The sequence below is a fragment of the Dasypus novemcinctus genome, chromosome 21, assembly GCF_030445035.2.
Source record: "Dasypus novemcinctus isolate mDasNov1 chromosome 21, mDasNov1.1.hap2, whole genome shotgun sequence".
Classification (NCBI taxonomy): domain Eukaryota; kingdom Metazoa; phylum Chordata; class Mammalia; order Cingulata; family Dasypodidae; genus Dasypus; species Dasypus novemcinctus.
In genome coordinates, this window is record NC_080693.1 from 1,325,754 (window position 1) to 1,397,842 (window position 72,089).

Consider the following 72,089-nt stretch of genomic DNA (forward strand, 5'->3'; position numbering starts at 1 on the left):
ATGTGTGTGGTGCCATTCTTGGGAAGGCTGCACTTTCTTTCACACTGGGAGGCTCTCCTTATGGGGTGCACTCCTTGCATGTGGGGTTCCCTATGCAGGGAGGCACCCCTGCATGGCACAGCACTCCTTACGTGCATCAGCACTACACATGGGACAGCTCCACACAGGTCAAGGAGGCCTGGAGTTTGAACTGCAGACCTCCCATATAGTAGGCAGATGCCCTATCCATTGGGCCAAGTCTGCTTCCCCAAATGGAACTTTATAACACACTAAACTCTGCAGTGGATGAAAACTATAGTCAAAAACACAAATGTAGAAATATTCTTTCATGAACTATAGCAAATATACTTCCCTATACAAGGTATTAATAATAGGGTTGTATATGTAAAAAAGGCACCTAATGCAAACTATGGCCTATGGCTAGTAATATTTTAATATTCTTTCATCAATTTTAACATAGTTACCACACAAATGCTATGTGTTAGCAATAGGAGTGTATAGGGAAAAGTTGTGTTTCTTACATGGCATTTATGCAAACCTACAACTTCACACATGTTAAAAATTACAAAAATTAAAAGAGAGAAACCAGCAAGATGGTGGTGGCCTAAGGAGCTCCTAGAGTCAACTCCTGCTAAAGGGCAGTTAGCAACACCTAGAGCTCTCTGGAGTTAGCTGAAGCACCTATTTGGAGGCTCTAGGAGGCCAGAAGAGCATCCTGCAATATCCTTGGGGGACTGGAAGGAGGAGACTGCCCATTTGCAGAGAAGACTTGTAAGGAGAGCACTCCATGCCAGTAGACTGGTGCCCATCCTCCACTGGAGGCACAAGCTGCCTAGAGAGCAGTTCCATGGCTAGAACTGAAAGCTCCACTTCCCGAAAACAGGGGAGGAAGAGAAAGTTGGGCACCAACTGTCAGCTATGATGAGGAAATTCAGTGGACTACAGTATGATCCTGAGAACAGCTAAGGTTTGAGCCTGTCCAGGTCAAAAACAGGCTGGGAGCTGCCATCTTAACTCCACACCTGGCATGAGGGGAAGCGGGGTAGACTGAAAATCCCAGTGTTGGTGGAAACTAGCTTCTTTCCATCCAGATCATATTGCAGGTCTAGCCTAGGCCCCAGTGCCACCTCTAGCAGGGAGGAAGCTACAGGGACCTGTGCCAGCCTCTCCAGGAAAATACTGGCCAACCTGCAGAGGCCAGTGATTGTCCTCTGGTGGCACAAGCCACCCCAGGAGGTGTTCTCTGATGGGAATTGGAGGGTCCCTTTCCCAGAAATGGGAGGAGGAGATGGTTGGCTGCTGATTTCAGCTACTGATTGGGAGACTTGGTTGACTAAGAGATAACCATGGGAACAGCTTGGGTGAAACAAGCCCAAATCAGAAAGAGGCCAGTAGCCACCATTCTGACTCCACCCCCAGCCTGAGTGGAAGCTGGGCCAACAATCTCTTTCACACAGATCAGCCTGCAGCCTGCCTAGGCTTCAGCCACACCTCTGGTAGGGAGGAGGCTGAGGAGCTCTGCACCGGCCTATATAGGTAACTGCAGGGAACTTCAGCTGGCATAGACTGCAAATCAAAAGTCTACCAGGGCAACTGTGGTCATCTTAGGACCCAAACTGCATAGATTGCTGTCCACACCTGCAGCTCCATCCCTGCCCCAGGCAGGGGACAAAGGGACATGAAGCTCCATCAGTCTCTCTGGGCAACTACAGTCTAGGCCTGCATGTGAATTATTCCACATTGCTGTGACTCTGTCCCCACCCCTGGCAAAGGAGAAAGTTGGAAGAAGCTTCATTGGTCCCTGGTGCAATAAGGGCAGCTTGAGCCTCCACAGCTTAAAGCACCAACTACATGCTTGGCTCCTACTGCATAACCAGCAAGGGAAAAATGATAGGAAGCCCTAAACTAAAGAGAAAAACTACACCCAGAAAAAATACTCTAGTAAGCCAAATGCGAACACACCAACAAAATATTACAATCCACATCAAGAAACAGGAAGCTATGGCCCAATTAAAGGAACAAGATAAGTCTCCAGATGACATAAAGGAGTTGAGACAACTAATTATAGATGTCCCTAATAAATCTCCCTAATAAATTCAATGAGATGGCTGAAGAGATTAAGGATATTAAAAAGACTTTGGATGAGTACAAAGAAGAATTTGAAAGCATACCTAGAAAAAAAGCAGATCTTATGGGAATGAAAGGTGCAATCAATGGAATTAAAAAAAAGCATTGGAATCATAAAGTGGCAGAAGAAAGGATTGGTAAGCTTGAAGAAATGGCCTCTGAAAGTGAACATACAAAAGAAGAGATGAAGATAAGAGTGGAAAAAATTGAACAAGGTATCAGAGAACTAAATTACAGCAAAAGCATGCAAACATATGTGCCATGGGTGTCCCAGAAGAAAAAGAGAAGGGAAAAGGGGCAGAAGGAATATTTGAAGAAATAATGGTAGAAAATTTCCCAACCCTACTGAAGGACATTGATATCCCTGTCCAAGAAGCACAATGTACTCCCATTTGAAAAAATCCAAATAGACCAACTCAAAGACACATATTCATCAGAATGTCAAAGGCCAAAAACAAAGAGAATTCTGAGAGCAGCGAGAGAAAAGCAATGCATAACATATAAGGGATATCCAATAAGATTAAGTGCTGATTTCTCACCAGAAACCATGGAGGCAAGAAGACAGCGGTCTGATATATTTAAGATACTATAAGAGAAAAATTTCCAGCCAAGAATTGTATATCCAGCAAGACTGTCTTTAAAAAATGAGGGCAAAATTAGTATATTCACAGATGAACAGAAACTGAGAGAATTTCTAAGCAAGAGACCAGATTTTCAGGAAATACTAAAGGATGTCCTAGAGCCTGAAAAGAAAAGACAGGAGAAAGGGGCCTGGAAGAGAGCCTAGAAATTAAGATCATATCAATAAAAGTTACTAAAAGTGTCAAAAGAATGGTGAAAATAAAATATGGCAGATAAAACTCAAATAGTTAGGAAACTTAACCAAAAATGTAAAGCACTTGTATTCAGAAAACTGCAACTCAATGTTAAAACAAATTTTAAAAAGCCTTAAATAACTGGAAGAACAGTCCATGCTCATGGATTAAAAGACTAAATGTCATTAAGATGTCAGTTCTACTCAAATTGATATACAGATTTAATGCAATCCCAATAAAAATTCCACAACATTAAAGAAAAAATTGAAAACATGATCATTAAATTTATTTAGAAGGTTAAGTAGTCCGGAATAGCCAGAACACCATAAGAAAAAGTAGACCCTCATCTCCAGATTTTAAATCATAATACCTACCTATAGTGGTAAAAACAACATGGTACTGGCCTAAAAGACACAATAGACCAATGGAACCAAATTTCTGGTTCAGAAATAGATGCTCACAGGTATGGTCAAGTAATTTTTGACTAGCTTGTCAAACTCACACAGCTTGGGCTGAACAATCCATTCAACAAATGGTGCTGAAAGAACTGGACATCCATAGCTGAAAGAAGGAAAGAGGACCCCTATCTCACACTTTATCCAAAAACTAACTCAAAATGGATCAAAAACCTAAAAATAAAAGCAAGAACCATAAAATTTCTAGAAGAAATTATTGGAAAATATCTTCAAGACCTGATAGTAGGCGGTGAATTCTTAAAGGAAATAAGAGGAGGACTGGGTGGACCACCGATGTTTAATGTACATAGAAGTTTTAATCAGTTTTACTGTAAAATTGTGTAAATGTATAGAGTGGATGGTAACACACAGTGAGTAACAGCTAGTTTATAGACGGGGCTGTGACTGAAAATGATAGTCTTGTTATGTAATGTCAATTGACAGAATGCTTGAGAGTAACTAGGAACTGGATAGCACTGTAAACCAAGATGTGGGTGAGAATTGTGGTTGATGGTGCAGATTCAAGAGTGTCCTTTCTGATCTAGAACAAATGTATATCACTGTTGCAGGGTGTTGGGAATGTGAAGAAGCATGGGAAAAATACAGCCAGAGTGACCTATGGACTGTGGTTAGTGGTAATAATATAATACTCTTGCATCTGTGCAAAAGATGTACTGTGTTGATACTGAGGCAGTATGGAAAATGTGAGCCAAATGTACACTATGGACATGGCAATAATAAGATGATATTATTCTATCTGTAGCAAATGACACACCACATTGTGGTGTGTTGTTGGAGGGGTGTTTGGGAATTCTGCACATGTGCATGATTGTTTTATAAATTTACAACTTCTGTCATAAAAAATATATTTAAAAAATAATAATAGGGTGCATTGGGGGAAAAACACACCAAATGTAAGAAAAGAACTATGATTAGTAGTAAGATAGTCACAGTGTTCTTTCATAGTTTGTAACAAATGTCTCATGAAAATGCAAGGTGTTGGTGGAGGGTTGATGTATGGGACCCCTGTATGATGTTATGCGTGTTTGCTTTGTAAGTTCACAACTTTTACTATACACTTAATTGTTTATGTATGTTCATATAGAAATGATATAAAGACAATAATAATCAGATTGGTTAGGGGAAAATACTTTGTTTAGCAGTAATATTTAGATAATGCTCCTTAATCATTAGTTAAAAAGGTTTAAACACAATGCAAGTTATTGATGGTAGGGTGAGATGTTATATATGTTTGTTCGATGTTATATATGTTTGTTTTATAAGTTCACTACTACTATACATTTATTGTTTATGTATGTTTATGTATGAGTGATATATTTCAAAAACTTTTTAAAAAATTAAAAGACACAAATTATGCTAAGTGAAAGAAACCAGACACAAAGCACTACCCATGTGTGATTACATTTGTGTAAAATCTAAATATAAAAAATCTGTATAGACAGAAATAGAGTAGTGGTCATGTGCGCCTGCGGGATGATAGAAGGATTGAGAGTTTTTTCTTGTCTTAATGAAAATGTTCTAAAATTGATTCTGGTGACTAACGCTCAACTTTCTGAATATCCTGAGAGTAATTGTTTGTCCATTTATTTATTTATTATTTATTTATTTTTTACCTATCCAATTATTTATTTATTCCCCCACTCCACCTCGTTTTTTTTTTTGCGTTCTTTGTCTGCTTTTTCTGTACTCATCTTCTTTTTACTTTTTACTTTTTATTTTTTCAGGTGGCACTGGGAACTGAACCAAAGACCTCCCATGTGGGAGGGAGACAGCAATGGCTTGTGCCACCTCCATTCCCACTTTTTGTTTCTCTCATTTTGCTTTCTTGTCATGCCTCTTCACTGTATCATCTTGTGTCAGCTCCCTGTGCCAGCCCATTGTGTCAGCTCAATATCTTGCTCATCTTCTTTAGGAGGCACCTCCCATGTGGTAAGTGGGTGCCCCACTACTTGAGCCACACCCGCTTCCCTGTTTGTACACTTTTGATGAACTGTGAGGTTTGTAAATATATGTCAATAGAACGACTTTAAAACATTGCTGAAAGAAATCAAAGAAGATTTAATAAATAGGAGAACATAGTGTGTTCATGGACTGGAAGACTAAATATCATTAAGATAAAAATACTACCTAAAGCAATTTATAGATTTAATTCAATCCCAATCAAATTTCCAACACCCTTCTTTGCAGAAAAGGAAACATCAACCATCAATTGTATATTGTAAGAGTATAAGAGGCCCTGGAGAACTAAAACTATCTTGAAAAAGAATGAAACTAGAGGATTTACACTTTCTGGTCTTAGATCTTATTACAAAGCCACAATAAGTACACCAGTATTGTACTAGGATGAACAAATGGATGATTAGACTAGAATGGAGAGCTCCAAGATCAACCCTCACATTTATGGTTAACTGATATTTGTTAAGGTGGCAAAGCTCACACTATTGGGAAAGAATAGTCTCTTCTACAAATGGTACTGGGAAAACTGGATCTCCATTTCCAGAAGAAAAAAAAAAAAGAGCAGGACCCCTATCACTCATCTTGTAGAAAAATTAACTCACTCTAATATTAAGATCTTTGGTCTTAATATTAGAGCTAGCACTACAAAACACCTAGACAAAAATAAGGAAGCATCTTCAACACTGTGTTAGGCAATCTTTTTTGATCATTAAACTCAAAGCATCAACACAGAAAGAATTAAGAGAAAAATAGGACCTATCAAAATTAAAAAGAAAAAAAGAAACAAAACAACAACAAAACTTTTGTTCCTCAAAGGATTATATCATGAAAGCGATAGGACAAACTATATACTGGGGAAATACATATCTGTTAAAAGATTAATTTTGAGAATATATATAGAAATCTTTTAATTTAAAAACAAAGGACATCTCAATTTAAAAATGGGCAAAGACTTGAACAGACATATCTCCAAAGATGATATACAAATGGCCAGAAAGCACATGAAAAGATGCTTAACATCATTAACCGCTGGGAAAATGCCAATCAAAACCACAATGAGATACAATTTCACACCCATTAAAATGGATGGTATTGAAAACATGGAAAATAGCAAGTGTTGGGGAGGATGTGGGAAAATATGCACATTCATTGTTGGTGGCAATGTAAAATTTTGTAGCTGCTGTGGATGACAGTTTGGTGCTTCCTCAGATAGCTAAGTATAGAACTATCAAATGAGCTGGCAATTGTACTACTAGGTATTTACCCCAAAGAATACAAAGGAGGTATTTGGATAGATATTTGAACATTATTGTTCATATCAGCATTATTCACAATTGCCAAAAGATGGAAGCAATCCAAGTGTCTATTGACTATGAATGGATTAATAAAATGAGGCATATATTATATATATGTACATACAATGGAATATTAATCATCTATAAAAAGGAATGAAATCCTGATACATGCAACAACATGTATGAACCTTGTAGACATTATGTTGAATGAAATATGCTAGACACAGAAGGGCAAATATTGTATGATCTCATTGACTTTAAACAATTAGAATAAGCAACTTCATAGAATCCGAATATAAACTACAGGTTATTGGGGGACAGGGTGAGTATAGGGAATTAAAAGTTAAGGCTTAATATGTACAGGGTTCCTACTGGGAATGATGACAATGTTTTGGTAATGGATAATGGTTATGGTAGCATAACATTATGAATGCAATTAACAGTAGTGAAATATAATCTGAATAAGATTAAAGGGTAAATATTACATTATATATGGTAACACAAAAAAAGTTTTTAAAAGATCCATGCAACTGTACTACACAGTGAACTCTAAGTTAAATCACGGTCCATTACTGATATTACTATTTAAAAACTACGCTATCATCAATTGTAACAAATATCCCACACCAAAGCAAATTGTCCTTGGTTGGATGTATATGGGAATCCTGTATTTTATACATGATTGTTCTATAAACATACAATTACCAATATAGTAATAGAAAAAAAACTTAGTAAGAAAAGAGAGTAAAAACAAAGTACCAATGTCAGGAATAAAATAGGAGTTTTTACAGACAAAATCTATTTGACAGAACATTTTCTCAAAAATGAATGTAATAAAAACAACTGACACATTTATCTGCTAATGATAAAATTTGTGTTTCAAGTGAAAATTAGAATTTTAGAATACTTTGTTCCTTCACATAACTTGACATCTTCCCAATACTTAAAAGAGTATTCTGATTGAATATGTGACATTAATAAATGTGATTTATTTTGGGTATTTTATAATTAAATATGTCATATTGGATGATTTTTTCCCACTCTGAACCCATATTTTCCAGAAAAGAGTGCATTATGCCAAAGAGATCCACAGTCACAAAAGCCAGGGCCATCAGAGTGATCCCGCCGGTCCAGGGGTTCAGAAGGAGAGGGGCGCACACAAGGAACGTGCTGATGGACAGAGGAGCCAGGGGCGGCGCCCGTGTGCTGCTCGCACCGGATGAAGTGGTGGTCGCTGCGGCAGCCGCAGAGCCCAGGCTCCTGGAGGTGTTGCAGGTGGTTCGTACTGTTCCCATCGCTTCCACAAAGTCCGCTGTGTCTCACCAGCCGTTGAAGTGGGAAGGGACCTGGCTGGCGTACCTAGCGGCTCTGCGCTGGGATTCTCGGCCTAGCTTCTGGCGTGGAGTGGGCTTGTCCTGGACCCATTCGGGCGGTGGGGCCGGATCTGGCCTGGAGGCGGACAGGCCCCGGGGTCGCTGCTGGCCAGGCGGTCAGGGATGTGGAAGTCTTGGGACTGATGGTCCTCCTGAATCCTCCACACGCTGCTTCCCCAACTGGCGGATGTCCATGGGTTTATCGCGGCTGCCAGGAGTGTGCACCAGGAGTTTGTAATTGTTTGGCATCTGATCCATTTTGTAATTGTTTGGCATGATTTTCCCAGTTTCTCAGTCACTGTGGAATGCAGCCTGCAGTCCTTGGCGCCAGGCTCTGAAGTAGCCGCAGCCACATTTTGGGAAGCTGTTTATTTTCTTCGAACATGGCACACTTAACACTACTGAAACTCTTGACGGACAGAAAGTGCTGGATATCTGTAGTTTGCTTTCTGAGTGACTGTATACATGTTGTAGAAAGAAAAGAATTTGAACTGCGCATCAGTGAAGTCGTACTCCCTGGTTTTCCCAGGCACACTGTCGTAAGGGACAGCCCATCTCTCACTGGGGCGGTCCCGTAAAGGCTGACCCCAGGCAAGCCCGAGAAGAGGGAGACGCCACCTGGGGGCGTCAGGAGGGAAGGAGCACAGTGCTTCTCGGCACAAGAGGAAAGCGTCCGCTTGGAACAGGGGCTCGAGGCAGAGAAGGCTGGAGTCAGAGAACCCGGGGGAGCAGGTCCCTCGTGGAGCTGGTGCTTTCCGGGCTCTGGCAGCTCGGTTTTGGGAAATATTTTTAAAAGTATTACTGCATTAAAATATAATGATTTTATTATTTTCATAAAGCTAGTATTTATAATGTACCAGTTAATTTATAATATGGTAATTTTCAATACATAGAAGCCAAATGATCATAAATTATTCTTTAATAATTTTTAGAATACAAGTGTCCCTTAAACTAAACTGAAAAGATAAAAGATGATTTACATAAATTATATTAATTAATGTCTCCAATATTCCACAGAGTCTAAGATAGTATACATTTTTAAGTGTTTTGCCTACTCTTAACCTCTTTTCAGTGCTATGTTTCCATGGAAATAATATAATGGCTGTATCAGATGCCTGAGCATCATTTTTCCTTTTATTCATATTAAGATAGCGCATCAGCCCAGTTTTCCTATGTACTTTGTTGTACTCTGATTTGCCATATCAGGCACACTTTCTATCCTCTGTCAAGTTATGCATTCCTACAGTTTCTCTCTCTTTTTTTTTTTTTTTGTCCTGAAATACACCTACAGAGAAGGAGAGCATCCAGTGATGATGAAAGCAGGTAAAGGTCTGCTGAAACTCCAGCTGAGTGTTCACCACTTTGGGGAAGCCAAGCCTGTCCCATAAAGAGCAAAGGGGTATTTCTACTTCCGTAGAGCCTACTTCTTATCTCTGTTCAATAACTTTCCCTGCTGAATTTAATAAATGTGTGGAGATCCTCCTATGCATTTATGTGGAAACGTCTATTTTTGAGGCTTCAAATTCAAAACTTCTTGGGGCTTCTTAGGCCCTGCCATGTTCTGATACTCACCTGATTGCCAGCTGTTAATAAGAATTTTCAGAGTAATGGCAAATGAGGCTGCTTTCTCAGAATTGTTTCTTAGGTAGTACCTCACATTCTAAGGGAACCTAACATGATTAATTGCATCCCTCATGCAAGGATCTTTTCAAAACACTTCTGTGAAAAGTTTGGCTTTGTGCCACATCCTCTTTTTCTTTATATGCTGATTTCAATTCTAAAAGGTATCTTATCTTTAATTTTGTAACGGCTAGTCGATTTTCATTGTTTTGCTAATATTATTTTTTAACAGTATCTGATTTTCCTTTGTAACATAATGCTAATCCAAGCCATAGAAAGTATAATTTTGTTCAGGTTGCATAAATTTGTGGATATACTGTAAAGAAAATAAATTATATTTATAATCAGACATATATTGAACATGTATTGAATTGCATAATGTCATTTTTTAAATAATTCACCTTCATTTTTTGAACAAAAATTATTTGCTGTTTATTGCTAATAAGCACTATTACAAATTTAACTAATCTCAAGGGGATAACCAAAGAATTTTTAACAATCAGGAAATCTGTCCTCTCTGGAAGAAGAAATCATTGGTTCTATAGGGTCTCTGAGAGGTATGATCCATGCATGTCCTTCATAAAGTCTAACCTTGTTTATGAAGAATCTAGAAGCAGAATTGTTCCTGTGATTAAGGATAAATGTGAACGAGTAATGACTGTGAATTTTACACAATGATAAAAGAGGCAGTATCACAAATTTATTTTCTCTATGAGGTTTGCAGAATAAATATTCATGTTACAGAAGATAAACTTGTTTCCTCATAACTCAGGTATATTTTTATCTTTTGATTCATGTGTTTCTTCAAAAATGGTAATGAACATTCAATTGAAATACATGTGATATGTCTCAAATCATTAAAATACTTATTTTTGCTCAATACTAAAATAGATTCTAATAGAATATCTGTTCTTTCTGATTCTAGTGTCTATTACAGGTCATTAGACTTAAAATGGTATCTGATGATACCTAAGTGATACATAGATTGTACTCAAAAGATTGAAAATCTTTGTAATTGAAAATTACTTGAATATTGTACTAGTGTAAGTACTATGAATGAAATATTGCATGAGCCAGATTGTAAAGGATAGCTAAGAAGTTTAGGGGCAACAGTGATTTGCCATGGCTTTTCATGGAACTCAATCCTCCTAAGGAAAAATAATTCTTCAAATATCAATGGATAGATCAAGACATCCAAAGAAGATTTTATAATAAGGTGAGTTAACTATGGCTGTATAATGTTCAAATAAATGGACTGATAGGGAGGCTTTTGTACAGAACATGTATAAGATGATCAGTTGCTAGTGAAGAAAATTAGAATCTAATCACTTAATATATCCGTTCAGAGTTTCAAAAGACATTTTGCAGTAATATAAATATAATGCCGTAACCGGTAGGTTTTTTAGGTCTTGGTTTTAAATCATGTAATGAAATTAGATTATCTCTTATAATCAAAATATGTTTTCATTTGTTAATCTTCTTATTTCATACTTCGATTACAGGGAGATTGTAATATTTTAGAAGACATGGACAACCTCACCGTCTTCACAGAATTCCTACTCATGGATGTGTCAGCCTCCCGGGAGATCCAAATATTGCAAGGTCTGCTTTTCTTAGTGATTTACCTGGGAGCCCTGACTGGGAATCTTCTCACTGCTACTGTCATTGTAACTGACCCACATCTACACTCTCCAATGTATTTCTTTATAGGCAATTTATCCCTCATAGATCTTTGTTGCATTTCGGTTATTGTTCCTAAATTGATTGTGAATTCTCTGACTGGCAGTAAATTGATTTCTCTCCCAGAATGTGCTGCTCAGATTTTCCTTTTCATCTTCTTCATATCCACAGAGCTGGCCTTCCTTGTGGTTATGTCCTATGATCGCTATGTTGCCATCTGCCACCCTCTGCACTATGGACTGACTATTACCCCATACGTTTGCACACAGGCAACCTGTGGTTCATGGGCAAGTGGGCTGGTAAATTCTGCTTTCCACACAGGCATCATGTTCAGACTTCCCTTCACAAAGTCCAATGTGATCCAGCAATATTTCTGTGATGTACCTCAAATTTTGAGGATTTCATCTTCAGAAGTTTGGTTTTCTGAGTCTGTAGCCTTAGCTATCAGTGCTTTTATTATATTCATATGTTCTGCTTTTTTGTTTAAGTCATATATCGATATCTTTTCAATGGTGCTTAGGATGCAGTCTGTAGAAGCCCGTAACAAAGCACTATCCACCTGTACCCCACAACTGGCAATCCTCATCTTGTTTGTAATTTCTGGGTTGATTGCTGTATTTGGTCCCAATGCAAGTGAAGCATCTTTTAATAATCTTCTCACGGCCATGTTCTACACCATGGTTCCCCCATTAATAAATCCCATTATTTATAGCCTACGGAACAGAGAGATTAACACATCTATAGGCAGAATGTTCCACAAATATTTTGAGTTTCCAAGTGAAAATTTCTTGAATAAAAAATTCTGAAAAGTGTCTGAATGATGTTTATGTTATATTTTGTATGTGTTTTTAACGTTGGATCTATCCATGTAAAATATCTAAAGTCTTTTTCCAATGTGTATATATATGTGTGTATATATATACATATATGAATGCATGTGATAGTGAGTTGTATATTCCTATGCCCTAGTTTTTCAATTCAATAATTTTTGTCATTTATATGCATTCTTTGATAAAATATTTTGCACATTTTCAAAATGTTTTGGAAAGTGCTTAGAATGATTTTGACCTAAAGTAAAAAATGAGATCACTGGGAGACCACCATATATTTTATGACACTGCCTTAACAATGGCCTTTATCTTTGAAAGAACTTCAAGGGAATAGGTACTGACTCAAGGGCATAAAATATGAAATATTAAGGAGTAGTGCAACCTACTTTTTAAAGCATAGTCTTTGAATTCAATCTATTTTCTTGGTTGAGTAATAAATTAATTAGAACTAAGACATATCTTACTGATGAAGACAAGATAAGGATATACCACTTAGACTTGTGTTTAAGGTAGAACCCAAGAAAAGTTGCTTCCACCATTGAAAAGTGGATTGTAGTAATCTGGTTCTTACCAGAGATTATTGTTGAGATGTTCTCTCTGTGAAGCTAATGCTGAAAAGATATAGGTCATGCTCTATTCTTTCATATTTTTTGCTTGATAAGAATAAGGAATCAGTAATTAAACAGTGGAATAGATGTAGAAATACATAGTATCAAATTTGCACTGTACAACATCAGTTATTGCTTACACGGTGAGATAAACTTTTTGTTGGAATAAGGCAAACTTGTTTTTTCAAGATGGATATATTTACATTTTATTAAGCCTGAGTAAGCACTCTGATTCCAAAAGAATATGTAATCTTATTTATCTCTCAAAATTGCATCCCATGAATAAAGGCTGTTTTTTTAATTAGGTTCCACAACTAGGAAATACTTTTAGCATTTAGGAAGTTATGTCCATTTAACTTCAGCTTTCCTCTTTCATTTGGTAAAGTGGACACACCAGGTCCATTTGGCTCAGTTTCTATAGTTCAATAGAGTAACCTGTAGAACATGAATATCAGGAGGTTCATACTCATGCCATCCCAAGCTAATACTCCTAAGTACCATCAGAAAAGTGTTCATATTCCTCTAATATCTGAAATATATCCAGATACTTTAATATTTCAAAAATTGAGGAGCATATCCTATTTCTTTTGAAAATAACTTCTTCCAGCCTGGTCATCAGTATTGCTGCTCCCTGGGAAAATAAATTACTGCCCAATTTTATATTCAACTACCCCTCTAACAAAGGATGGGAGATACACTGCTGAGATCTCCAGAGCATTTAAACTTCACCTTCAGTCCTTATTTTCCATTTCTTCCCACATTAACATGTTATAGTCATGGATTCTGGTTTAGTTGATCTTTGTGTCCCAGAATATAAACACTACCCCACTCATATTTGTCAGAGCGAGAAACACAAAATCCCCTTGTAAATTAATGGATTGTGAATAATGGGATTTTAAATTTTATTTCTTGTCTCAGAAATCCTTATCTACTATGATAACTTGAAGAAGTTTTCCTTCGTTAGTCTCTAAATTAATTATAGTTTTGACTTTGATGCTTTTCTTTTATCTATATGCTCTTGGGTGTGTAGGTGTGAAACTTCATTTTATCCAATATCCTTGTCCAACTGTTCAAGTATAATTTACTCAAAAGTACATAATATTGTAATTAAACTACCACACATGACCTCTGCCATATATTAAGTGTTCCTATAAGAACAGCTCTGTAACATTTTATTCTTTTGCATGTGACTGTTTTTATTGCACTGACAGCAGACACATTTAAATTAAACAGCAATTTTATTAGGGAAAATGATGGTGTCTTAAGTTACCAGCTGCCATGGCAAATACCACATGGTGGTCTGTCTTAACAATGGGAATTTACTGTCTGATGGTTTCAGAGTTTGAAGGTTGCTTCTTCCAGGTATCTGTAGGCACTGATGGTTAGCAATCTTTATGGTGCCGGGTCTTTCTGGTCTCATGTCAATGTCCTCCCCTTTCTCTCCCCTGATCCAGCTGACTTCCTGCTTGTGGATTGTTCCTGTGGCTTTCTTCTTTTAAGGTCTCCAGTGACAGGATAAGCTCCATTCTGATTCAGTTGAACAAAACTTAAGTAAAAAAGACAACTTTGACAGATCCTATTAACAATGGGTTTACAGTCACATGAATGAATTAATATTAAGAACAAGTTTTTTTTTCTGAGATATGTAATTTAATCTGCCATATGTGCCTGAATTTAAGTATATATACACATATTTATTTTCTTTATGATGTGGAATTATTCAGAGTAAATGCATGGAAATGATTGATCTTAGGATGTTGACTTTCAAATCTAGATTGTTTTCCTTTAAAAGCATAGTTAGTGCTACATGGAATAAGACTTGGCTAAATGTGTTTTATTCATTAAATATTGGATATTATTACTTTATTGGAAAGAAATATGTAGAAGACTAAATACCCAATGATATATATGCATTGCACTTGGATACCCATGTAAGAGAATTTAAGTGATAGATTTCACAATTATTATTTGATTAACTGAGGAAAACTCACACTTTTGGTTGAACCAATATTGGTGAAATTAGAATTTCATATATATAAGAAAGTGCAAATACATTTCAAGTTTTTTTTCTTACAATAACCTCAGGAAATGAATAAAATAATTGTATTTGATGGCTTTGTTGAACCAATTTTAAAACTCTGAATATAAACTCTATTTGGTGACCTTGAATTAAAGGTTCAATGCGGACCAACAGAATATCCCTGTCTACATATAATAACAGGAGTTAAAAATGCTGTTTGACCTAAAGTAAGGGAGAAATGGAAAGGATAAATGAGTTTATATGGTTATGAGTCTCTAAAAAAGAGTCTGGAGGTTGTCAGAAGGATTGCCCTTATGCACACCTGAGCAGAGTCTCAGAGACAGATAAAGTAGATACAACCCCAGGTATTGGTTCTTTTGAGGGCTAAAGAGACCCACAGGTTCTATGGTCATGGCAGATGGAATTCACTGCCATGTCAGTTGGCCCTTCTTTGGTGCTGGTGTTTCTGCGTGATGGAGCTGGACTCAGATGGTATCTCTTTTCACAAGCCTTTCATGCTACTTTACTGGAATTGTAGTTGGTGCTGGGGTTTAAGATATATCTAGGGGATTTGAATCTCTGGACTGACAATATGATAGCCAGGCCCTGAGGCTCAACAGACTTCAGCTCCTACACTCTGATTTATTGGACTTACCCCACTCAGCTAACATGGAGTTGAAGAATGTCAACCACCACACCATGGAGTCTAGAGTGCCTACAACTGAAAGCAGGAGGACTGCATCCAGTATCCATGTGGAATCTAAGCCCCCTCTTGACATAGATGTGGAATGGATACAACCAAGCCAAGGTCCACAGGAAGGAGGAATACAGTAAGGATCAGAGTGGACTTAATGATATTCTATTCATGAACTATTGTGGTTAATAATCGAGAAAATGTGGCATTGGTGTGGAGAAAGTAGCCATGGTGGCTGCTGGGTGCGGGAAATGGGAGGAAGAGATGAGATGTGGGGGCATTTTTGGGACTTGAAGTTGTCCTGAGTGGTGCTGCAGGGACAATTTCCGGACATTGTATGTCCTCCCATGGCCCACTGGATGGAATGTAGGAGAGTGTGGGCTATGGGGTGCAGCGATGCTCAGGATGTACTCACCAGATGCAATGGATGTGGCATGATGATGGGGAGAGCTTTACTGTGGGGGGAGTGGTGGGGTGGGGGTGGTGGGGGTGAATGGGAACCTCATATTTTTTGAATGTAGTATTTTTTAAAAAATGAATAAATAAAATAAAATTTTAAAAAAACTCTATTTGGCAGGGTGCTCTGGCAAATATATTGTTAATCAGAAAGAAATACAATTTTCCAAAACAAATTTAGAATCTAACTGATAATTATAAAAATAGTCATAATGCAAAACAAACAAAATTCTAAATGTTTATCATGTTCCTTTTTCATTCCATAAATCTCCTTCTGGCTTATAAGTAAAAATCACTATACTGAAATACAATAAATAATTCCTAATTTTCACTGTGATTCAAAAGATCTAATTACTTTCTGAGTAGTGAGATTGCTTTCTCTACAATGTCCCTTTTAAGACACAATTATATTGTTACAAATCATTAAGTCCAGGCTTGCCCTCTTGTACTTTGGCCAACATAGGGAGAGCAGAACTAAGAGATGTGGATTTAAATCAAACATACTTGTACACTTTTAAAATATATGATTAATTCTGCCACGAAACCTGCAACGTCTAATATAGAGGCTCTCCAGTAGCCTAGGCATAGAATATGGATTGTGACCCTCAAAGCTGTAGCCGAAACACAAGGGACAACTGTCATTACTGAAAAATAATCTTTGTTGCTCTCAGCACCAATGCTTAAACTTCTTGTTTAATGCAACTTAATTTGGTTTGAGCTGACTGACACAATGCCATGATTTTTCAAGGAAGTTATTTCAACTTATACACACACTCCAGCAATGCATCAGTATTTCAATGCTCCACATCCTCTCAGGCAACTGGTGTATCCATATTTATTTGTAGTCATACTTTAAAAAAAAATTCCTTTAAAAATAATGGTACAAACATACTGTTAATTCATAAAATAATATATGTGTTTCTTCTTTTAAATCTCTGACCTTACATATTACATTTATTTACATGTGGTTTCCTTTACTGCATTTGAATTATTCCAACCATTATATATGAAAAGTTTGAAAGAATTTATTGTTTCCCTATTATATTTCTTTTTAATTGGATTATTTTCTTCATATATATGCATGTATATCCATAAAATATATGTATAAAATATACATATATATCATTTTCACACATCCATCTAATTTTTTTTTGTATTGGGGTACTTCTTAATTGACTTCATTTCCATGTAAACCCATTTTTCACTGGTGTATGAGATGTGTAGATGTGTTGCATTTGTTTGTATATTCTTAAACCTAATGGCCTGAAGTATTCTTTTCTTCTGTAGGAGGACTGTGTTGTGATTATGGGTTTCTTGTGATTTGTGGTATATAGAAGGAATTTGTTTCTGTTCAAATGTTATCATTGAACCAATAAACTGGGAGAAATGACTTGAGTGTAAGGGTGTAGAAATCCCCCGAATTTCCCAAACTTATTAACCGAGATAGGCTCATACTCAGTCAAAAATGAAAATTAAATGAATAGACAATTAGTATTCCTCCTTGTTTATTTTCCTTTAGGGCAATATCTGATGCTGTTTGGAACCTGTCATATATTCTCATGAGATGTTTTCTCTTAAAGGAAGTTTTCCATTCATTCCACATCCCTACTTTTAGTTATTTCAGTCACACTTTATCCTGTCATTTCATTGTCTTTTGTATATTTGTTCTTTTGAGTTCCACATTTTAAGCATTTTTCACTAATTCTGTCCATTAAACTTTTCTTATTCATTAGAATAGTATTTCATATCAGTCAGAAAAAAAACTGATCCATTTCTAAAATCCCATTAACACATACACACACACACCTTCTTAGAAGAGGTAGATAGAAAGCTGATAGGTGAATAGATGGTTAGATAGAGGCAATAAACACATTTCTCAAGAATTTAGTATTGGTATTTGGCTTTAACTTTCATAATAGTTGGATTTTATCATTAGGGTGAGATTAAATTTTATTATTCTAAATATACGTAATCATTTTAAATTAGTAGTACAGAAAATAATGGAGAAGTTAAAAAAAACATGTTTGAAACCCATAAATAATTATTAAAGATCGTTTTCCTGTGTATAGATAATTAGCAATACATAAATGCATAAGATTATTGAAATTAAATTATATATTAGATAATAACTATTTCAACAGTCTTTTATACCTGGTTACTCTATTTCTTTACTCATTGCAGGCTTTTCCAATATTGAATACATTGTCATAAAATTATTATATAATTAATGAATATATAAATTTGGATAAAAGTTTACTGTGAAAGGATGAGCATCTCTACTTTAATCGATAAGTTAACAATATTTTTACTCATATTACACTTCAGGAAAAAAGCAAGATTTTCTTAATTTTCTAATATAACTATCTCATACTTATTGTCTAATGACATCATGCATTAACACCAAACATTTAATTGACAAATGACAAATTTAGCAGATGTTTATTAGTTTTTCAAAGAAATATACTTTAGATTTTTGTATTGTGGAATTTGAATATTACATCACTTTTCTGCTTAATATGTTTTATTCCTTTAAAATATTTTTAATTTGAAATTTTTATTTATAATTATTTTGCCATTAAAATAAGAATGGATGAATTATTTAAAAAAGACTAGATCAGCAGCATTAGTTATATAGTCATTATAATGTGTTACCATGAACTCTATTCATTTGCATTTATATGAAATATTTTTGGCTATTCTATATTCAGCTTCTGTAGATACTGCCAAAATGTTTTCCACAGAGGCTGCACCAGTCTACATTCACCCAACAAAGAAGGAGTGTTCTATTTCTCCACATCCTTTCTAGCACTCGTAGTTGTCTTCCTTTTTAAAATAATGGCCATTCTATAAATTGTGAAATGGTATCTCAGTAGTTTGGATTTGCAGTTGGTTGACCTTTTCCTAGAAACCATTTGGCTCTAATCATTTTGTTTTCTTTCTCATAAAAATAGATTAATTTCTATTTTTACTTTTCTAGTAATAATGAACTTTACTTTAGAGAATTTTTAGATTTTCATGAAAATTACACTGAAAGTATAGGGAATTCCCATAAAGCCCCACATACATTCATACATAGTCTCCCCTATTATTATCATCATACATTAGTGTGGTACATTTGTATAAATTAATGAACCAATATTGAAGCATTGCTATGAACTAAAGTCTATAGATTACACTGTAGTTTAGACATTGTGCTGTACAGTTCTTTTTCATCTATCATTGATTTCTAATATTTTCTTCATTACTCTTGTCTTTCTAATTACTGGATGGTCATTCTGCTCTTTTTTTCCAGTTTTCTGGAGTAAGAAATATAGGTCATTTGTCTTTAGACCCTTTTCTTTTTCTAGGATAATCACTTACAGTTTTAAACGTATATGGCTCATTTTTATTTACCAATATCTCTATATTTTGTAATTTCACTATTATTCAAAATAAAAATATTTTGAAATTTTGCTGAGTATTTCTTTTGGTTAACAAATTGTTTAAATGTATGTGCACTTTCCAAAATGTTTGTTATTGTTAATCTAATTAATTCCTTTGTGGCCAGAGACCAGACTCTACATAATTAAGACCTGCATATTCATTTGGACTTGCTTAATGAATCAGTATCTCGCCCATGTTGATATGTTTTCAAAGAAAATGCTAACTGAACCCCTAATGCATATGCTACTACACACCACAAGAATTTTTTTAAAAAAATTAACATGTGAGGCAACACCAAATGATTTTGAGGCTTTTCTTCAAGCTAATCTCTCCTTCATTTCAATTGCAATTCTTAGTGACAAATGCTACAACATTCTGCAAAACAGTTCAGAAGTTTCTTTCTAAATTAAAATTTTCCTATTGTATGAACCACTGAGTCCAGTCATAATGATGTATCCATAAGGAAAGAATGCATGCACCAATTTTTACAAGTTGTAAACCCACAAATCCTCTAATAAAGAAAAAAAAAAGAAATATGTAAAAGAATATTCATAGCAGATTTACTCAATATAACGAAAATGATATTGGTGATGTGCAGGAAAAATTTATAAAATATAATATTACTTAAATAAGAAAATATTGTTATACCTATCAATGTGAATGAGTCCCTAAAACATTAATTTGGGTTTAAAAAGAGCCTTAAACAGGAAGTTTAGACTTGCCATATGACCCAGAAATACAACACTACGTATATACCCAGAAGAACTGGGCGCAGTGACATGAATAGACACCTGCACACTCAAGTTCATGGCAGCATTATTCATTATAGCCAAAAGTTGTAAACACCCTAAGTATTCATCAACTGATGAATGGATAAACAAATTGTGGGGTATATATGCAGCATTTAGAAGAAATGAAGTCATGAAGCATATGAGAACATGGATGAACCTGGAGGACCATATGTTGAATAAAGCAAGCCAGATACAAAAGGACAAATAGTGTACAAGTGCAATATTATAAACTAAATATATGTGTAAACTCCAGAATTAATAATTAGAATACAGGTCACCAGAAAATGGAATGAGGGTAGAGAATGGAAAGCTGATGGTTTTTCTGTGAAGAATTGGTGAAAATCTTTGGAAATGGAATAAAATGTTGAGAACATATTTTGTTGTTTGTGACTAGCAGAGCTGGATATGACAGTGATTGAAAGGGAAAGCCTAAGACATTTGTATTATTAGAAGGAAAGATAAATGTAACTTTGGACTGTATAACATAATGAAACCTCATGTAAAATGTGAATATGGGTGTTATTGCATATATGACTTTTTTTTTTTTAACAAAATATGAGTACAAATATACTAAAGAGAAGGAAACAGAATAGCAGCTATCTTTGGCAGGGGAAGCATAGCAAGATTCAGAGGGGATGGGTTTTAGTTGTTTGTTCTGTTGGTTGTTTTTTGTTTTTTAGTATTGTTGTATTGTTGTTGGAATAATGAAGATGCTCTAAGAATGACTGAAGTGATGAATGCACAGCTATGTGACTGTACCAAATATCTTTGATTGAACACTTTGGATGGATTTATGATTTATTAATATGTATCAATAAAATTGATTTGTTAAAAAGAGGACCTTAAATAAAAGTGTCCGGTGTCACCACTCTTATTCAATATTGTGCTAGAAGTTCTAGCTAGAAAACATAGACAAGGTAAAGAAATAAAAGGTACTCAAATAGGTAATGAATAAGTAAAACTCTTGCTGTTCACTGATGATATGAACCTATAACTTGAAAATTTCTCTCCCCTTCCCCCCCCCCCCGTCTGATCTCTGTGTCCATTCACTATGTGTTATTCTGTGTCTGCTTGCATTCTTGTCAGCAGCAGCTGGAATCTGTGCCTCTTTTTGTTGCATTGTCTTGCTGTTTCAGCTCTACATGTGTGCGGCATCACTCCTGGATAGGCTGTGCTTTTTTTGTGCAGGGTGGCTCTCTTTGCAGGGTGTACTCATTGCATGTGGGGCTTCCCTATGTGGGGGACATCCCTGTGTGGCTCTGCACTCCTTGTGTGCATCAGCACTGTGTCAGCTCACCACATGGGTTAGGAGGCCCTAGGTTTGAACTCTGAACCTCCCATATGGTAGGTGGATGATCTATCAGTTGAGCCAAATCCTCTTCCCTTAAACACTTCTTTATTAAATTTATTGCTTATAAACACGATTTTAAATTTAAATAATCTCAAGTGCAAAGCCAAAGAATCCTGACCAGTCAGGAGTTGAAGTAAAATTGGCCGCTGGAGGATGGAATTACTAATTCCCCAAGATGTGTCAGAGAAATGATCCATACAGGTACTTCCTAAAGAATAACAGTATTTACCACTATTCAGAGGTAGATTGGTTCATAAAATTTAGGGTATACATGAATCTCTATGAGAAGTAGCTCCTCAAATTTCACTAGTGAAGTAATAAGTAGGGACACAGATTTTATAAAGTGTCTTAAATGATGTAAAAGAAATATTCATGTTTAATGGGGATACAATTATCTCATTTCTCGGGTATGTCTGAATGTATTTGCTAAGTCATGTGTGTCTTTAAAATGAATAATATTGAATTCACTGAAAGAGCATGAAATGTCTCAAAAACATTAACATACACAAATATATCCATTTAACAGTATGATTTATGAAGAAGAATATGCTTGTTTTAGTTTGCTAGGTTGCTGAAATGCAAAATGAAGATCTCTGAGTTTTATAGTCCAAACTCAAAAGATTGAAATTATAATAAAGCAAAAATTATGTAGAAAGTGTACTAGTGGAAACTCTATGAGCTAAATACTTCTTGACGTATATTCTAGAGGATAACTAAGACATTTATATACAATAATGTTTTGTTTGACATTTCTTGGGAATTCTATAAAAACAAAAATAGTTATTAAAATTTCAAAGAAAATGTCAAGATATCCACTGCAGATTTTATTATGAAAAACTGACATTTATTTGTTGGATATAAGGAATCACCTATGTTCTATGTAGATTCTTTAATATATCATTGTATTTCAACTCTTTAACAGTTGATGAGGAACAAGAATTCCACTCACACTGTTTTACACATATGAAATAGTGAAATATGTAACTCCTTAATACCCTTTAGGTAATAAGGAGTATGGAAAAATCCCTGAACAGTCTCACATATCCAAGGCTATTTATTCAACCATCCTGATACACTACTAGTCATAGGGTAAATTTAGCAGAGGGAAACTTGACAAATTTTAGAGACTGAAGAGAAAGATGCAATCTGAAAAGATGGAGAATAGTTAGGAAAACTCTAAGGATCAATAACAAAATATAGTTTTGACCAAGAACCTGAGGGCCTCTGTAACCCTCAGGAGTACCAGTACCTGGGGTTATATCTACTTTGACTGTCTCTGGGACCCTGCTGAGACATGCATAAGCATGATTCCTCTGACGACCTCCTAACTCTTTATTTGGAGACTCATAGCCATATAAACTCATTTGTCCTTTCCATTTCTCCCTTTCATTCAAGGTCAAAAAGCAGTTTTAACCCCTGATATTACATGAAGGCTGAGATATTCTGCTGGTCTGAGGTGACCCTTTTACTCAAGGTCTTTTTCTAGTTACATCATCAGTTGGTGCTTGGTAGTAATCCCTTGGTGCCAGGAAGGGTAATCTCTGGGAGTCATGTCCCACACTGGGGAAAAAGTAATGCATTTACATGCTAATTGTGGTTTAGAGAGTGGCCACATTAGAGCAACATGGAGGCTATCAGGAGGCAACTCTTAGGCACCCTGCAGCTCTAGGCCTAGTTCATATTTCAGGTGCACAGGCTCATAAGCATAGTCATTAGTATCAAGGGTTCATTGTTGGGCCCTCCTTCCTCATTGGTCTTTTTATTTTTTTCTTTTAAAAAAATTTTTGATATATATATTTTTTATTTTTATTTTTTTATTTTTTTAAATATTTAAATTTTATTTTATTATTTTATTTTTAATTAATTTTTTAAAAATATTACATTAAAAAAATATGAGGTTCCCATTCACACCCTACCCCCCCATCCCACCACACCCCCCACAGCAACACTCTCCCCCATCATCATGACACATCCATTGCATTTGGTGAATACATCTCTGGGCATCGCTGCACCTCATGGTCAATTGTCCACATCATAGCCCACACTCTCCCACGTTCCATCCACTGGGCCATGGGAGGATCTACAATGTCTGGTAATTGTCCCTGTAGCACCACCCAGGACAACTCCAAGTCCCGAAAATGCCTCGACATCTCATCTCTTCCTCACATTCCCCACTCCCAGCAGCCACCATGGCCACTTTCTCCACACCAATGCCACATTTTCTTCGATTACTAACCACAATAGTTCATGAATAGAATATCAGTAAGTCCACTCTAATCCTTACTCTATTCCTCCTTGTGGACCTTGGATTGGTTGTGTCCATTCCACATTTATGTCAAGAGGGGGCTTAGATTCCACATGGATGCTAGATGCAATCCTCCTGCTTTCAGTTGTAGGCACTCTTGGCTCCATGGTGTTGTGGTTGACCTTCAACTCCATGTTAGCTGAGTGGGGTAAGTCCAATAGACCAGAGTGTAGGAGCTGAAGTCTGTTGAGGCTCAGGGCCTGGCTATCATATGGTCAGTCCAGAGATTCAGATCCCCTGGGTATATATTAAACCCCAGCACCAACGACAATTCTGGTAAAGTAACAGGAAAGGCTTGTGAAAAGAGATTACATCTGAGTCTAGCTACATCACACAAAAACACTAACTCCAAAGAAGGGCCAAATGACATGGCACTGAACTCCATCTGCCATGACCATAAAACCTGTGGGTCTTTTTATCCCTCAGAAGAACCAATACCTGGGGTTGTATCTACTTTATCTGTCTCTGAGACTCTGCACAGGTGTGCATAAGGGCAACCCCTCTGATAATCTCCAGACTCTTTTTTAGAGACTCATAGCCATATAAACTCATTTGTCCTTTCCAATTCCCCCTTGATTTAGGTCAAAAAGCATTTTTAACTCCTCTTATTTTATGTAGACAGGGATATTCTGCTGGTCCAAGTTGAACCTTTTATTCAAGGTCATTTTCTAGTTACGTCATCAGCTGGTACTTGGTAGCAATCCCTCGGCACCAGGGAGGCTCATCCCCAGGAGTCATGTCCCACGCTGGGGGGAAGGCAGTGCATTTACATGCTGAGTTTGGCTTCGAGACTGGCCACATTTGAGTAACACAGAGGCTCTCAGGAGGGAACTCTTAGGCACACTGTTGCTCTAGCCTTGTTCTTATTTCAGGTGCACAGGGTCACAAGCATAGTCATTAGTATCAGGGGCTCACTGTTGGACCCTCATTGCTTCCTGGTCTTTGCCATTGCACCCAAGCGACTGCCGCTGCTCTCCTAGGGACCATGACAGATCCCCCCTGGCCAGGAACCCAGCACTCCCCCAGCTGTTGTTTTTAATTGTTTCCACTATAAATATATCAAAACATTTCCATGCACCCTGGACACATGCCCTGTATAGCTCCCTATCAAACATATGTCCCCTGTCAAAAACATCCCATACCAGTATTCCTCCACTGCCATTGTTGAACCACTCTGTGATTCAAAACTTCCTGAAAAGTGAAGCCGAATATAATGCCAGGTTCCCTTAAGAGTAAAATGGAGGGAAACGGACTTTGGCCCAGTGGTTAGGGCGTCCGTCTACCATATGGGAGGTCCGCGGTTCAAACCCCGGGCCTCCTTGACCCGTGTGGAGCTGGCCATGCGCAGTGCTGATGCGCGCAAGGAGTACCCTGCCACGCAGGGGTGTCCCCCGCGTAGGGGAGCCCCACGCGCGGGGAGTGCGCCCGTGAGGAGAGCCGCCCAGCGTGAAAAGAAAGAGCAGCCTGCCCAGGAATGGCGCCGCCCACACTTCCCGTGCCGCTGACGACAACAGAAGCGGACAAAGAAACAAGACGCAGCAAATAGACACCAAGAACAGACAACCAGGGGAGGGGGGGGGGGGAATTAAATAAATAAATAAATCTTTAAAAAAAAAAAAAGAGTAAAATGGAATATAGTGATGAGTTTAAAGGTTAGATATAGAATACATATTAATTTGGAAAAATTCTACATCCTATCTTTTTATTTTCTTTTTTCTAATTATTAAGCTTATCTTCACAGGAGTTTTAGATCACAGTAATTCATATATACAATATACAGTACTCCCACATATCCAATATAAAATCTTTTCCCTTCCACAGCAATAATCTTTTAACATATTCATACCATATTTACTGAAACTGATGTACAGATATTGAGAGAATAGCTTTCAAACAAGGTAACATTTGTGTTTACATTGTGGTTTATACTTTAGACTATACAATTTTCTAAATTTTTAGTTTTCCTATGTTTTACATTATGATTTACATTATTAGTCTATCAGCCCCTATATGTGTTTGGTTTAATATTACATGTTTTATATCCATCCTTGTGTACTCTTGTGAAACACTTCTATTGCCCTCACAGTTACATTGGTTCCATCTATTCAATATCTATTTCCCCTCCCCTTAGGGCCCACAGTGACAGTCAATCTTCATTTCTTGAAGAGCCATGTTCAGAGATACTTGCAACAGTGTTGAGGGCTTGACATGTTGAACTGCCCTAATGCCCTGGGAGCCACCATTTCTCTTGAGAGATACACTTCCCTCTATTTGATGGCCTCAGTCCTCCCCAGGATGTGGGTATACCTTCACTCTCATTATATGGGTCTCTACCCAATGATAAACCCACTCTGGCAAAATGAGCATTCACATATTCTCTAGGTGTCTGTCCTACATCAGTTTATCCCCTTTAAGTATCTTTTTTTTAAATTATTTTTTTAATTACATTAAAAAAATATGAGGTCCCATTCAACCCCACCGCCCCCAACCCCCACTCCCCCCACAGCAACACACTCTCCCATCATCGTGACACATCCATTGCACCTGGTAAGTATATCTCTGAGCATCACTGCACCCCATAGTCAATGGTCCACATTATAGCCCACACTCTCCCACGTTCCATCCAGTGGGCCCTGGGGGGATCTACAATGTCCCGTAATTGTCCGTGAAGCACCACCCAGGACAACTCCACGTCCTGAAAATGCCTCCACATCTCATCTCTTCCTCCCATTCCCCAAACCCAGCAGCCACCATGGCTACCCTTCCCACACCCATTCCACATTTTCTCTGTGGACATTGGATTGGTTGTGTCCATTGCACATCTATGTCAAGTGGGGGCTTAGATTCCACATGGATACTGGATGCATCCTCCTGCTTTCAGCTGTAGACACTCTAGGCTCCATGGTGTGGTGGTTGACCTTCTTCAACTCCATGTTAGCTGAGTGGGGTAAGACCAATAAATCAAAGTGTAGGAGCTGAAGTCTGTTGAGGCTCTGGGCCTGGGTGTCATATTATCAGTCCAGAGATTCAAATCCCCTAAATATATCTTAAACCCCAGCACCAACTACAATTCCAATAAAGTAGCATGCAAGTCTTGTGAAAAGAGATCCCCTCTGAGTCCAATTCCATCATGCAGAAATACCAGCTCCAAAGAAGGGCCATCTGCCATGGCAGTGAACCCCATCTGCCATGACCATAGAACCCGTGGGTCTGTTTATCCCTCAAAAGAACCAATACCTGGGGTTGTATCTACTTTATCTGTCTCTTAGACTCTCCTCAGTTGTGCATAAGGGCATTCCTTCTGACAACCTCCAGACTCTTTTTTAGAGACTCATAGCCTTATAATCTCATTTCTCCTTTCCATTTCCCCCTTACATTAGGTCAAACAGCATTTTTAACTCCTGTTATTATATGTAGACAGGGATATTCTGCTGATCCGCATTGAACCTTTAATTCAAGGTCATTTTCTAGTTTCATCTTCAGCTGGTATGTGGTAGTGATCCCTCGGTGGCAGGGAGGCTCATCCCCGGGTGTCATGTCCCATGCTGGGGGGAATGCATCCCCTTTAAGTATCTTAAACAGGTAACTTTCCTTATTATATTTTGAAAAGGTTTTCTCAGCATTATACTCTCAAGGAGCACCTGACAATCTCCTATGTTTGTATTTTGCTCCACCCTCCCCCAAATTTCTTGGACAATATTACCCATCTGCCCATCCCTAGGCCCCTCAAGCTCACAAACCACACCCAAATATAACCCTATGCCTCCATTTTATCCCTTCTTTGTACACATACTTACCTCCAGCTTATCACAGATTTCACCCTTGTAGATGTCAGCTTACATCCTTCCTCTACACCCCCCCCAATTTCCTGTAAGCCTATCATCCAGTCTCTAGCTCTCTGAAGCAGCTTGGTTTACTTATTTCATATCATTGAGTCATGTAGTATTTGTCCTTCAATGCCTGGGATGCTTCACTCAACATAAGGTTCTCAAGATTCATCCATGTTTTCACGTGTGTTTGTAGTGTATTTTTTCTTAAAGCTGAGTAGTATTCCATTGTGTGTATATACCACATTTTATTGATCCACTCATCTGTTGATGGGCATTTGGGTTGATTCCAACTTTTGGTGATAGTGAACAATGCTGCTATGAACATTGCTGTGCATATATTGGTTTGAGTCCTTGATTTCAGTTCTGCTGGGTATATACCCAGCAGTGGAATTGCTGGGTCATATGGCAAATCTATGGTTAGTTTTTTGAGAAACTGCCAAACTGTCCTCCAGAATGGCTGGATCCTTCTGCATTTCCACCAGCAGTGGATGAGTGTTCCCATATCTCCACATCCTCTCCAGCATTTGTATTCTTCTGTTTTTTCATAGCTGCCAATCTTATGGGAGTAAGATGGTATCTCATTGTAGTTTTGATTTGCATTTCCCTGATAGTTAAATATTTGGAGCATTTTTTTCATGTGCTTTTTAGCCACTTGTATTTCTTCTTTGGAGAAATGTCTGTTTAAATCTTTTTCCCATTTTTTAAATGGGTTGTTTATCTTTTTATTTTCAAGACATAGGAGTTCTTTATATATGCAAGTTATAAGTCTCTTATCTGATATATGGTTGCCAAATATTCTCCCACTGTGTAGCTCCCTTTTACTTTCTTGACAAACTCCTTTGAGGTGCAGAAGGCTTTAATTTTGAGGAAGTCCCATTTATCTATTTGTTCTTTTGCTGCTCATGCTTTTGGTGCGAAGTTCATGAAGCCATATCCTATTACAAGGTCTTGTAGATGTTTCCATACACTGCTTTCCAAAGTCTTTATGGTCTTGGCTCTTATATTTAGGCCTTTGATCCATCTTGAATTGATTTTTGTATAAGGTGTGAGATGGTGACCCTCTTTCATTCTTTTATATATGGATATCCAGTTCTCCAGGCACCATTTGTTGAATAGGCCATTCTCTCCCAGTTGAGAGGGTTTAGTGGCTTTATCGAATATTATATGGCTATATATAAGAGGTTCTATATTAGAACTTCCAATTTGATTCCATTGGTCTGTGTGCCTCTCCTTATGCCAATACCATGCTGTTTTCACTACTGTAGCTTTGTAGTATGTTTTGAAGTCAGGTAGTGTGATTCCTCCAATTTCGTTTTTCTTTTTCAATGTCTTTGGCTATTTGGGGCTTCTTTCCTTTCCAAATAAATTTCATAGTTAGTTTTTCTAGTTCCTTAAAGAAGGCTGTGTTGATTTTTATTGGGATTGCATTGAATGTGTAGATAAGTTTTGGTAGGATAGACATCTTAATAATATTTAGTCTTCCTATCCGTGAACAGGTAATATTCTTCCATTTATTTAGGTTTTCTTTGATTTCCTTGAACAGTCTTGTATAGTTCTCTGTATATAAGTTCTTTACCTCTTTAGTTAAATTTATTCCTAAATATTTGATTTTTTTATTTACTATTGTGAATGGTATTTGTTTCTTGATTTCCTCCTGAGCTTGCTCATTATTGGAGTACAGGAATGCTACTGATTTTTGCATATTGCTCTTATAACCTGCGACTTTACTAAACTCATTTATGAGTTCTAGAAGTTTTGTTGTAGACCTCTCAGGGTTTTCTATGTGTAGGATCATGTCATCTGCAAATAATGAAATTTTTACTTCTTCCTTTCCAATTTCAATGCCTTTTATATCTGGTTCTTGCCTCAGTGCTCGAGCAAGTACTTCTAAGACAATGTTAAATAGAAGGGTGAGAGTGGGCATCCTTGTCTTGTTCCTGAATTTAGGGGGAAGGATTTTAGGATTTCTCCATTGTAAACAATGTTGGCTGTGGGTTTTACAAATATACTCTTTATCATGTTCAAAAAATTTCCTTGTATTCTAATCTTTTGGAGTGTTTTTATCAAAAAAGGGCGCTGTATTTTGTATAATGCTTTTTCTGCATGTATAGATAAAATCATGTGATTTTTTTCCTTCAATCTGTTTATATGGTGTATTGCATTGATTGATTTTCTTATGTTGAACCATCCTTGCATACCTGAATTGAATCCCACTTGGTCGTTGTGTATAATTCATTTAATGTGTTGTTGAGTACAATTAGCAAGTATTTTGTTAAGTATTTTTGCATCTAGGTTCATTAGAGGAATTGGTCTGTAATTTTCCTTTCTTGTGGTGTCTTTGTTTGGCTTTGGTACTAGGGTAATGTTGGTATCATAAAATGAGTTCGGTAATGTTCCTTCTGTTTTGATTTTTTGGAAGCATTTTAGCAGGATTGGTGTTAGTTCTTTCCAGAATGTTTTGTAGAATTCACCTGTGAAGTTGCCTGGCCCTGGGCTCTTCTTAGTTGGGAGGTTTTTAATGACTGATTCTATCTCTTTACTTGTGATTGGTTTGTTGAGATCATCAATTTCTTCTTTCATCAATATAGGTTGCTTATGTGTTTCTAGGAATTTGTCCATTTCCTCTGAATTGTCATTTTTGTTGGAATATAGTTTTTCAAAGTTTGCTCTTATGATAGTCTCTATTTCTGTGGGGTCAGTGGTGATATCTCCATTCTCATTTTTTATTTTGTGTATTTGCATCTTCTCTCTTTTTTTCTTTGTTAGTCTTGCTAAAGGTTTGTCAATTTTATTGATCTTCTCAAAAAACCAGCTCTTGGTCTTGTTTATCTTTTCAAGTGCTTTCTTGTTTTCTATTTCATTTAGTTCTGCTCTTATCTTTGTTATTTCTTTCTTTCTTCTTCCTGTGGGATTACTTTGTTGTTTTTTTACTAGTTCCTCCAAATGTGCAGTTAGTTCTTCAATTTTTGCTCTTCTTTTTTGAATTATGCTTTTATGGCTATAAATTTCCCTCTCAGTACTGCTTTTGCTGCATCCCATAAGTTTTGGCATGTTGTGTTATCATTATGATTTGTTTCAAGGTAGTTATTGATTTCTTTTGAAATTTCTCTTTGACCCACAGGTTTTTTAAGAGTGTGCTGTTTAATTTCCATATCTTGGTGTGAAATCTGGCCTCTGGCCCTTGCATATTTCCAGCTTCACTCCACTGTGGTCAGAGATATTATTTTGTATGATTTCGATCTTTCTGAATTCTTTAAGCCTTTCTTTGTGGCCTAACATATGGTCTATCTTGGAGAATGATCCATGTGCACTTGAGAAAAATGTATAACCTGCTGTATTCAGGTGTAATGATCCATATATGTCTATTATATCCATCTCCTCTAATATACTCTTCAAATATTTTGTTTCTTTAGTGATTCTCTTTTGAGATGTTCTGTCCAAAGTTGATAGTGGTGTATTAAAATCTCCCACTATAATTGTAGATGCATCTGTTCTTTCACTTAGTTTTTCCAGTGTTTGCCTCATGTATTTGGAGGCACCCTTGTTAGAAGCATAAATATTTATCATTGTTCGTTCTTCTTGAGAGATCGTCCCTTTCACTAATATGTAGTATCCTTCTTTATCTCTCACAATTGTTTTGCATTTAAAATCTATTTTGTCTGATATTAATATAGCTACTCTTATCTTTCTTTGGTTATTGTTTGCTTGTAAGATTGTTTTCCAACAATTCACTTTCAGCTTCCATGAATCTCTTGTAGACAGCATATAGATGGGTCATATTTCCTTATCCAATGTCCCAGTCTGAATCTTTTGATAGGTGAGTTTAATCTGTTGACATTCAGTGTTATTACTTTCAAGGAATTATTTATATTAGCCATATTTTGATTGGACTTGTGTTTGTCATATTTTGTTTGTTTTTTTTCCTTCTCTTTTTGTCTTTTTTGTTGCTCTCATACTCTCTTCCATCTCTGCCTGTCCTGTTTTTTCCTTTCTTCCGCAGAACTCCCTTTAGTATTTCTTGAAGAGGAGGTTTCTTGTTGGCATACTCTTTCAATTTCTGTTTATCTGTGATTATTTTGAATGCTCCATCATTTTTTTAAAAGATTTATTTATTTATTTAATTCCCCCCCTCCCTCGGTTGTCTGTTCTCTGTGTCTATTTGCTGCATCTTGTTTCTTTGTCCACTTCGTTTGTCGTCAGCAGCATGGGAAGTGTGGGCGGTGCCATTCCTAGGCAGGCTGCACTTTCTTTCGCGCTGGGTGGCTCTCTTTATGGGGCACACTCCTTGTGCGTGGAGCTCCCCTATGCGGGGGACACCCCTGTGTTGCACGGCACTCCTTGCATGCATCAGCACTGCACATGGGCCAGCTCCACATGGGTGAAGGAGGCCCGGGGTTTGAACCGCGGAACTCCCATGTGGTAGACAGATGCCCTAACCACTGGGCCAAGTCTGTTTCCCTCTCCATCATTTTTGAATGCTAGTTTAGCTGGGTAGAGTATTCTTGGACGGAATTTTTTTTTCTTTTAGTACCTTGACTATATCATACCACTGCCTTCTTGCTTCCATGGTTTCAGATGAGAAATCAGCACTTAATCTTATGGAGCCTCCCTTGTATGTGATGGTTTTCTTTTCTCTTGCTGCTTTTAGAATTTTCTCTTTGTCTTGAACATTGGATAATTTGACAAGTATATGTCTTGGGGTGGGCCTATTGCAGTTTATGATATTTGGGGTGCATTGTGTTTCCTGGATATGTACATCTGTCTCTTTCAGTAGATTTGGGAAGTTTTCAGCCATTATTTCTTACAACACCCCTTCTGGCCCCTTTCCCTTCTCTACTCCTTCTAGCATGCCTATAATACGTATGTTTGTGCATTTTGCTTTGTCATTCAGGTCCCTAAGTCCTAGCTGTATTTTTTTCTATCGTTTTATTGATCAATTCTACTATCTGTTTGATTTCCAATGTACTGTCGTCTACATCACTAATTCTCTGCTCTGCCTCTTCTAACCTCTACTATTTTCTGTGAGTGTACTTTTGATTTCTTGAACTGTGGTGTTCATTCCTATCATATATATTATCTTTTTGTGTATGTCTGCAATTTCCCCTCCAATTGTTTTCTTCATTTTGTTAAACTCTTCCTTTACTTCATTAAGTTTGTCTCTAATATATGTTCTGAGATCTTTAATTACTTGTCTGAAGTTCTGCTCCCCTTCCTGGTTTTTAGTTTGTTCATTGGATTCAGCCATATTTTCCTGATTACTGGTTTGGTTTGTAGTTTTTTATTGCTGTCTGGTCATCATTTTATCTTGATGGGTTTATTCAGTTCCTTAGCTTCTTTGTCTAGTGTTGGGGATTAATTAGCTGCTGTTCTTGCATAAGTTTTATATCATATCTTCTCTTTGTCACTTTGTTCTTCTTATTCTAATTTCTTGTTGCTGGCTGAGTTTACTTTGAAGGAAAATATTAGGGCCAGAGAAAGGCGATTGTGTAAAAAAGGAAAATGTTAATAGAGCAACAATATGAGATCTGGGAGAATGGATATTAGATTCATGTAAGTTGTGTAGAATTATAGCAGTAAGTACAGGATCTATAATGAGATAGTCAACTGAATATGGGGAGGAATATAATATGAATTAAAAAGCCAGTGTTTTCATGAGAGAGGGAAAGAGAAAAAAAAGACAATAGTATCAAGAGTGTATAAAAGACAGAAAACAAAACAAAGGTATTAGAAATTAAGAGTTAGACAATTTGGGGACTAAAGAAAGGGAGGTGGAATGTAGGAGAGACAGTAGATGATGGAGGATATAAAGATGTGGGGGAAAGGGAATAGTGTATGTGGCCAAAATCAATTTACACAGAAACGAGGAAATGGAGGATGAGGAAACCCAGCAAATGTGAGGCGTTCCCTGCAGCACCTATTGTATAATTAATATAAAATAAAATAAGAAGAAAAAGAGAGAAAGAAAAAAGAGAAGAAAAAAAGGGTGGGTGGGCAAAAAAATGTTAGGGAAACAAGTAAAAAAAAAGAAAACAAGAAAGAAAAAAAAATCCTAAATAAATAAAAAAGACCTTGAGGGATACAATGGTAGAAAAGACCAGGAGATAATGCAATATTAGCAAACAAAACAATAAAAAAAAAAGAGAGAAAAAGGAAAGAAAAGAAAAAAAAACACGCAAATGCTGAGGGCTAGGACAATCAAGGACCTCAGATGGCCCTCAGGGCATGGTGGATTCAGGGATGGGAAGTCTGTGATATTGCAGACTCAAGCGGTGTGAGTCTTTGGGGTGTGGACCACCAGGGTTTAGGGGACACAGACCTGGGAACCACAAATCCATTTAACAGGGAGCCTGGGAGCACCGCAGTGCAACACAGCCTTCAGGGATCCCCGCAGCTGGGCGCCAGCCCTATGGGAGGGGGTCACATCTGCAAACTCTGATCTCTGTGTCAGAAACCCAAAATTCCTCCTCTCACAAGAGTCTCTTCATGTCGCTGTCTCACCAAGTCGACTTCAGGACACCTCCCACCCTGAAAGTCTCTGAAACAGCCTGTTGGGGGCGCCTCTGTATTACAAACAATTCAAGGACTGCCACAGATCAGCAGCCAGCCCTAGGGGGTGAGGCTCTAGCCAAAGCTCTAATCTCCATGTCAGAAACCCAAAATTCCACGTCTCACAAAAATCTCTTCCATCTCTGTCTCACCAAATCAGCTTCTAGACACCTCCCACCCTGCAAGCCCCCGAAACAGCCTGCTGGTGAAGCCTCTGTATTGCAAACAATTGAAGAACTGCAGCAGATCGGCCACCAGCCCTAGAGGTTGGGGCTCCTGCTGGAAGCTCTGATCTCCATGTCAGAAACCCAAAATTCTACCTCTCACAAAAACTCCTCCATCTCTGTTTCACCAAATCGGCTTCGAGGCACTTCCCTCCCTGCAAGCCCCTGAAACAGCGTGCTGGTGGCGCCTCTGTATTGCAAACAATTTAAGGACCACCGCAGATTGGCAGCCAGCTCCAGGGGGCAGTGCTCTAGCCAGAAGCTCTGATCTCCGTGTCAGAAACCCAAAATTCCATGTCTCGCAAAAATCTCCTCCGTCTCACCAAATCGGTTTCCAAACACCTCCTGCCCTGCAAGCCCCTGAATAGCCCGCTCAGGGCTTAGGAATTCCCCAGTGCAGCAGAGCCTCCAGGAATCGCCACCTCCATGCCACCTGCCCCAGGGGGAAGTGTTCCATGCACAGCCCCGATCTCCGTGAAAGAGACCCTAAATTCTACCTTTTACATGAATCTTCTCTGTCACCATCCCACCAAATTGATGTCCAGACACCTTCTTGCCCTGAAACAGCCTGGTCCAGAAAAATTTCCAATGCTGCTCAGCCACTTCTTTGCAGGAGAGACTATAAGGTGCACTCACTCAGACACCATCTTGCCCCACCCCTCTCATTGGTCTTTGTCATTGCACTTGGGGGATTATTGCTGTTCCATTGGGGAATGTAATAGAGCTCCCCTGGCTAAAAAACCAATGCAACCACTATGAAAATATCCAAACATTTTTATGTACCCTGTATACATGCCCTGGAGAAATCTTTCCTTACCATATACCCCCATCAATAACACCCCACACCAATGTTCCTACACTGCTATAGTTGAATCTCTCTGTGGTCCAAAATTCTTCAAAAATGAAGCTTAATATATTGCCAGGTTCCATTAATAGCAAAATAAAATATAGTGAGGGGTTTAAAGGTTAGATATAGAATACTTGCTAATTTAGAAAAATTAAATAAAATAAAAATAAATTGGGGATCAAAAAATGAAAAAATGAAAAAGCTTTGTTTTTGACATTTTTCCTTTCATCACTGCAATAGGTGTTGCCCTGTATGTACAGTGGCAAAGCAAATTCTTTCATTTCTTCCTCTGTGTGTACATCTTTCTTTTTTCTTCTAAGTATTAGTTTTTTCTTCTCAAAAGTTTTAGATCACAGTAATTCACATATATAACATAAGGTACCCCGACATATCCAACATCAAATACTTTGTCCCTTCTCCTGAGGGCTACAGAGAACCACAGGTTCTATGGTTATGACAGATGGCTCTGGAGTCCAGTGCCATGTCAGCTGGCCCTCTTTGGAGTTTGTGCCCCTGAGTGTGATAGAGTTGGACTCAGACATGACCTTTCTACACATGCCTCTTCTATCACTTTTGCTGGACCTGTGGTTGGCACTGGGGTTGGTGTATATTCAGGATACCTGAATCTCTGGACTATCCCTATGGCAGCCAGGCCCTGAGCCTCAGCAGACTTGGAACTCCTACTCTCTGGTTTATTGGACTTACTCCAGCCAGTGAACAGGGAGGTGAAGATGGTTAACCACCACACCAGGGAGCCAAGAGTGCCTACAACTGCAAGTAGAATTGCATCCATCATTCATGTCAAATCTAAACCCCCTCTTGATATAGAGGTGGAGTGGAACAATTCCAGGGTCCACAGGATGGAGGAATAGAGTATGGATTAGAGTGGACTTACTGATATTTTACTCTGGAACTATTGTGGTTAATAATGGAAGAAATTGTAGCAATGATGTGGAGAAAAGGACCATAGTAGGTGCTGAGGGTAGGAAGGGGGAAGAAGAGATATGATGTGGGGGCATTTTCAGGACTTGGAGTTGTCCTGGGTGGTTACTGCAGGACAGATGCTGGGCATTGTATGTTCTGCTCTGGCCCACTGGGTGGACTGGGGGTGAGTGTAAACAACAATGTAAACCATTATCCACGTGGTGCAGCTGTGCTCCAAAAGGTATTCAACAAATGCAATGAATGTCCCATGATGAAAGAAGTTGTTGATGTGGGAGGAATGGGGTGAAGGAGTGGGGAGTACATGGGGACCTCTTATATTTTTTGGATGTAACATTAAAAAAGAGAGAGGAAAAAATAAATTACTTCATGAGTCTCTGATCCTATGAACACTGAAATCAATATATATTAGCAGAGTTAGGAAAAATCATAAAGAAGTATATGAATTCTCTTATTTCTAAATAATGTCTTTTGTCCATTTCCTCTATTGACACAAATTTTGAAAGAAGTTTAATTATATTTGATATATGTATTTAAATTTGCATCTATCCTTGCAACTATTTAGTGTTTTATTTTCTGTATATTTTTGTTGCTTATTCCATGACGTGAAGTATACATCTGCATTAGTCAGCCAAAAGGGTGCTGATGCAAAATACCAGAAATTGGTTGGTTTTTATAAAAGGTATTTATTTGGGGTAGGAGCTTACAGTTACCAGGCCATAAAGCATAAGTTACTTCCCTCACCAAAGTCTAATTTCATGTGTTAGAGCAAGATGGCTGCTGATATCTGCAAGGGTTCAGGCTTCCTGGGTTCCTCTGGGCTCAGCTACTCTGGTTTCTCCACAAGGCCAGCTGTAAACTATGAGGGTCTCTAGACTTTGCCTCTCTCCACAAGGTCAGCTGTAGACTATCAGGTGAATGACTCTGTCTCTCTCCCTGGGGTTTCTGCCATGTCTAAGGAGGTGTCTCTATTCCTCTGTGTTCTTCTCCTGGCTCAGGTCCTCTCTTCCCAGGGCTTGCTTCTGTTTCCTCTACATGCTGACTTCCTGGGGCTCCAGCTTAAGACTTCAGCATCAAACTCAAATATCAAAACCCCACCATCAGAAACCCTCAGCTCTGTCCTTTGCCATGTCTTTTACCCCTTGGTGGGTGGGGACTCAATGTCCTAGTGATGTGGTCCAATCAAAGCCCTAATCACAATTTAATCATGCCCAGATTCATACCAGACTGCAAACATAATCCAATACTTATTTTTGGAATTCATAACTGTGTCAAACTGCTACAACATCTCTCTGTCCTAGGTTTTCATATTCAATATTATACTTGTGTTATTTTTGCACTATTCTTGAAAAGATTTTCCAAATTTCCAAAATGTTGTGAAAAAAGATTGGGATGATTTTGAACAAAAAACTAAGAATGTCATATGGATAAGACCAGACCTTATTCATCAAGTACTTCAACAGATGCCTATAAAATTGGGAGAACATCAGGGTACAGTTGCTGCCAATAGGGAAGAGAATATTGAGAGATTTGGTTTATAGAAGCCTACTGTTTAAAATGCTCTCTTACCACTCATTCTTATATGGCATCTGGGTTTTGAAATAAAGTTATTAGAAAGAGAGCCAAGTGAGGAATTAAGGCCATGATAAGGATTAAGAATTGAAGCTCTTGCTAATGTTGGAAATCTTGAAGAGTTGCTTATATTATTGAAAATGTGAACTTTTAAAACACTAGTCTCGGTGGGGTGTGGAGTGTATGGAAGCCTCTTATACTTTTTTCTCTGTTTACTTATTTTTAAAAATGTTACATTCAAAAAATATAAGAGGTTCCCATATACCCCTTACCTTCCTCCCCCCACTCCTCCCACATCAACAATATCTTTCATCATCATGGCACATTCATTGCCATGAATACATTTTGGAGCACTGCTGCACCACATGGATAATGGTTTATATTGTAGTTTACACTCTCCCCCAGTCCACCCAGTGGGCCATGGCAGGACATACAATTTCCAGCATCTGTCCCTGCAGTACCACACAGGACAACTCCAAGTCCTGAAAATGCCCCCACATCATATCTCTTCTTCCCTCTCCCTACCCACAGCAGCTACCATGCCCACTTTATCCACACCAATGCTACAATTTCTTCCATTAGTAATTACAATATTTCTACTCTAATCCATACTCTACTCCTCCATCCTGTGGACCCTGGGATGGTTATGTCCAGAAGGTTAACCACCACACCAGGGAGCCGAGTGACTACAACTGCAAACAGGAGAATTGCATCCATCATCCGTGTGGAATCTAAGCCTTTCATACTTTTTTTGTCTTTACTTATTTTTAAAATAATACATTTAAAAAAATGAGGTCCCCATATACCCCCCACCACCCTCACCCCACTCCTCCCCCCATAACAACAATCTCCTCCATCATCATGAGACATTCATTGCACTTGGTGAATACATCTCTGAGCACCACTGCACCTCATGGTCAATGGTCCACACCGTAGCCCACACTCTCCCACATTCCACACAGTGGGCCATGGGAGGACATACAATGTCTGGTAACTGTCCCTGCAGCACCACCCAGGACAACTCCAGGTCCCGAAAATGCCCCCAAATCTCATCTCTTCCTCCCCCTCCCTACCCCCAGCAGCCACCATGAACACTTTCTCCACATCAGTGCCACATTTTCTTCGATTACTAATCACTCCACATCTATATCAAGAGGGGGCTTAGATTCCACAGGGGTGCTGGATGCAATCCTCCTGCTTTCAGTATTAGGCACTCTAGGCTCCATGGTGTGGTGGTTGATGTTCTTCAACTCCATGTTAGCTGAGTGGAGTAAGTCCAATAAAACAGAGTGTAGGAGCTGAAGTCTGTTGAGGCTCAGGGCCTGGCTGTCACATGGTCAGTCCAGAGATTCAGGTCCCCTGGATATATATTAAACCCCAGCACCAACTACAGTTCCAGTAAAAGTAACAGGAGAGGCTTGTGAACAAAGATCACATCTGAGTCCAGCTCCATCACACAGAAACACAAACTCCAAAGTAGGGCCAACTGACATGGTGGTGAACTCCATCTGCCATGACCATAGAACCTGTGGGTCTCTGTAGCCCTGAGAAGAACCAGTACTTGGGGTTGTATCTATTTTATCTGTCTCTGGGACTCTGCTGAGGTGTGCATAAGTGCAACACCTCTGATAACCTCCCAGCTCTTTTTGGAGACTCATAGCCGTATAAACTCATTTGTCCTTTCCATTTCCCCCTTTGATTCATGTCAAAAAGCATTTTTCTCTCATACTTTTTAATGTAACTTTTTTGTGATCTATGTATCTTTAAATTAATGAAATAGGTTTTGACTTCACAATTGGTGATACAATTTGGGCATAAAAGTTAATTAACTACACAGTATAACTCATTTGTCAAATGAGTTATAAAACCAATAATTAACTAATGAAACAATAAAAAAAAGAAATGAAAGTCCCCACTAGCTTGGAAATTTGAATGTAGAGCTTCAGAAATCAAAAATATACAAATAAAAATCATATTGTAGCAATAATTCAAAATGAATGATAGTTAGAATTCAAAATTGTGTCATGACCCTGGGAATTAAATTTTAGTGAATCTACATACTGGACTATACCTTGTCCAGTATTGGTACATATAAATATCTATTTAAATATAACTGAGGAGATGGTATAAAATACAGGCACCAACTACTAAACAGAACTTTACCTCTGGCCTTTTAAGACTGTTACTTGAATATATAATTGGACAGTAATGTCTTTGCAAGGAAAGATATGTGTAGCTGAGCCAGGTAGTAACAAATTTATTTTTAAAAGAAACATGAAAATATCATCAATTAGAGTAAATTTCAAAATATAAGGATATATTTCAATCATTGCACATTTAGACTTTTACTATTATTAATTTTTAATAATTTATTTATTTATTTGTATTTGTATTTCTCTCTCCTTCCCCACCACCCACCCACCCTGGCTGTCTGTTCTCTGTGTCCATTTGCTGCGTGTTCTTCTTTGTCTGCTTCTGTTGTTGTCAGCGGCATGGGAATCTGTTTCTTTTGTTGCGTCATCTTGTTGTGTCAGCTATCGGTGTGTGTGGTGCCATTCCTGGGCAGGCTGAACTTTCTTTTGTGCTGGGTGGCTCTCCTTATGGGGTGCACTCCTTGTGCATGGGGCTCCCCTATGTGGGGACACCCCTGTGTGGCACAGCACTCCTTGCATGCATCAGTTCCACGCAGGTCAGGAAGGCCTGGGGTTTGAACCGTGGACCTCCCATGTGCTAGACAGACGACCTAATCACTGGACCAAGTCCGCTTCCCAGGATTATTAATTTTTTAACTTTTCTTTGAAATACTTTCAAACCTATAATACAGTTATGAAAATAATACAAAACTCATACAAAACCCTCCAATATATCCCCATTCTTCCACAAACTCATATCCACCAATTTTAATATTTGCCACTTTTGCCATATCATTCTACGTGTCCATTGATCTATCATTCCCTCTATCTTCCTATACATCTATTCTTCTTTCTGTCTCTCTGTACATTTTTCAGTCTCTTTACTGAGCATGTGATTTAGGTTGTGCACATCATGCTTCTTGAACTTAATAGTGCAATATAAATTTCCTGAAAACCAGAATATTCACTAAATAACCATGCTATAAGCAGTTATTAATTTCAAGAAATGGATTATTGATATAAAGATTGTAATCTATAGTCCATTTTTTTCTCATGTCCTCTACTGTCCTTATTAGTTCCCTCTCCTTCTTTATTAGATAGTGTCCAGGATCACATGTTGCAGTTAATTTTGCTGTTCATTCTGATTTTTTAATTCTAAGAATATATGTGCAACATAAACTTTACCATATCAACCACCCCCAAGCATACCATAGAGTGCAATCTCAAATATTTTCAATCCTTTTACCTTCACCACTTTCCATTACCAAAACTTTCCTGTCTCCCCAAAGAGAAACTCCACGCCCAATATGCATAACTCCTTATACCCTTATGCCCCTTCACTTTGCTAGGTGTATTCCAAGTTCTTCCTCTGTGAGACTGAATATTCTCTGATACATTCTTTAGAGTTCCCATGGCACTTAAATTTAATATCCTAAACCTATTACATTCTTGTTAGCCTAAATACCAACTAAATTTCAATGATACATACAAAGTATATTCCTATATCCCTCCGCCCCCCACTATTATGTAGTTCTTTAATTTTTCTTTACAATCATTTTGGAAGTAAAAAGTAGAGTTAAACAGCAAAAACAAAATGAAAGATTTTCTCACCAGGTGTAATATTCTTTTTTTTTTTTTGCCTTTAAAAAATTTTTATTAAAGAAGGTGTGAGCTTACAAAACAATCATGAATAATGTGCAGAATTCCCATACATCAACCTTCCACCAGCACCTCACACTGTTGTGGAATATTTGTTACAGATTTTAAAAGAACATCATCAGACTATTACCACTAAATATGGTTCCATAGTGTACACTTTGTTTTTTTCCATATTTCTGGTGGACTCTTGCACCATGGTAAACACCTTTAAAAAAATAAGATGGGCTTCTCAATTTTCTCCCTAATTGGAGGATTTTCTGAAACACCTCACAAAACTCTCCTTGAGTGCTTGCTCCTCCAGATCCTCCAATCATGACTCTGTTTATAAATAGCAACTCTGAATATATTATCTATTATCTATCTATATTCATCCATCTGTCTATATCTATCATCTGTCTATATGTCCAGGCATATCATCTGTCTATATATTATCTACATCCATTTGTCTATGTCTATGTCTATATCTATATCTACCTATGTCTATATCTATCTTCTATCTATATCATCTACCATCTACTTTTCCATTAACTATCTATACTATCTATGATCTATTTTTGTCCTTCAGTATATCTTTTTTGTCTTTATTTTTTTAATGCTACATTAAAACATATGAAATCTCCATATACCCTCCAGCCCCCTCGCCCCACTCTTCCCTCCATAACAACAACCTCCTCCATCATCATGAGACATTCATTGCACTTGGTGAATACATCTCTGAGCACTGCTGCACCTCATGGTCAGTGGTCCACACCATAGCCCACATTCTTCCACAGTCAACCAGTGTGCCATGGGAGGACATACAATGTCTGGTAACCATCCCTGCAGCACCACCCAGGACAACTCCAACCCCAGAAAATGCCCCCACATCACATCTCTTCCTCCCATTCCCCACACCCAACAGCCACTTTCTCCATACCCATCTCACATTTTCTTCAATTACTAATCACAATAGTTCATGAATAGAATATCAGTAAATCCACTCTAATCCATACTCTATTCTGCCATCCTGTGGACCTTAGGATGGTTGTGTCCACCCCACATCTATATCAAGAGGGGGCTTAGATTCCATAGGGATGCTGGAATCAATTCTTCTGCTTTCAGTTGTAGGCACTCTTGGCTCCATGGTGTGGTGGTTGACCTTCTTCACCTCCACATTAACTGATTTGGGTAAGTCCAATAAACCAGAGTATAGGAATTGCAAGTCTGTTGAGGCTCAGGGCCTGGCTATCACATTGTCAGTCCAGAGATTCAGGTCCTCTGGTATACACTAAACCCCAGCACCAACTACAGTTCTGGTAAAAGTAACAGGAGAGGCTTGTGAACAAAGATCACATCTGAGTCCAGCTCCATCACACAGAAACACAAACTCCAAAGTAGGGCCAACTGACTTGGCACTGAACTCCATCTGCCATGACCATAGAACCTGTGGGTCTCTGTAGCCCTCAGGAGAACAAATACCTGGGGTTGTATCTACTTTATCTGTCTCTGGGACACTGCTGAGGTGTGCATAGGGCAACCCCTCTGATAACCTCCTGGCTCTTTTTGGAGACTCATAGCCATATAAAGTCATTTGTCCTTTCCATTTCCTCCTTTTATTTGGGTCAAAAAGCTTTTTTAACTCCTGGTATTATATGTGAACTGAGATATTCTGCTGGTATGAGTTGACCCTTTTATTCAAGGTTGTTCTCCAGTCACATAATCAGCTTGTACTTCGTAGTAATCCCTCAGCACCAGGGAGGCTCATCCCTGGGAGTCATGTCCCACACTGGGGGGAAGGCAACACATTTACATACTGAGTTTGTCTTCGAGACTGGCAATATTTGAGTATCACAGAGGCCCTCAGGAGGTAACTCTTAGGCACCCTGCAACTCTAGGCCTTGTTCTTATTTCAGGTGCACAGGCTTACAAGCATAGTCATTAGTATCAAGGGCTCATTGTTGGACCTTCCTTCTTTTTTGGTCTTTGCCATTGCACTTGGGGGATTGTTGCTCTTCCTTTAGAGACTGTGATAGAGCTCTGCTGGCTAGGAACTCAGCATTCCCACAGTTGTTGTTTTTAATTGTAACCACTATGAAAATATCTGAACATTTTTATGTACCCTGGATATATGCAGTGGAGAACTCCCTGCCAACCATGTGTCCCCTGTCAATAACATCCCACACCAGTATTCCTCCCCTGCCATTGTTGAATCTCTCTGTGATCCAAAGATTCTTTAAAAATGAAGCCCAATATATTGCCAGGTTCCGTTAATAGTAAAATGGAATATAGTGATGAGTTTAAAGTTTAGATATAGAATACCTATCAATTTAGAAAAATTAAGGTAAAAATAAATTGGGGTATCAAAAAATTAAAAAAAGCTTTGTTTTTGATGTTTTGCCTTCCAGCACTGCAATAAGTGTTGCCCTGTATGCAATTTGGCAAGGCAACTTCTGTCTTTTCCTCGGTGTCTATATCCTCCTTTTTCTTTTTTTTTCCTAATTATTAAGCTTATCTTCACAAAAGTTTTAGATCACAGTAATTCATATATACAATACTCCCACATATCCAACAGAAAACCCTTTTCCCTTCCACACCAGTAATCTTTTTACATATTCATACTATAATTACTGAAACTGATGTACAGATATTGAGACAATAGCTTTCAAACAAGGTAACATTTGGGTTTACATTGTGGTTTATATTTTAGACTATACAATTTTCTAAATATTTAGTTATCTTATGTTTTACATTATGATTTACATTGTAGTCTATCAGCCCCTATATGTTTGGTGTAATTTAACATGTCTTATATCCATCCTTGCAAACTCTTGTGAAACACTTCTATTGCCCACACAGTTACATTGATTCCATCTATTCAATACCTCTTTCCCCTTCCCCTTAGAGCCCACAGTGACAGTCAGTCTTCATTGCTTGAAGGGCCATGTTCAGAGATACTTGCAAGTGTAATATTCTTAATAGCGAATTATTTTATTTCAGCATTGTAAGTATTTTTTCTACTGCCTTCTTGTTTTCATGGTTTCTGATGAGAAACTGGCAATAAATCTAACTGTGGTTTCCTTGTACATGATATTCTGTTTCTCTGTCATGGCTTTACAGTTCTCTCTTTATCTTTTACACTCAAAAATGTGATTAAAATATGCCATGGCATGGATCTATTTGAGATTATCATGTTAAGAGTGTATTGAGCCTCTTCCATATGAATAAACCTGTCTTTCATTTTTTAACTCAATATTTATTTCAAATTCAAAAAAGAAAATAGCAGCTCAACAATTTATTAAAACGTTATTCCTAAAAAAGTTATATTCAGGCACTTTTATCATATCTAATTCCAACTACTAACTCAAATGTTCCTCTAGTGTTCATTTATATATTTTTAATTTTTTCATTGTAGGTTTAGCCCAATCACATTCAAAATGGGAACTGAATGTGTACTTTCCACCTGAAGCAAACAAGATTTTACTATCATATAATGTTTAACACATTACAGCAATAAAGATGGTAATCTGTTGTCTTCTATACCTACTAAAGCCAAGATGGTAAAGCCCAATATATTTGCATTAGTATCTTAAGGGTAGGATATTAACATCAAAAATTTTAAAATCAGTTAATAACAGAAATGGTAGGTGAGTATTTTTGCTGTTTCACTGTAAAGGAGACCAAATGTTAAACATCCACATGACTGCAGGTTAACAATCACTATGTAAACCTCTCTACATGATGCTTTATTCATAGCATGTAAAGACAGAAGCTGAATGGTTTCTTAATTTAATATTATAGTACACTTAACATTATTTTGGAAATGATTTGGACATTTTACACGTGGAAAAAGAAAAAGGAGTAGAGGGAAAACACTTAAAAAATCACTGACACTTTGAGAAGTTTTCAGCCATTGTTTCTGTGATGATTTTTTTCTCCTTTTTCCTTTCTTCTCCATCTGGAACTGACTCATTGCATGTATTGGTTTGAGTGATGTTTCCCCAAAGGTTTCTTAGTCTCTGCTAGGTTTTTGTTCATTTTTTTCCCTTCCATTCCTCATAGAGAATTATTTCAGTTGTCTCTTCCTCAACTTCTCTGAGTCCATCTTCTTTAAACTCCAATCTTCTGTTGGAGGCCTCTAAAGAATTTGAAATATCTTTTACTGTGTTATTCAGCTTTGTGTTATTCCTTTTCATAATTTCCATCTCTTAATTGATAGTTTCTTTGAGTTCATCTATCTTTTCTTAATTTCCTTTACTTCTTGTATGGGTTTTCCTTTAGCTCTTTGGGCATATTTAGGAAAAATTTTTAAAAGAATTCCTCTGGTGTGTCCTTGATCATGTCCTACTCATTGATGGTTTCTATTAATTTAATATCCTGTTCCTTGAATATCATTTTCTGTTGAAGCTTTGGCACTTGGATATTTAAACATGTTATTAGTGGAATTCAGACTGTGAAACATCTGTTCCTTAAGCTTGTATTCAGCTAGTATTAAGACAGAGATTTCCTTGAATACCTGTAGCTAATAAGAGAAGAAAGAGGTTAAAAGGAGGAGGAGGAGGAGAGAGATAAAAAAGAAAAGAAAAAAAATAAAGAAAAGAAAAGGCCTTTCTTAGTCTTGAAAATTGACCTGAGCAAATGCATTCCCTCAGTACTTACCCATACAGTGGGATTGAAGAATAGCTTGAGGCCAAATAATAGGGGTTACACTGACACGTTTCTGCACATGCATCTTGTCTCAGGCACATGTGCAGTGCCCTAGGAAGTCCCTCCTTTTCAGTTAGGAAAGTCTGCCTTTGCTAGGAATAACTTTCCTCTCACTCCTGGGCACTGCACTGTATGTTCTATGATCAGCAATCTCTTGCCCAAAGCAGCACATCTTGATTGCTCGCCAACAATTTTCTAAAGAAAAGCTCTTTAAATTTCCTTTTACACTCAAAGTTGTGTGATGGAGTGTCTCTCAGGCTAGAAGGGCCAACTGACATGGCAGTGAACTCCATCTGCCATGACTGTAAAGCCTGTGGGTCTCTTTAGCTCTCAGAAGAACCAATACCTGGGGTTGTATCTACTTTATCTATGTCTGGGACTCTGCTCAGGTGTGCATAACGGCAACCCCTCTGTTAATCACCCAGCTCTTTTTGGAGACTCATAGCCATATAAATTCATTTGTCTTTCCCATTTCCCCCTTGATTTAGGTTAAAAAGCATTTCTAACTCCTGTTATTATATGTAGACAGAGATATTCTGCTGGTCCAAGTTCCCCCTATTTGATGGCTTCAGTCCTCCCCAGGATGTGGGTATACCTTCACTCTCATTATATCAGTCTCTACACAATGATATAACCCACTCTGGCAAAATGAGCATTAACATACTCCCTAGGAGTCTGTCCTGTGTCAGATTATCCCCTTTAAGTATCTTAAACAGGTAACTTTCCTTATTATAATTTTGAAAAGGTTTTCTCAGCATTATACTCTCAATGAGCACCTGACAATCTCCTATGTTCGTATGTTGCCCCACCCTCCCCCAATTTCTTGGGCAATATTACCCGTCCTCCCATCCTTAGCCCCCCTAAGCCCGCAAAGACCCACCCAAAGGTAACTCTATGTCCCCATTTTATCCCTTCCACGTACACATACTTACCTCCAGCTTATCATAGATTCACCCACGTAGATGTCAGCTTATGTCCTTCTTCCCCCCCCCGCCACCCGGTTTCCTGGAAACCTATCATCCAGTCTCTAGCTCTCTGAGGCAGCTTGGCTTACTTATTTCATATCATTGAGGTCACGTAGTATTTGTCCTTCAATGACTGGGTTGCTTCACTCAACATAAGGTTCTCAAGATTCATCCATGTTATCACGTGTGTTTGTAGTGTATTCATTCTTAAAGCCGAGTAGTATTCCATTGTATGTATATACCACATTTTATTTATCCATTCATTCATCTGTTGATGGGCATTTGGGTTGATTCCAACTTTTGGCAATAGTGAACATTGGTGTGCATGTATCGGTTTGTGTCCCTGTTTTCAGTTCTGCTGGGTATATAACCAACAGTGGAATTGCTGGGTCATATGGCAAATCTATGGTTAGTTTTTTTGAGAAACTGCCAAACTGTCCTCCAGAATGGCTAGATCCTTCTGCATTCCCACCAGCAGTGGATGAGTGTTCCCATTCCTCCACATCCTCTCCAGCATTTGTATTCTTCTGTTTTTTTCATAGCTGCCAATCTTATGGGAGTAAGATGGTATCTCATTGTAGTTTTGATTTGCATTTCCCTGATAGTTAGAGATTTGGAGCATTTTTTTCATGTGCTTTTTAGCCATTTATATTTCTTCTTTGGAGAACTGTCTGTTTAAATCTTTTTTCCATTTTTTAAATGGATTGTTTCTTTTTATTTTCAAGAAAAAGGAGTTATTTATATATGCAGATTATAAGTCTCCTATCTGATGTATGGTTACCAAATATTTTCTCCCACTATGTAGGCTCCCTTTTCACTTTCTTGACAAACTCCTTTGAGGTGCAGAAGGCTTTAATTTTGAGGAGGTCCCATTTATCTGTTTGTTCTTTTGCTGCTTGTGCTTTTGGTGTGAATTTCATGAAGCTATTTCCTATTACAAGGTCTTGTATATGCTTTCTTACACTGCTTTCCAAAGTCTTTATGGTCTTGGCTCTTATATTTAGGTCTTTGATCCATCTTGAGTTGATTTTTGCATAAGGTGTGAGATGGTAATCCTCTTTCATTCTTTTACATATGAATACCCAGCTCTCCAGGCACCATTTGTTGAATAGGCCATTCTCTCCCAGTTGAGAGGGTTTGGTGGCTTTATCGAATATTATATGGCTATATATATGAGGATCTATATCAGAACTCTCAATTCAGTTCCATTGGTCTGTATGTCACTCCTTATGCCAATATCATGCTGTTTTCACTACTGTAGCTTTGTAGTATGTTTTAAAGTCAGGAAGTGTGATTCCTCCAATTTTGTTTTTCTTTTTCAAAGTCTTTGGCTATTCGGGGCCTCTTTCCTTTCCAAATAAATTTCATAGTTAGTTTCTCTAGTTCATTAAAGAATGATGTGTTGATTTTTATTGGGATTGCATTGAATCTGTAGATCAGTTTGGTAGGATGGACATCTTAATACTATTTAGTCTTCCTATCCATGAACAGGGAAATTTCTTCCATTTATTTAGGTCTTCTTTGATTTCCTTGAGCAGTCTTGTGTAGTTCTCTGTGTATAAGTTTTTTACATCTTTAGTCAAATTTATTCCTAGGTATTTGATTTTTTAATTGACTATTGTAAATGATGTTTGTTTCTTGATTTCTTCCTGACCTTGCTCAATATTGGTGTACAAAAATGCTACTGATTTTTGCACATTGATCTTATACCCTGCAACTTTACAAAACTCATTTATGAGTTCTAGAAGCTTTGTTATAGACCTCTCAGTGTTTTCTATGTGTAGGATCATGTCATCTGCAAATAATGAAATTTTGACTCCTTCCTTTACAATTTGAATGCCTTTTATATCTGGTTCTTGCCTCAGTGCTTGAGGAAGTACTTCTAAGACAATGTTAAATAGAAGGGGAGAGAGTGGGCATCCTTGTCTTGTTCCTGATCTTAAAGGGAAGGATTTTAGGATTTCACCATTGTAAGCGATGTTGGCTGTGGATTTTTCATATATACTCTTCATCATGTTCAAAAAATTTCCTTGTATTCCAATCTTTTGGAGTGTTTTTATGAAGAAAGGGTGCTGTATTTTGTCAAATGCTTTTCTGCATCTATTTATATATTCATGTGGTTTTTTCCCTTCAATCTGTTTATATGGTATATTACATTGATTGATTTTCTTATGTTCAACCATCCTTTCATACCTGGAATGAACCACCTTGGTCATGGTGTATAATTTGTTTAATGTGTTCTTGAATACAGTTAGCAGGTATTTTGTTGAGTGTTTCTGCATCTAGGTTCATTAGAGAAATTGGTCTGTAACTTTCCTTTCTTCTGGTGTCTTTGTTTGGCTTTGGTACTAGGGTAATGTTGGTATCATAGAATGATTTTGGTAATGTATCTTCTGTTTTAATTTTCTGGAAGATTTTAGCAGGATTGGTGTTAGTTCTTTCCGGAATGTTTTGTAGAATTCACTTGTGAAGCCGTCTGGCCCTGGGGTCTTCTTAGTTGGGAGGTTTTTAATGACTGATTCTATCTCTTTACTTGTGATTGGTTTTTTGAGATCATCAATTTCTTCTCTCGTCAATATAGGCTACTTATGTGTTTCTCAAAATTTGTCCATTTCCTCCGAATTGTCATTTTTGTTGGAATATAGTTTTTCAAAGTATCCTCTTATGGTAGTCTTTATTTCTGTGGGGTCAGTGGTGATATCTCCTTTCTCATTTCTTATTTTGTGTGTTTGCATCTCTTTTTTTCTTTGTTATTCTCACTAAGCGTTTGTCAATTTTATTGATTTTCTCAAAAAAACAGCTCTTGGTTTTGTTTATCTTTTCAAGTGCTTTCTTATTTTCTATTTCATTTAGTTCTGCTCTTATCTTTGTTATTTCTTTCTTTCTTCTTTCTGTGGGGTTACTTTGTTGTTTTTTTACTAATTCCTCCAAATGGCAGTTAGTTCTTCAATTTTTGCTCTTTCTTCTTTTTAGATGTATGAATTTATGGCTATAAATTTCCCTCTCAGTACTGCTTTTGCTGCATCCCAAAAGTTTTGGTATGTTGTGTTATCATTATCATTTGTTTCAAGGTATTTATTAATTTCTATTGAGATTTCCTCTTTGACCCACTGTTTTTCTAAGAGTGTGCTCTTTAATTTCCATATGTTGGTGTGAAATCTGGGCCTCTGGTGATTGCAGATTTCCACCTTCACTCCACTGTGGTCAGAGATATTATTTTGTATGATTTCGATCTTTCTGAATTCATTGAGCCTTTCTTTGTGGCCTAACATATGGTCTATCTTGGAGAATGATCCATGTGCACTTGTGAAAAATGTATATCCTGCTGTATTCGTGTGTAATGATCTGTATATGTCTATTAGATCCAGGTCCTCAAATGTTTTGTTTCTTTAGTGATTCTTTTTTGAGATGTTCTGTCCAAAGTTGATAGTGGTGTATTAAATACTCCCACTATAGTTGTAGATGCATCTATTCTTTCACTTAGTTTTTCCAGTGTTTGCCTCACATATTTGGAGGTGCCCTTCTTATGAGCATAAATATTTATGATTGTTCATTCGTTCTTGTCCCTTTCCCAATATGTAGTATCCTTCTTTGTCTCTCACAATTGTTTTGCATTTAAAGTCCATTTTGTCTGATATTAATATAGCTACTCCTGCCTATTTTTGGTTATTGTTTGCTTGTAAGATTGTTTTCCAACCATTCACTTTCAGCCTCCATGAATCCCTGGGTCAAAGATGTGTTTCTTGTAGATAGCATATAGATGGGTCATTTTTCCTTATCCAATGTCGCAGTCTGAATATTTTGATAGGTGAGTTTAATCAATTGACATTCAGTGTTATTACTTTCAACAATTATTTATGTTAGCCATATTTTGCTTGGACTTGTGTTTGTCATATTTTCTGTGTTTTTTTCCTTCTCTTTTCATCTTTTTTGTTGCTCATATACTCTCCTCCAACTCTGCCTGTCCTGTTTTTTCCTTTCTTCCTGCAGAACTCCCCTTAGTATTTCTTGAAGGGGAGGTTTCTTGTTGGCATACTCTTTCAATTTCTGTTTATCTGTGAATATTTTGAACAATGCTAGTTTATCTGGGTAGAGTATTCTTGGTTGGAAATTTTTTTCTTTTAGTACCTTGACTATATCATACCACTGCCTTCTTGCCTCCATGGTTTCAGTTGAGAAATAAGCATTGAATCTTATGGTTTTCTTTTCTCTTGCTGCTTTTAGAATTTTCTCTTTGTCTTGACCATTGGATCATTTGACAAGGGGTGGGCCTGTTGGAGTTTATGATGTTTGGGGTGTGTTGTGCTTCCTGGATATGTACATCCTTCTCTTTCAGTAGATTTGGGAAGTTTTCAGGCATTATTTCCTGCAACACCTCTTCTCTCCCCTTTCCTTTCTCTTCTCCTTCTGGGATGCCTATAATATCTATGATTGTGCATTTTGCATTGTCATTCAGGTCCCTAAGTCCTAGCTTAGCTTTTTCTCTTTTTATCGATCAATTCTACATCTGTTTGATTTCCAATGTACTGTATTCCATGTTGCTAATTCTCTCCTCTGTCCCTTCTAATCTGCTGCTGTTTGCTGCAAGCGTATTTTTTATTTCTTGAACTGTGGTGTTCATTCCCATCATATCTGTTATCTTTTTGCATATGTCTGCAATTTTCTCTCCAAGTGTTTTCTTTCTTTGTTAAACTCTTCCTTTATTTCATTAAGTTTGTCTCTAAAAATGTTCTGAGATCTTTAATTACTTGTCTGATATTCTGCTCCCCTTCCTGGGTTTTAGTTTGTTCATTGGATTCAGCCATGTTTTCCTGATTACTGGTTTGGTTTGTAGTTTTTTTTTTTTTTTTTTTGCTGTTTGGTCATCATTTTATCTTGATGGGTTTAATCAGTTCCTTAGCTTCTTTGTGTAGTCTTGGGGATTAATTAGTTGTTCTTGCATAAGTGTTATGTCTTCTCTTTGTCACTTTGTTCTAATTCTAATTTCTTGTTGCTGGCTGAGTTTACTTTGAAGGAAAATATCAGGGCCAGGGAAAGGAAATTGTGCAAGAAAAGAAAGTGTGTAAAGTAGTATTGGTAATAAATGTTAACAGAGCAACAATGTGAGATCTGGGAGAATGGATATTAGCCTCATGTAAGTTGTGTAGAGTTATAGCAGTAAGTAGAGTACCTATAATTAGATAGTCAACTGAATATGGGGAGGAATATAGTATGAATTAAAAAGCCAGTGTTTTCATGAGAGAGGGAAAGAGAAAAGAAAGGCAATAATATAAAGAGTGGTTAAAAGATGGAAAACCAGAACAAAGGTATTAGAAATTAAAAGTTAGACAATTTGGGGACCAAAGAAAGGGAGGTCAATGTAAGAGAGACAGTAGATGATGGAGGATAACAAGATGTGGGGGAAAGGGGATAGTGTAGGTGGTGAAAATCAATTCACACAGAAATGAGTAAATGGAGGATGAGGAAACAGAGCAAATGTGAGGTGCTCTCTGCAGCACCTATAAATAAAATAAAATAAAATAAGAAGAAAAAGAGAGAAAAGAAAAAGAAGAGAAGAAAAAAAGGAGGTGGGCAAAGAAAAGGGAGGGAAACAAGCAAGAAAAAGAAAAGAAGAAAAAAGCCCTAAATAAATGAAAAAGGACCTTGGGGGATACAATGGGAGAAAAGACCAGGAGATAATTCAATATTAGCAACCAAGGCAATTTAAAAAAAGAAAAAAAGGAAAAAGGAAAAAAAAAGCCTGAGTGGTAGGACAATCAAGGACCTCAGATGGACCTTAGTGCATGGTGGATTCAGGGATGGAAAGTCTGTGATATTGCAGACTCAAGAGGTGTGAGTTTTGGGGTGTGGGTCACCAGGGTTTAGGGGACACAGACCTGGGAACCACACATCTGGTTAACAGGGAGCCTGGGAGGACCACAGCACAATGCAGCCTTCAGGGATCCCTGCAGCTGGGCACCAGCCCTAGGCGGGGAGGGTGGTCACACCTGCAACTCTGACCTCTGTGTCAGAAACCCAAAATTCCACCTCTCACAAGAGCCTCTTCTGTCACTGTCTCACCCAATTGACTTCAGGATGCCTCCCACCCTGCAAGCACCTGAAACAGCCTGCTGGGGGTGCCACTGTACTACAAACAGTTCAGGGACACCGCAGATGGGCAGTCTGCCCTAGGGGGAGGGGCTCTAGCCAGAAACTCTGATCTCCATGTCAGAAACCCAAAATTCCATGTCTCGCAAGAATTGTCTCCATCTCTGTCTCACCAAATCGACTTCCAGACACCTCCCACCCTGCAAGCCCCCAAATAGCCCACTCAGGGCTTGGGAACTCCCCAGCATAGGAAAGCCTCCAGGAATCGCCACCACCAGGCTGCCAGCCCCAGGGGGAAATGTCCCACGCGCAGCCCTGATCTCCGTAAAAGAGACCCAAAATTCTATCTTTTACAAGAATCTTCTCTGTCACCGTCCCACTAAATCGATGTCCAGACACATCCTGCCTGCAAACACCCAAAACAGCCTGGTCCAGCAAAATTCCAACCCTACTCAGCTACTTATTTGCGGGAGAGATTATAACGTGCACTTACTCAGACACCATCTTGCCCCCTCCTGTCAACCATAATTCTTTTACTTCTGCTTTCCTTGGAGAGCATACCAAATCATAAAGAAATCCTGTTCAGTGTTAATCATTCTTTAAACTCTAAAAGTAATTATCTTCAACAATCTCTTTTCAGAACTGTTTAATTTTTTTATGTGGAAAGCATGGAATGGAGGAATATTAAGTATAAAAATGTTATAAATGTTTTTATTCATAATATTTTTATATATAATCCATTTATAATTTTAAAATGGATACACTTTGACTAGAATTTTACATGGTTATTAATGTTGATTTACTTTCATTGATTATAGTCTTGTGAGTTTTTAGCATTTTTTAAAAAATTTTCTTTAGTTATTTTACAATAGTAGTAATTTCTATTATACAACTTTCTTCTATATTCAATGTTATAAAGATGAGAAAGTCCTTTAGCTGGAATTTTATTAAATTGTTAAACAGTACCCAGTAATTAAGATGATGCTATTTACCTAAAGGTTGCTTACTGGGCATAACCAACAGTTCAGATATTTATTAATTTCCTTTATCATAGCACACACAGTTATTCATCCTTAATCATATCATTCTTAACCTTCATCTCTTCAGATTATGTTTATTCACCCAGTCTGTAAAATTCTCAATTTTCCTTAGACTAAAATTAACATACCTCTTCTCCTTCAGAGCACACAATTATGTTTAATTACACAGCCTTGAGTAAAATAGGAAAAGACAAAATCCATGGTTTATCCCTTCTCCTTATTACTTCCAGCATGTTTAGAATTTATTTCCTTCCCAATTTTTAATGTGTTAAAGAAAACACAATAAGTGAGACACCCATTCCTTTTCATTTTTAAACACATGAAATAAAACGGTATAATACACATCTGAATCATGCATATCTAGTTCTCATATCCTGCAAATAAATATAAGAGATTCTTCATAGTACAAACTTCACTTTCCTTATGAGGATTTATTTCCATGGAATGCTGTAGTAGCTCACTGTTGCCTTTCAATTTCTTAGTTCTCCTTTACAATCCAGTTCAATTAATGTTTAATATACAGTGTTTGCACTACTTCAATTTCTTAGTAATTTCTGTACCATTATATTTTCAGTATTTAGAATACAGACTATGTACCACATACATATCATCAGGTACCACTTGTAAAAATAATTACCTATAATTAAACCATATTTTACACTTTATGAGTACCAATTTATGAAGCAGAAATATTTAAGTATGCTTGATGATCTTGAGATATATCACAACTGTGTCAGAGAAAATTTTTATTACCCATTTTAAAGAAATATGTGAATTAAAGCATACAAATCTACCTGAGAAATGAGGAATTTCTCTTTTGTAATATGAATATATCTTTTGCATAAGTATTGATACTTTATAAAATCTGTGATCCTGTTCCTTTTTCAATGAGTCACTTTTTCAGAAAAATCATATATGCCACAAATCACAGGAAAAATTGTGCTTCTAGATTCTTTACAAACGTGGTTATTCTTTAGGGATAACATTTATGAGGGATATTTCTCAGGAGCCCTGGGGAATTGCTAATTTTACCATTCAGAGAGGCCAATTTTCTTTCAACTCTTAATTGATAAGTAATGTTTCAATATACACTAGAGATTAGAGATATAATACTACATATTAGCAATACAATTAGCAAGAGAAGTTTATTTTTGTCTGTCAAACCTAATAAAAAAGATATATTAAAAAATGTGTCATAGTTACAGGTTAGTCAATATATTTTCAATTTTATGTTAGGTCCTAAATATAATTTGTGTAGATTGCATTATATCCACAATCTTTGCAACCCCCCCAAAATTTTACTTTACAGACTTAAAGTAATATGGAATTAAGGAAAATCATATAATGGTTTTCAATAGAGAAAGACAAACAAAAATTGACCAATAGTTACCAAATTAAAGAAAAATGGGATTCATTTTAGAATGGATTATAAAATGAAAGCAATTAAAAGTGGTTGTGTCACAGAGTGGGATGTTTTCAAAGTATTTATTATTATTTCTCTCCCCTTCCCTGCCCCCCCAGTTGTTTGCTCTCTGTGTCCATTTGCTGTGTGTTCTTCTGTGTTTGCTTGTATTCTTGTCAGTGGCACCCAGAATCTGCATCTCTTTTTGTTGTGTCATCTTGCTGCATCAGCTCTCCATGTGTGTGGCCCCATTCCTGGGCAGGCTGCACTTTTTTTGTGGGCTGGGCAGCTCTCCTTATGGGGCACACTCTTTGTGTGTGGGGCTCCACTATGCAGGGGACATCCCTGCATGGCACAGCACTCCTTGTGTGCATCAGCACTGCACGTGGACCAGCTCATCACCCTGGTCAGGAGGCCCTGGGTTTGAACCTTGGCCCTCCCAGGTGGTAGATGGATGCCCTATCCTTTGGGCCAAATCTCCTTCCCATTTTCAAAGTATTTTGAAGGGATTCTTGAATATGTTGCATTGTAATGTTAGGTAAAACTCGGATTGTTCGTTATCACCTACACACACATGGTGGAAGAAAGTAGCCTATTTACCTTATTCTGAAAATGTCTATTAATAGCTGATAATAAGAAGGATATCAGAATATAGGAAACACTAGTAGCTTTAATGAAACTTGGAAATGAAAGCTCAGAAATACAAACCTATACATACCCCAGTAGGTTATCCACAGTTACAAATATTTGTAGGGAGGTTTTGGTGAGTAGAAATAAGAAGTCAAACCTATGAAAGCAGAAATTACCCATGAGTTATTACAGGGTATTTTTGGCTTCAACAGAGCAAGATTCCCATAGCTTTTCACAAAGCTCAATAACATTTCATGTTTTCTTTCTTTCTTTTTCTTTTTATCATTATTATTTTTAAAGATACTTTAAATTACACAAATTGCAGTTTAAAAAGTGTAGGGAATTCCTATTTGGCCCACTCCCCACATCTCCTACATTTTCCCACATTAACAACACCCTTCATTAGTGAGGTATATTCACTGCAATTGATGAATATATTTTGACACATTGCCACTAAGTGTCAATTAAAGTTTACATTGTAGTTTACACTCTCTGACCCAGTTCTTACAGTTCTTCAGTTCTTACAGTTACATTCTCTGACCCAGTTATGGCAGGATATATAATGGCCTGCATCTGTCATTGTAATGTCATTCAGGACACTTCCTGAGTCCTGAAAATGCCCCCATATTACATCTGTTTTTCCCTTTGCCTGCCTTCAGAATGTCCAGTGGCCAGTCTTCACATCAATGATATAATTTCTTCCATTACTAGAATCAAATTAAGTCTATAATAGAATACCAGTAAGTCTACTTTAGTCCATAGTTCATTCCCCATTCCTGAGGACTTGGGGATGGTGATACTCAATCCACCTCTAATTGAGAGAGGGCTGATGGATGAAACTCATTTGCCTGAAGTTGTAGACTCTCTTGGTTCCTTGGTATGGTAGTTGTCCATCATCACCTCCTTGTTAGTTGTCATGTGTGAGATCAATGAACTGTAGATTAGGTGTTGCAAACCCATTGAGATTCAAGACCCAACTGGCACTTGGACAGCCCAAAGATTTAAGTCTCTTGGATGTACACATACTAACTGTAGTACTCCATATGAATTCAAATAGAAGGATAAAAGAGTCATGTGTAGGGAAATCACAACATGTCCAACTCTGTCACACTGGGGAACATAATTCCAAAGTATGGCCCACTGGCAAGGCACCAAAATTCTGAGCTATCTGCTCTGAAACATTTAAAATGTTATTAATAGAGGAAAGGGAAAAAGAGAGAGGATGTTGGACATATGGGAGTCCCCTGTATTTGGTATGTGACTTTTCTGTAAACTAAAACTTCTTTGAGGACAAAATGAAAAAAGGAAGACACTGGGGGAATAGAGGAATTATTATTGTACATATAGGATAACAGTGATGAAAGGCAAAATGTTAAAAAAATCTGTTTAAATATTTTTTCAATTTTTTTATTATCCCAAATTTTTATTTTTTTAATCTTTCTGTAATTTTTTGTATCTTATTTCTTATTTTTAAAACTCTCATTATTTCATTTTCTTATTAACTGTATTTGGTTATTTTATTGGTTTCACTTCTGAAGAGGATTTGAATCACAAAAGGGTTACAACTGTGGCAGGGGAGGATCATTTGTGTGGAGTGTCAGTGATGGAATTCATGGGAGAAAGTTCACCTTGGCTCTACTTTCATGGCAGATAGCTCTGGAGTTCAGTGCTGTGTCAGTGAGCCCTACTTTGGAATTTGTGTTCCTGAGCATGATGGAGTTGAACTCTTATGTGAACTTTCTATACATGCATCTTCTGTCACCTTCACTGAACCTGATGTTGGTGCTTGGGTTGATGTATACTCAGGAGACATGAATCTCTGGCCTGGGCATGTGTCAGCTGGGCCCTGAGCCTCAGAAGTGTTGCAACTCCTACTCTCTAGTTCGTTGGACTTCCCCACATCAGCTAACAGGGAGGTGAAGATGGTCACACACTACACCAGGGAACCAAGGGTGTCTACAACTGCAAGCAGGAGAAAGCATCCATCAACCATGTGGGATCTAAGGCCCTCTCAATTTAGAGGTGGTGTGGACATCATAATCCAAGGTCCGCAGGATTGAGAAATAAAATATGGATTAGAGTGTACTGGTATTCTCCTATAGAACTATTGTGAGTAGCAATGGAAGAAATTGTGGCATTGATTTGAAGAAAGTGACCATGGTAGTAGCTGAGGGTAGGGAGAGGGAAGAAGAGATGTGATGTGGGATCATTTTCTAGACTTGGAGTTGTCCTAAATGATATTATAGGATCAGATGCTGGACATTTTATATCCTGCCATAACCCACTGAATGGACTGGAGGAGAGTGTAAACTACAATGTAAACTATAATCCATGCCATGCAGCAGTGGTCCAGAATGTATTCACCAAATGCATTGAATTTGCCACAATGTTGAAAGAGGTGGTTGATGTGGGAAGAGTGGGGTGGGTTTGGTTGTGATGTATATGGGAACCTCTTATATTTTTAATGTAGCATTTTTATGATCTATGTATATATTTTAAAAGACAGTTAAATAAAAAATAAAATAAAACAAAAAAAAATACACTGTAGATTACAACTTTTGGAAAGGATGTAGAGGAATGAGAACCCTCATTTTGGCAGTTTCTCAAAAAACTATAGATCTGCCAGATGATCCAGCAATTCCACTGCTGGGTATATACCCAGAAGAATAGAAAACAAGAATATAGACAGTTATTTGCACAGCAATGTTCATTGTGACATTATTCACTATTGCCAAAAGTTGTAATCAACCCAAATGCCCATCAATAGGTTAGTGGATAAAGAAAATGTGGTATATACATATAGTGGTGTATTACTCAGCTGTAAGAAGGAATACAGTACTGACACACAGGATGACATGGATGAATCTGGATAACCATATGATGAGTGAAGCAAGTCGGGCATTGAAGGACAAATATTACATGACCTCACTGATATGAATTAAGCAAATTGAGCAGAATCAGAGAGCTAGAATCTGAAACATAGGTTTACAGGAAATAGAAAGGGAGAAGGTTGTGAACTAATGCCCATATGGGTGAAATCTATGATAAGGTGGAAGTGAATAGTTGTGCAGTGGAGGGATATGACAGACAGTGAAGGGATATGACAGGGGTGTAGTGATACTATTGAGTTGGGTGGTGCAAGTTTGATAGGGGGGTAGGGTAGGGAGAGTGCATTGGATGATCCATGAAACTGGGGTAGGGTTGGGGGAGGAAGCAGGTGAACACTGGGGATTGGCAGGTATGTGGTTGAAAGTACAATGTTGGGAAAGCTCTTTTGGCAATATGACAAGAAAGGGTTACTGGTTTAAGATGTTGGATGTGAGAGCACCTGGGACAGTTATCTAGAGAAAGCATGAGTGATCATTTTGTCATAGTGTGTTGATACAGGAAGGAGTTGGACTCCCATCCTGGGGAGGCCTGATATGTTCTCCACAGAGGGGTGTGTGTCTCTCAGCAGCATGGGTTGTTCCTGATAGGGGAGGACAAACTAGTGTGTCAAGCCCTCAGTGTTGTTGCAAGTAACTATGAATCTTGCTCATCAAGGAGTGAAGACTGGTGGTCACTGTGGGCCTTGAAAGAAGGGGGAGTCAGGAATGGAGTAGATGGAAAGGGGGGCATTTCAGGGTGATGGAAATGTTCTGCATGATCTTGTGATGATGAATACAGACTATGTTGATTTCAACAAATATTTATAAAAGTGTTTGATCTAAAGATAGTGTAGATCACTGACCATGGTTACTGGCTATGTTTCAATATTTGTACATCAGTTTTAACAAATGTGCCATCCACATACAAAAAGATTATTGATATGGGAAGGGGGAAAAGGAGGAGGATGTTGGGCATATGGGAGTCCCTTGTGTTTTCTATGTGAATTTACTGTGACCTAAAATATCTTTGAAGACAAAATAAAAAAAAAAAAAAGACACTGGGGAAGAAATGGAAGAAATTTTCACTGCACATACAGGAAAACAGATATTATAATGATGAGAGGCAAAACTTCAAAATTTTTAAAAAATGTTTTCATTATTTTCTTAATATCCTGATATTTAATTTTTATTTTATAGTTTTTCTAAATTATTATATTTTATTTCTTAAGGTAAAACCTATCATTTCTATTTCATTTTACTAATAATTGCATTTGGCTATTTTGTTGGCTTCATTTTTTAAGAATTTTTGGACCCAGAAAAGTTTCAAATGTGGGAGGGGAGGATCATTGGTGTGGGGTGTCAGTGATGAGGGATACACGGGAAGAAGTTCACCTGGGCATACATATAAGGTACATAAATCTGTTAAAATGTTCATAAGGCATTGTCACAGTGGGTGGAGATTCACAAAATAATCAAAAGAATATTGAATTCCCATTCTGGGGAACTCTGCCACATTCTCTAATGCAAGTGTGATGGTTAGGATATTGTGTCAACTCGGCCGGGAGATTGTGCCCAGTTGTTTGGTCCAGCAAACACAGGACTAACTGCAAGACAAGGGCATTTATGGACTTTAATCACCATTGACTTTACTGCAGTGGCAAATCAGAGATAGCTGGTTATATTTACATCAGTCAGGGAGATTGCCATCAGCAATGAGTGAGGCTTAACCCAGTCATTTGAATGTCTTAAATGAGGAAGTGATTCCAGCATTGAGAGAGAATTTCTCAGCTCATCTTTGGACAGCCAACATGTTCCAGAACTCATCAAGAACCTTCACTGGACTTTCATAGGAGTCCCTGGTTGCAGCCTGCCTGTGGAACCTGGACTTGTGCACCCCACAGCTGCGTGAGAGACTCTTATAGACTCACATACTATTGACAGATATCTCTTGTTGATTCTGTTTCCCTAGAGAAACCTGACTACTACAAACAGCAACAATCCCCCAAGTGCAGGGCAATGACTAGTGAAAGATGATCCATTAACTGGCCCTTGTTATTGACAAATATGTATATGAGCATTTGCTCTTGTATTTGCAACTTAGCCTAGTGTTGTAGAGTGCTTAAGAGTTACCTTTTGTGCATCTACAGGGTGCTCAAATGTGTCTTCTTTCTAAGCCAAACTCAGCATAGAAATGCATTACCTTCCCTCCAATGTAGGACCTGCCTCCCGAGGATGAGCTTTCCTGGCATGGTGGGATTACTACCAATGAGCAATGCAACTGGAAAAAGACCTTGAATAAAAGGGGGAAAAGGTAAAGAGAAATGTGTTTATCTGACTAAGAGACTTCAAAGTGAGTCAGGAGGTCATCCTAGAGAAAATGATTATGCATGTCTCAGGAGGATCTCATAGACTGCCAAAGTAGATACTACCTCAAATGGTGGGACTCCTGAGGGTTCTGGAGACCCAGGTCCTATGGTTATGGCAGATAGTTCAGAAGTTTGGTGCCTTTCCAGTGAGCCCTAATTTGGAGTTTGTGCTCCCAACCATGACAGAGTTGAACTCAGTTGTGATTTCCCAAATGTGCCTTTTCTCTCCCTTCTATTTGAACCTATATTCGGTGCTGGAGTTGGGAGGTGTACATCCAAGAGACTGGAATCTTTGGGCTGTGCCAGCTGAACCCTGAGTCTCAGTGGAGTTGCAACACCTACTCTCCAGTTAATTGGACTCACCTATGGCAACTAACAAGGAGGTGAGGTTGGACAACCACCAGACCAAGGCACTGAGAAAGTCTACAACTGCAAGCAAGAGACTCCCATCCATCAGCCTTATGGGATTTAGGCCCTCTCTCAATTAGAGGTGAAGTGGGCACCATTTTGCCAGAATCCTCAGGATTGGGGAATAAATTATGGACTAGAGTGGATTTACTGGTATTCTAGTATAGGCTTATTGTGATTCTAGCAGTGGAAGAAATTATATCATTGATGTGGAGACAGTGGACACTGTAGGTGCTGAAGACAGGGAGAGGGAAGAAGAGGTGTAATATGGGCATTTTCAGGAGTTGGAATTGTCCTGGATAACATTGCAATGGCAAATACAAGTCATTATATATCCTACCATAACCTACAGAAATGAATGGTAAAGAGTGTGTACTACAATGCAAAGTATAATCCATGCTTAGTGGTAATCCTCCAAATGTGTTCATCAATTGCAATGAGTGTACCACACTAATGGAAGAAATTTTTAATGTGGGGAAGGGTGAAAGTGTGGGTAGTGGGACATAGGGGAATTTCTTATATTTTTTGTGTAACATTTTGTATAATCTATATATCTTTTAAAAATAAAAATAAATTAAAAAATGAAGTGTTAAGAAAGAAGCATATAGTATAGTATATAACATCTTTTTTTATTTTAGTAACTGTTTCTCAATATTTGTAACTAATTTCCTTTGTAATTTTATTTTATGTTTAAAAATATTTTTGTGGGGGCATGTTGGTATAAGTGTGATATATTTATTAAGTAATACACAGTAAAGTATTAGTATGATTTTCACTTTGATGTAGCCTGTTCTGAGTGCAGTGGATAATTGCCTATAATAAGGTTTGTAAGGATGGTGGAGGTTTTATGATGCCATACGAAAATTCAAATTTCTAAATGTTTTCCAAAAATGACTGTAGTACTAGTGCCGAACCATGTTAGGTTATCAGGTTTTGAAATTATCAGAAAGTTGTAAAACTTAATTTTTAATAATCCTGAAATTTAATTTAAAGACATGGTGATGTTGAGTGTAATAAAACTATCTGCCATACATTCTGAGAAGACGTCTGTGGTTTTCACCTGACTGGCAAAGGGGTTCATAAAAAAAAAAAAAACAGGTTAAGGACCCATAGTTTAGGCTTTGTTTACTGTGGCAGTTAGTGAAATCTACCTGAAACCTGCATAAATGTAACCACTGGAGTGAACACCCAACTCACTTTGAAATGTCTGAGCCATAAAAACTCTTTTTTATAGTTACTGCTTTTCCCTTTAGTCAAGCTTTTTCCACATGCATCACCAGTTAGTTCTTGGTAGTGATAACATGGTGCCTGGGAGGCTCATCCCTGTGGGTCATGCACAACATCCAGAGGAAGGTAAGAACTTCATTTCCTGAGTTTTGCTTAGATAAAAGCAACATTTGAGTAACAAGGTTTTCAGGAGGTAACCCAGGCTTTCAATATAATCAAGCTAAGTCTGATTTTTATAAGAATAAGTTCCATAACTTCAAGCAATAAGATAGAGGCCTTGGCATATCAGCCTATTTTATTTTGTTAGGCACGGCTTATATATTCCTGAGATTTTTCCAATTTTATTTTAGAAAATAAAAGGACTTACCCAGAATACAAGTTTAACATTTTGTTAGAGACTGTGTGAGCTTCTATCTATTGAGATAATATATCCATGAAAACTAAATGCTTTAGGTGTATTTTTCCCATATATCACCCAACAATCAACATCCTGTATAATTATATATCTTTGTTATAAGTCATAAAATAACATTTTTAAATATTTTTATTCTTAATCAAAATCTTTGGCCACCCTTCACTGAATTCCACAGTCACCAGTTTTATCATCTGGCTTTCCTTCTAGCATCATGAATGCCCCAAAACTTCCCCTTTCAGCCATATTCACAGTCACGATTCAGTGCTGTTAATTACACTCATATCACTGCAACACCATCACCGCCATCCCTTGCCAAACTGTTAAATCAACCTAATTATAAATTTTACACAGATTAAGCATTGGCTCATTAATCTGTCCTCCCACTGTAGCTCATGGAAACCTGTCTTCCATACTCAATCTCCTTGAGTCTGCTCAATATCTTTAATTCATAATAGTGAGATCATGCCATATTTGTCCATTTGTGACTGACTTATTTCACTCAACATAAAGTCCTCAATGTTCATCCATGTTGTCATGTTTCAGTACTCCATTCCTTTTCACAGACAAATAGTATTCTATCATATATACATACACCACATTTTGCTTATCAATTCATCATAGGAGCTTTATGGTTCTAGCTCTTATATTTTAGTTTCTGATCCTTCTCAACTTAATTCTTATATGTATGAGCTTGGTGTCCTCTTTTATTCTTTTGGATATGAATATCTGGTTTCCCAGAAGCATTTATTAGAGAGACTAGTTTGTCCCAGTTGAGAGGACTTGACAGCCATTTCAAATGTAATTTTGATATAGATGTATGGATCTATTTCTCAACTCACAATTCGGTTCCATTGGTCAATATGTGTATTCTTGTGTCAATATCATGCAGTTTTAACCAATGTTTCTTTGTAGTATGTTTTAAAGTCAGGTAGCATGAGTCCTCCAGCTTCAGTTTTCTTTCAAGATATTTTTGACTATTTGTGGCCTCTTGCCATTCCAAATAAATATGATAATTGGCTTTTCCATTCATGTAGAAATGCTCTTGGAATTTTTATTGGGATTACATTGAATCTGTACATCAATTTAGGTAGAAATAACATCTTAATTATATTTATTCTTTCAGTCCACGCACATGAAACATCCTTCTTTTATTTAGACCTTCTATTATTTCTTTTAGCAAAGCTGTGTAGTTTTCTGTGTACAAGTCCTTTACATCCTTATTTAAATTTATTCCTAGATATTTAATTTTTAATTGCCACTATAAATACAATTCTTTCTCTATTTTCTCCTTAGATTGCTCATTATAAGTATAAACAAACAGTACTGATTTTTGCATGTTGATCTTATATCCTGCCACTTTCCTGAACACATTCATCTACTCTAGTAACTTTGTAGTCGATTTTTCAGGACTTTCGATATGCATTTCATATGCAAATAGTGAAAGTTTTGCTTCTTCCTTTCCAATTTGGATGTCTTTTAGTTATCTTATATATATATTGCCTAAGTGTTCTAGCAAGAATTTTTAACACAATGTTAAATAAGGTTGTTGACAGTGGCATCTTTGTCTTGTTCCAGATCATAGAAGGACAGATTTTAGCATTTCATCATTAAGTATGATGTTAGCTGTGGGTTTTTCATATATGCCCTTTATCCATGTTGAGGAAGTTTCCTTCTATTCTTATATTTCAAAATGTTTTTATCAAGAAAATTTGCTGAATTTTGTTGAATGCATTTTCTGCATTGATAGAAATGATTATGTAATTTTTTGCTTTGATCTGTTAATGCGGTGTGGTGTATAACAGTAATTGATTTTCTTATGTTGCATATCTGTGATAAAACTCCCTTGATCATGGTGTATAATTTAATTGATGTGTTGTTGGATTCAATTTGCAAGTATTATGTTGAGGACTTTTACATCTAAGTTCTCATTAGAGAGTTTTTTTGTAATTTTTAAAAATAGCATCCTTATGTAACTCTGAAATTAGGGTGATTTGGCAATTTTCTGGAAGAGTTTGAATGGGATTGGTGTTTGTTCTTTTCAGAATCATTGGTAGAATTCACCCATGAAGCCATCTACTCTTGGACTTTTCTTTGTTGGAAGGTTTTTGATGACTGGCTCACTCTCCTTACTTGTGACTGGTCTTTGTGATGTTCTATACCTTTTTAAAAAAATCAGTATAGACTGCTCATGTGTTTCTAGAAACTTGTTTTACATTCTATTGGCATTAATTTTTCCTAGTATGCTCTTAGGATCCCCTTTATTTTTGTGGGTTCAATGGTGCTATCTCCTCTCTCATATCTGATTTTATTTACTTGCATTTTCTTTATGTTTTCCTTATTTTTCTAGCTAAGATTTCATCAATTTTATTAATCATCTCAAAATATCAGCTATTGGTATTTTGTTAATATGGTCTATTATTTTATTTTTTCTTCTCAATTCCATTTAATTCTGCTCTAATCTTTGTGCTTTCTTGCCATCAGCTTGTTTTTGGATAGTTGTTTGCCCCTTTTTCTAATTACTCCGGATGTAAGTTATTTGATTTTTGTTCTTTCTCTTCTTTTATAATGCAGACATTCAAGGCTATAAATTCCTCTCAGCACTGTCTTCCTTAAGTTCCATAAGTTTTGATATGTTGTTTGTTTATTTTCATTCTCTTCAAGATATTTACTGATTTGACCTGCAGTTTCTTCTTTGGGCCTGTGATTGAGGGCATTGTTTAGCTTCCATATGTTTGTGAATTTTTCAGTTCTCCACCCTTTATTGATTTCTACCTTCATTCAATTGTGGTCAGAGATTGGGCTTTGTATAACTGCAATCTTTCTAAACGCATTGAGGTTTGTTTTATGACCTAACATATAGTCTATCCTGGAGAATGATCCATGAGCATTCCAGAAGAATGTATATCTTAATGTTTTGTGGTGCAATGCTATTAATATATCCATTATCTCTAAATTCTGTAAAATATTATTCAAGATCACTTTTCCTATATTGACCCTATGTTGAGGTGTTCTATTTCTGAGAGTGGGGTATTGCAGTCACCCACTATTAGAATAGATATGTATTTCTTTCTTTTTTTTAAGATTTATTTATTTATTTCTCTCCCCTCCCCCCCCCACCCTGGTTGACTGTTCCCTGTGTCTATATGCTGCATCTTTTTGTCTGCTTCTGTTGTCAGAGGCACGGGAATCTGTGTTTCTTTTTGTTGCATCGTCTTGTTGTTTCGACTCTCCGTGTGTGCGGCACCATTCCTGGGCAGGCTGCACTTTCTTTCGCACTGGGTGGCTCTCCTTACAGAGCACACTCCTTGCATGTGGGGCTCCCCTACATGGGGGACACCCCTGCGTGGTAGGGCACTCCTTGCACACATCAGCACTGGGCATGGGCCAGCTCCACACAGGTCAAGGAGACCTGGGGTTTGAACCATGGACCTCCCATGTGGTAGACGGATGCCCTAACCACTCGGCCAAGTCCACCGCCGATATATATTTCTTGCCCTAGTTTTGCTAGTGTTTTCCCCATGTATTTTGGGGACTCTGTTTATGTGCCTAAAATCTTTCTTTTTGGTAGATTTGCCCTTTTATTAATATATAGTTTTCTTTGTCTCTCATTTTTGCCTTTAAAGCCTATGTTGTCTGATATTAGTTCAGCATCACTAGCTCCTGTTGTTGTGAAATATTGTTTTCCAGGCTTTCACTTGCAACCTATTTTTTCCTTGGGTCTAAATTGAGCATATATATATTTTCTTGTAGACAGCATATATATAGGTCATATTTTAATCCATTCTGCCAATCTGTGTTTCTTATTTGTGGAGTTTATGTTATTTTATTTTTGTTTGCCTTTATGCCCTTTTTAGGTACCCTTACTAATATTCTTCCTTTCTACACTTACCTCCAAATCTCTCTCTCCTGTCTTTTCCTTTCAACCTGCAAAACTCCCTTTGGTATTTCTTGAAGGACATGACCATTGTTGACATACTTTCTCAATTTCTATTTTTCTGTGAATATTTTGATCTCTCCCTCATTTTTGAGGGGCAGTTGTGCTGAATACAGAATTTTTGGTTCACAGGTTTTTTTTTCTTACAGCACTTTAACTATTTCTCAGAATTGCCTTCTCACCTCCATGTTTTCAGATGAGAAATTAGCATTAAATCTTATTGAGCAATACTTATGTGTAATGGATCTCTTTTCTCTTCCTGCTTTTAAGATACTGTCTTTATCTTTGATATTGACCATATGATTAGTGTGTGTCTCATAGTAGATCCCCCAGGGTTATTTTCTGCTCAGAGTATACTGAACTTCCTGAACACTTATACATGTCCCTTATAATTGTTGGGAAATTATGAACCATTATTTCCTCTAACACTCCTTCTGTCCCATCTCCCTTCTCTTCTCCCTCTGGGACACCCATAATGGTTATGTTTGTGTCTTTTGTGTTGTCATTCAATTCCCTGAGTATCTGCTGATTTTTGTTTGTGTGTGTGTTTTTTATCCATCTGTTCTACTATTGGTGCAAATTTGGAAGTCCTAGCTTCTCTTTTGTTAATTTGTTCCTTTATCTGTTCAAATTTGCTGTTGTGTGGTTCTAGTATATTCTTAATTTCTTCCATTTTTCCTTTCATTACCATAAAATCTGTTATTTCTTATGTATGTTTGCAATTTCTTCTATATTTTCATCAAATATCTTCTTTCTTGTTGTTTTAAGATTTATTTATTTTTATTTCTCTCCTCTTCCCCCCAGCCCCCCCATTGTCTGCTCTCTGTGTCCATTTTCTGCATGTTCTTTTTATCGTTCACTTCTGTTGTTGTCAGTGGCATGAGAATCTGTGTTTCTTTTTGTTGTGTCATCTTGTGTGTCAGCTCTCTGTGTGTGGTGCCATTCCTGGGCAGGCTGAACTTTCTTTCACCCTGGGTGGCTCTCCTTATGGGGCACACTCCTTGCGTGTGGGGCTCCCCTACACAGGGACACACCTGCGTGGCACAGCACTCCTTGCATGCATCAGAACTGCACATGGGCCAGCTGCACATGGGTCAAGGAGACCTGGGGTTTGAACTGCAGACCTCCCGTGTGGTAGATGGATGCCCTATCCACTGGGCCAAGTCTGCTTCCCATCCAATATCTTCTTAATACACTTTATCCCTTCCATCATCTCATTGAATTGATTTAGGATATTTTGGAAATCTCCAATTATTTGTTCTACATTCTGAGTCTCCTCTTGCATTTTTGTTTGTTTATTTGATTGGGCCATATATTCCTGTTTCTTAGCATCTCTTGTAATTTTTTTGCTGATGTCTAAGTATATGTTTATCTCGATGGGTTTATTCTGTTGGTCAGTTTCTCTCTCTTGGTTAGGATTTTGTTTTTGTTTGACTCTGCTAAGTAGTCTGATATCTGTTTCTCTTATTTTATAATTTTAAGATTGCCCATGTTTAACTGAAAAAATAAAAGAACAAAATAAAACAAAAAAGAAAAATGAAAAAGAAAGAAAAAAAGCATATAAATAAAAGAACCAACCAAAAAAAAGAGAAAAAAACAAGAATAAAGAAAAAAAATGAGGAAAAGGAAGAAAGAGAAAAAGAATTAATGAAGAGCAGATAAAAAGAACAAAGAAACAAAAGTATGCCTTCCCTCTCAGGTCCCCAGCAACTGGCTAGGTACCTACCTGTTGACCACCATGATCATCAATCAATCCCACTGTGGACTGCCTCTCCTAGGGGACCTGGAGGAGGAGGGAGGGAAAAATAAAAAATGAAAGAAGTGGGGAAAAAAACCAGGTCTTCCTTTCAGGCCACCACTAGCACCCTGCTATGCTCTTCATCAGCTGCCTGTGCCTAACACTTATCCCACAGCCCACCTCCTTGCAGGTATGCAGGTGAGGAAAATGAACCAGGGGGGAAAATGGCCTATCTTTTTCTCAGGCCACAAGTAACCAACAAGGCTCTTCCTTGTAGGCTGTCCAGGCACACCAATCAATTCCCTGAACCTTCTTTCCCGTAGGCAACTGTATTGTGAAAGGGAGAAAATAAGCTAAAATAAATGGGCCTCCATCTCATGCCTCTGCCTTCTGGCTAGTTTCTCCCTCACTGGCTGGATCTCTGTACTGCCAGCCACTCCTCCATTGCCAGTATGGGCACCCCTACACTGTCTTGAGAATACCTCAGCCTGTTGTCTAGCTGAGCAGCTCATCACTGGCTGCTCAGGCCACAGCTTCTCTCTGCCCTGGACTTGGCTGGATAACCCCTCCAGCCCCTCCTCCAATCACTTCCATGGTCCTTTGGCTTTCCATACATCTTGCAAACCTGTCTGCCTTCCTGCAGCTTCTTCAATAGGAGTTCAGCTTGTTTTTCCCTAGTCTACCACCTTGGATCTCTCTCTATTTTTTTTTTTTTTTTATTGACAACTTCATTTCAAATTCACAAAAATGAAAGAACAAAAAAGACAGTGCAACAAGTTATGGAAACATTATTCCTAAAAAGTTCTTTTTCAGGCACTTTTACCTCATGAATTCCAACTGCTAATTCAATTGTTCCTCTGTTGTTTAGAAAGGTAAACAGAAGAACCCAGATTAGTTAAATGACATAGCCAAGATCTCCTTATTACATTTAAAAAATGAGGAGCAAAGATATTAAGAACTTAATCATATTCATGTCACACAAAATCAAGCCTCATATTCTTTTTTATACCTTTAGAATTATTATAATATTGTACCAAATTTTCTTTTCCTACAAAAACATTACAATGTTGTTAACTGTTCTTCATTCATTTTTTACATTTTTGTATATGTAAATTATCCTACAGAATCTACAAAGCAAAATAAAAGCCAGTAATAAGTGAGTTTTTCAAAGTTGCAAGATATTAGATCAGATATAAAATCAACTAAATTTTATACACCAGAAATGAATCATGGAAATTAAGATTTAGAAAAGTACAATAGCTCCAAATAACATGAAGTAGAAGCAAATTTTACAAAAGTTATGCAAGACACGCACATTGAAAATGTTTAACTACAACATATTTCATGTACTGCCAATTTTCCTCTTTCATAATACATGGTTTTAATGGTAAAAATGTTTTCTCTGAGAACCACTTGACCATCTTCTAGAGTTAGTAAAATTTGATAAAGAAATAATTCCTTCTTTTTTTTTAACTCATTATTTTAAGTGTATCTTTAAAAGCAAAATATGTGATCATTTGATTTGATTTTTATGTAGTTTGATTATAAATAATGAATTATCTTAAATAAAAATTTTATGATGACAGAGAAAGATGTAATTACATCTTTAAATCTTAAAACAAGATATTTTATTAATATTCAATATGGGCTTTAACAACTGTCACATTTTAGATACTATATAATTCATGTTCCTATATATTCCATTATTTATTAAGTATTGATAATGTTTTGGAAAACGTTGCTTAATTCTCCAACATCAAGATGGATTTATACATACTTAATCCTTAATCCTTGTTATAGAATATTTAGGTTAGATTTCAAGTTTTGTTGAATTTTACTCCTACTTTACCTACTGATGGATTTTTAATTTAAACAATGCACATTTCATACCCTTTTACGCTCTTAATTTTTAATTCTATTCTATGATAATAATGTGTTCACTTGCAAATTTGATTACTTAGCAGATTATGAACCTTTCAAAGTAGGATGTGCATATCAATCACTGTTTCCCTGACACAGAAAATTGTTACTGTCACATAACTGCATATTTAGAAATCTGGTAAACCTAAAATAAAAGCATCTATGTTGTTAGTAAGTTATAATTATAAATATATACTAAAAATGGTTTTATAAATTTCTATATGTATTTTAATCTTTAAACTATATATATATTATAAATATGTATATTATACCACAACATATATCCACATTTGGATACTTTCAGACACTACCCTACATATGTACTAACACTGCTTTCAGTCTAAAAGACTGAGTGGCCACACATACTGTCTAGTTCATTGGACTCAACCTGGACAGCTAGCAAGGAGATGATGATGGACAATGACCAAGGAACAGAGAGAGTCTGCAAATGCAAGCAAGATAGTCCCATCCATCTGACCTATGGGATATAAGCCTCCTCTCAAGTAGAGGCAGAGTGGGCATCACCATCCCCAAATCCTCAGGATTGGGGAATGAATAATGGACTAGGGTAGACTTACTCTGGTATTCTACTATAGACATTGTGATTCTAGCAATGGAAGGACTTTTATCATTTATGGGGAGGCAATGGCCATTGGAGGTTCTGAGGGGAGGGAGAAGGAAAAACAGGTATAATATGGGGGGATTTTGGGGACTTGGAAATTTTCCTGAAAGACATTGCAGTGAAAGATACATTATATATCTTACTATAACTTACAAAATTGTATGGGAGTGTAAACTACAAGGCAAACTCGAATCCATGTTTCATGGCAATGCT